Source organism: Giraffa tippelskirchi, chromosome 10, assembly GCF_054371585.1.
Source record: "Giraffa tippelskirchi isolate mGirTip1 chromosome 10, T2T-mGirTip1v1.2.pri, whole genome shotgun sequence".
In the NCBI taxonomy this organism is placed as follows: Eukaryota; Metazoa; Chordata; class Mammalia; order Artiodactyla; family Giraffidae; genus Giraffa; species Giraffa tippelskirchi.
In genome coordinates this window covers 11,978,293-12,049,520 of record NC_137284.1, presented here as the reverse complement: position 1 = coordinate 12,049,520, position 71,228 = coordinate 11,978,293, and the positions used below count along the sequence as shown (strand labels likewise).

Here is a 71,228-nt window from a genome sequence, read left to right as displayed (position 1 = left end):
AAAGACTTTGCCTTTTTAGAGTGGTTTTAGGTTTATAAGAATATCAAAAGGATGGTACAGAAATTTCTTACACACCACTGCTCTCACACATGCATAGCCTCCCCCACTATCAAGATCACTCACCAGAATAGTACTTTTTTTTTTTTTTTAACCAAGGATGAACCTACATTGAAGTATTATAGTCACCTGGAGTCTATAGTTTACTGTAGGGCTCATTCTTGGCACTGTACGTTCTGTGGGTCTGAACAAATGTATAATGATGTGCATCCATCATTATAGCATCACACAGAGTATTTTCACTTTCCTACAATTCCTGTGTGTTCTGCCAATTCATCCCCACCCTACTCTCCAAGCCCTGGCAACCTCTGGTCTTTTTATTGTCTCCAAGGTTTGGCTTTTCCAGTATGTCATATTTGGAATCATACAATATGTAATTTTTACAGATTGGCTTCTTTCACTCAGTAATATGCATTCAAGATGCCTCCATACCTTTTCAAGGCTTGATATTAATAGCTCATTTCTTTTTAGTGCTAAATAATATTCCGTTGTCTGATGGACCATAGTGTACTCATTCATTCATGTACTGAAGGACATGTTGGTTGTTTCCAAGTTTTGGCAACTATGAATAAAGCTGCTATTAACATCCATGTGCAGGTTTTTGTGTGGATGTACATTTTCAGCTTCTTTGGGTTAAAATTCAAGGAACATGATTGCTGGATCAGATATACAGATGTTTCAGCACTATATGTAGAAGACACTTGTCTAACTTTTCACTGTTTTAACCTAATGACTGCCCAGTACTTGGCACTGGGTTATATAGTCTCACATGCTTGCATGCGTGCTTAGTCACTCAGTCATATCTGACTCTTTACTGTCCCGTGGACTGTAGCTCGTCAGGCTCCTGTGTCCATGGGATTCTCCAGGCAAGAATACTGAAGTGAGTAGCCATGCTCTTCTTCAGGGGATCTTCCCAATCCACAGATTGAACCCAGGTCTCCTGCATTGCAGGCAGATTCTTTATCATCTGAGCCATCAGGGAAGCCTACAATAGCCTCAAGAAGGCTCAAAGCTAAAACAAATGGAGTCTTGCAAAAGCTGTCAGTCGGTTCAGTTCAGTCGCTCAGTCGTGTCCGACTCTTTGCGACCCCATGAATCGCAGCATGCCAGGCCTCCCCGTCCATCGCCAACTCCCAGAGTTTACCCAAATTCATGTCCATCGAGTTGGTGATGCCATCCAGCCATCTCATCCTCTGTCGTCCCCCTCTCCGCCTGCCCCCAATCCTTCCCAGCATCAGGGTCTTTTCCAATGAGTCAACTCTTCGCATGAGGTGGCCAAAGTATTGGAGTTTCAGCTTCAACATCAGTCCTTCCAATGAACACCCAGGACTGATCTCCTTTAGGATGGATTGATTGGATCTCCTTGCAGTCCAAGGGACTCTCAAGAGTCTTCTCCAACACCACAGGTCAAAAGCATCAATTCTTCTGTGCTCAGCTTTCTTCACCGTCCAACTCTCACATCCATACATGACCACTGGAAAAACCATAGCCTTGGCTAGACAGACTTTTGTTGGCAAAGTAATGTCTCTGCTTTTAAATATGCTATCTAGGTTGGTCATAACCTTCCTTCCAAGGAGTAAGCATCTTTCAATTTCACGGCTGCAAAAGCTGTAGATGCCACCAAAAACCAGATTGTTCAAATTTTCTATCAGGCAAGAAGCCAAGCTTGTGATGGATGGGACAAGCCCATGCAGGGATAAGAGTAATGAGGGTGATGGAGAGAAAGCAGAGCTCTCCACCCAGGATTCAGCCACTTTAGTCAGGGGCAAGTGCTGTGGATGAGGTGGGCAGACTGGAGTCTCCCAGTCCCTCTCAGATAGTTGGACTCATCTGCTTCTACCTGGAGGACACTCAGGATCACCAGGATTGGTGACGAAGTGCATGTCACATTCAGACTCTGCTCTGTCCTCTCTTGACAAGCTCACTAGAGTGGCAGGTGTGACAAATGCCATCCCGGAGGGCTGAACATTGCCGATGAGAGTGCTGGTCTTCCACCAGTGACCTTCAGGAGGAGGTGGATGAAAGGAAATTTCCTAAACACAGTGTGGTGGGACCTCTTTGATGTTCCAGTGGTTAAGAATCCACCTTCCAATGCAGGGGACATGGGTTCAATCCCTTGTCAGGGAACTAAGATCCCACTTGCCATGGGGGCAACTAAGCCCCCACACTGCAACTACTGAGCCTGCGCATCTCAACGAGAAGCCCATGTGCTGCAACTAGAGAAAGCCCGCAAGCCACAGTGAAGAGCCTGCATGCCACAAGTGATACCTAGAGCAGCCAAAATAAAAACAAATAGAAACCAACAATGTGGCTAGCAGAGAAAAACCAGGAGAAGAAAGCAGCAAACAAAAAGGTGCAGTTTCTTCCTTGCTATTCAGTCTCTGTCCCTGAAGTGTACAGGGGGCAGGAACTAGGATGGGGTGATGAGGGACCTGATTTGCTGGGTAGGGGTGATTTGTGTCCTACAGACACTAGAAGTAGTGTTCTGAAGACAGCCGTGGCTACTTTCTGGGCATGAGTCAACATAAATTACCTGTATAAAGGGCTGGAGAGCAGAATTTTAGTCTGAGGAGACTCAGAGCCCATGTCCATATCCCATAAGCGTATGTGGTTTGACCCAAATAGCATTTGGCCCCATGGTACAAAGTTCTTGTTCTAGTTTTTTTTTTTTTTTAATTAAAAAAATATTTAAATTGAGTTACATCCTTAAAAAATCCAGAAATGTTCACATGAAAATCAGGATTTCTAGGGACTTCCCTGGTGGTTCAGCGGTTAAAGAATTCACCTTCTAATGCAGGGGACACAGGTTCGATCCCTGCGTTGGAATTAAGATCCCACATGCTGCAGGGCAGCTAAGCCCTTGCTTGCAGCAAAGATCCTGTGAGCCCTGGCTGAGACCCCACACAGATAAATAAATAAATAAACTGACTGATTTGAAAAAAAGAAAATCAGAATTTTGGGCTGTTCTTGCAGTTGGGGAGAGTCTGGCAACTCTGGGCCCTCAGGCTCAAATGGAACCAAGTGGCAGTCTCCCACCCCATCTAGAGAGGCCACCACTGAATCACTAAAGTGGCACAGCAGATGCCTCCATCAGGGGTTGCTGATGGAGCCTTTCACCTACACATGGAGCCGAATCTACTGGTGAAGGTGAGAAAGGGGAGGATGGCCCTGTCTGCAAGCTGGGGATATTTAGAGGCAGTGGCTTCACCTAGGCAACCCACTCCAGTATTCTTGCCTGGGAAATCCCATGGGCAGAGGAGCCTGGCAGGCTACAGTCCATGGGGTCGCAAAGAGTTGAACACGACTGAGCATGCATGCCCAGGGAAACTTAGAACACACACAGGAATCAAATAGACCTGGATGAAAGTGGAGAAGGGGCAGAGCAGAGGAAAGGATAGCAACAGCCCAGGGTGATTCCTGGATGCTCTGCAGGTGTCTACCCACAACAGCGTCCTATGTGGGGGTCGCCAAGCCCAGCACACCCTGGGGTGTAGCAGGCACCTCAGGGATGGCCTGTAACCTGCAGCTGATTTGTTCATGCAGGACTCACATTCTCCACGAAGTGGGTAGCAGCACACGGAAGGCCCTGGTTCTGTTGGGTTTTTGCAGGACAAGGTTGAGAACTGCTGGTTTGTTCCATTCCCATGACCACCAGGAGAGTCAGGGGCCTTTAAAAGAGTGGAACAGAGTGGATGCCTTCCCATGGCCATGAATGAAAGCAGGACATTCCCAGGGCCGAAGGTCTGGCATGGAGGCAGACTGGTCTGTGAATGGCCATGGCCCCCAGGGGCAGATGGCATAGAGGATCTGTCCTCCTGTTGTCTTCTTGTCCCTTTAGCACTCATGAGTGTGAACATCCATGGATTGAGGTTTGGGTTGGGAGGCAAAGCTGTGCTGTGCTTAGTTGCTCACTAGTGTCCGACTCTTGCGACCTCATGGACTGCAGCCCACCAGACTGCTCTGTCCATGAGGATTCTCCAGGCAAGAATACTGGAGTGGGTTGCCATGCTCTCCTCCAGGGGATCTTTTCAACCCCACATTGCAGATGGATTCTTTACTGACTGAACCACCAACCAAGTCTCCTCTGATTCCCTAAGGTTGGGTTAGCCCTCAGAGTCCCCTGCAGTGACTGGTGTCATAAGTGCCTATTCACTTGTCTTTTTCTCCCACTGGACTAGAGACTTGGGGACGGGCATCGTGTCTTCTTCACTTCTGTGTTCCCTGGTACCCTGCCTGGCATGTGGTAGGCACAACCTCTCCAAGGGAATATACCCTGGGATTGGACACTTGAGAAAAGGCTCTACTTTGACCTCTCTTTTTGTTTTAATATTTATTTATTTGGCCGCATGGGGTCTTAGTTGTGGCAGGTGGGACCTTCAGTCTTCATGGTGGCATGAAAACTCTTAATTTCAGCATGTGGGGTCTAGTCCCCTGACCAGGGATTGAACCCAGGCCCCCTGCATTGGGAGTGTGAAGTCTTAGCCACTGGATCACCAGGAAAGTTCCTTGTCTTGTCCTCTGAAGAGCTGTGTAATCTTCAGTAAGCTGCTTAACTTCTTCAATTTCTTTATCTGGAAAAGGGAGGAGAATAATACTCCCTATCTTCTAGAATTTTTTTTTATGAGCATCAGAATGAGATAACCTAGCCCTGTGTTCTTGTACAGTAAGAGCTCAGGAAATTTCTTCATTTGAATTAACTAATGAATTAATTAAATACACATTTGGAAATTGCTTACTACATTCTGGGTGCTATTCAAAAGGTTGAGGATATAGCAATGAACAAAGTGGACACAAATCTCTGCCCTCATTGAGTTGATGTGTTGAGGGAGACAGACAACAAACAAATGAATAGAAGAAAGTAAAATAAAACAGAATAGAATGTATTTAGTGTCACATATAATAAAGGCTATAAAGAAAAATAAAGTTGGATAAAGAGATAAAGTTGACCGTGGAGGCTTCTTAGAGCATATACCATAATAATAATTTATTATAAATAATGGAGAAGGAAATGGCAACCCACGCCAGTATTCTTGCATGGAAAAACCCATGGATGGAGGAGCCTGGCAGGCTACAAACCATGGGGTTGCAAACAGCCGGACACGACTTCACTTTCACTTTCATTATAAATCTGGGTTTCTCAACCTCAACACTACTGACACTTTAGGCTGGATAATTCTTTGCTTTAGAGTTGTCCTATGCATTGTGTCTCCTGCATTGCAGGTGAATTCTTTACCTGCTGAGCTATGAGTTTTCTCAGGTGGTGCTGGTGTTAAAGAATCTGCCTGCCAATGCAAGAGATGCATCAGACACGGGTTCGACCCCTGGGTTGGGGAGATCCCCTGGAGGAGGGCATGGTAACCCACTCCAGTGTTCTTGCCTGGAGAATCTCATGGACAGAAGAGCCTGGCGGGCTACAGTCCATGGGTTCAGACACAACTGAGCGCACTCATGCACACTGTGCCTTGTAGGGTATTTAGCGATATCGCTGGCCTCTATTAACAAGATGCTAGCTGAATCTTTCCCCCTCAGTTGTGACAACAAAAATGTCTCCAAACGTTTCCGTATGTCCCTGGGGGGCCCAATAATCCCTGATTGGGAACTATGGCCATAGATAGATATCCGCTATGAGAGAGTGTAGTGGGCTGAATGGTGGCCCCCCTCAAAGAGATGTCCACATCCTAACCCTTGGAACCTGTGAATATTATCCCATAGGGCAAAAGGTGGCATTTATGACCCACTTGGATTATCTCTGTGGCTCCTAAATGCCATTTCAAGTATCTTTATAAGAGAAAGGCAAAGACAAGAGATAACAAGCATTGGTGAGGATGTAGAGAAAGAGAACCCTCTTGAACTGTTGGTAGGAATGTAGGTTGGTGTAGCCGCTCTGGAGAATAGCATGGAGGATTCTTACAAAGTGAAAAATAGAACTATTGGATGATCTAGCAATTCCACTTCTGGGTATCTATTTGAAGGAAATGCAATCACTATCTCAAAGAGATATTTATACCCCCCATGTTCATTGCAGCATTACTCAAGACAAGAAAGCAACTTAGGGACTTCCCTGGTGGTCCAGGGATAAGACTCCATGTTCCCAATGCAGGGAGCCTGAGTTCAATCCCTGGTCAGGGAACTAAGATCCCATATCTCAACTAAGCCTTAACACCACAACTAGAGAAACTATTGAGCCACAAGGTAGACCCAGAGCAGCCAAAATAAATAAAGAATAAATAAATAAATTTTTAAAAAGCAACCTAAATGTTCACTGATGAATGAATGGATAAAGAAATGGACGAATGGATAAAGAAAATGTGAGATATATATATGTACACAGCAGAGTATTATTCAACCATAAAAAGAAGGAAATGCTGTTATTTGCAACAACATGGCTAGACCCTGAGGGCATTATGCTAAGTGAAATAAGTTAGACGAGAAAGACAAGTACTATATGATTCCACTTACATGTGGATTCTGAAAAAAAGAAAAAGAATTTATAGAAACTGAGAATAGGCTGGTGGTTGTCTGAGGTGGGGGTGGGGAGTGGGGGAAATGGGTGAAGGTGGTCAATTAAAAAAAGAGAGAAAGACAGAGGGAGATTAGACAGACCCACACAGAAGGGACAGCACTGGGAAGAGAGAGGCAAAGACTGGAGTGATGCTGGAAGCAACAAAGAGTGCCAAGGAACTCCTGTTGTCACAGGAAGGTGGAGGGTACTTCCCTGGTGGTCCACTGGTGAAGACTCTATGCCCCAAAGCAGGGGGCCGGGGTTTGATACCCAGTCTGGGAACTAGATCCTGGATGTGCAAATAAGAGTTGGCATGCTGCAACTAGAGATTCTGAGTGCAGCAACTAAGACCCAGGGCAGCCAAATAAATAAATATTAAAGCAAACCAACAAATCAAAACAAGAAGGTGGAAAAAGCAAAAAAGACAGATTCTTCCCTAGAGCCACTAGCGGGAGTGTGACCCTGCTGACTCCTTGATGTCAGATGTCAGATGGCCTCCAGAACCGTGAGAGTAAATTCCTATTGTCTAAGTTAAGAAATCTTTGGGAATTTGTCACGTTGGCCACAGGAAACAAATATAGAAGAGACGTGTCATTAGTGAGTGTGGTTTCACTGTTTAATGTTACAATCCAAGGTTCACATTTCCATAGGAGAATTTATGAAAGAAGCTGTTGATATAGATGAGGGTGACCCCCATATGCAGATCACACAAAACTGTGAAAACTTTAGCCAGTTTGGACTCTAGACCCCACATGTGTCCACAGAGCAGTTCTATATGGATAAAGTAAACACATTTGAATGTCAGGTCCACTTCTTGGGGCCCCAGAGCCAGCTAGAAAGGGCCAGGATGACGTGGCTTAGCACCAGTAGGACAAAAAAAGCCTTGGGGATTTTCATCGCTGGTAAATTCAGAATGAAATGACATGGTTTGTGGTCACCCTTGGCCACAATCTAACAGTGATTGTCAAGGTGATGAGATTATAGTGATTCCCCCTCCCTTTTCTTAATTTTCCAGGGTTTCTCTACTGTGCTTCTAAGATTTTGATTGTTCACAAAGGTCAAATTTGGTATTGGGGGTATCATTCTGCTTGACTCCGGGCTGATCAGGCCCAATATGGAGTGTTGGGTTCAGCAGGTACCACATTGCAAGGTTCACTGGGGAGTAATCAGGAGGTGGGATGGCCTTGAAATATTGCCTGTGGGAGAGGAAAGACAATGGGGCAGCACGACCCTGTTGTCAAATCACAAGGCTGCTCCTCCGTGAGGGCTTATGTGTCACGAGCAATGCTTATGAGGAGAACCAGGATATTCAGGATGCTGGGTTTCAACTTTTGGTACCATAGCCCTTCTGGTCAAACCAGCAGTTCTCAAAGTGAGGTCCATGGAACCCTAATGGGTACCTGAGGCCCTTTCAGCAATCTGTGAGGTCATAACTTGCCAGAATCCAGCTCCAGCTGGTCCAGGGGTTCCCTCAGGAAAGACGGCGTCAGCGATGTGAATGAGAAGACACAGCAAGTCTCAGCGTCTCATAGTGTCTCCTGACTTTATTGTTTTCAAGACAGCTTTTTTTATCTTTAGTTGTACATAGAAACAAGCCGTAAAGTGTAGAGTCATACCAAATCAGCTCAATGGGTCAGCAGTTTTTGACCCTTATCAGAACCAGGATACTGTTTGTATATCTTAATTACAAAAGTTTTAAGTTGTTTACATCATCTTCCGGCCTGGAGGCCTGCTAACATCTTGTGACTCTTTATTGATAAGGGTTGATCAGCCAAAACACTTTTGTATCAGGCATGGAGCGAATTAGAGTTACATTTTTTAAAGAATACAGGCACAGCAGATTATGACAAAGAAAGAATCCATCAACAGAAAGTTTCAAAGTAAAACCTGTTTTCTGTAATCTATCTTTTGCCTCCAGCTTAAGGGAAAAGAATGTGGTTCCATAAGGTCATGGTACAGCAAGCTGAAACAATGTAGCACAAAGGTCAGTTCTTAGCAAAAATCACCAGCTAAATTAACAATTGTCTTATTATTTGTATTAAAGCTAAACTTCTATTTATATAAATCTCTAACTATTATGCTTTCATTATATAGGCTAAAAACGTTAAGAGCAAAAACATAGTGAGTAAATATAGACTAAGTAACAGTTTCATAAAGCAATATTTCTTATATTTCCTAATAAGCTTTTTTTCCTACAAAGGGTTCTGTGCCCATTGGGGCTTTCTGTGCAGAGGCTCTTAATGCTGTTTTATTGTTAAGGAGCAGTCATGCACATTAGCTCCAAAGGCACAGGCACACTTGTTAAACAGACTAAAATGCTAGCAAGGGGAGTTTAGATTAAAATACTCTATATCCTAGATAATCTAATAGGGTGCCACCGTTCGGGGGCCTTGTCGATTAAGGTTTTAAATTGATCTATTTGGGAAGAGATCAGGAAAGGCCTTCTGCCTAAGTCACAGAAATAAGAAGAGGTTTATTATAGCAAACATTAGAAAGATAGATATCATCTTTAAGATGAGCGCTGAAGCAGCCTTCCGAGATTTCCCTGAGGCCTGAGTTGCTCTGCTCGTCAGGTCTTCTCATGACTCTGTCATGGGTGGGATCTCGTAAGCTGGGTCCCGGCAATAACTATTTTCATAAAGAAATTAGCTTTGTGATAACCTACAAGGACCTACTATATAGCACAGGAAGCTCTACTCATTAGTCTGCAATAACCTACATGGAAAAAGAATCTAAAAAAGAGGAGATATATGTATATGTGTAACTGAATCACTTTGCTGTACACCTGAAACTAACACAACTATTGTAAATCAACTATACTCCAATATAAAATAAAATTTTAATTACATTTCAAAAGTATGAAGACATAATTTGCCTTTTTCCTGACCTAATTTGGCTGGCACAAAAGCAATGATGGGTGAAACTGCTGGTCTTAGCATGAGTCAAAGTGGGGGCATTATATTCTACTGAAAGTGAAAGTGAAAGTTGTGTCCAACTCTTTGAGACTCCATGACTACACAGTCCATGGAATTCTCTGGGCCAGGATACTAGAGTGGTAGCTGTTCCCTTCTCCAGGGGATCTTCCCAACCCAGGGATCAAACCCAGGTCTCCCACATTGCAGGCGGATTCTTTACCAGCTGTACCACCAGGGAAGCCCTATATTCTACTAATAGCCATTGGATGCTTCACTCCCATGCACTCAGAGTAAAAAATACAAAAAAATTGCTAGCTTTACATAAGAATGTCCTTAAGGAAGCTCCAGGAGTTGGTAATGGACAGGGAAGCCTGGTGTGCTGCAGTCCATGAGGTTGCAAAGAGTTGGACATGACTGAGCAACTAAACTGAACTGAAGGAAGCAATAAGCATCACTAATATTATTTATTTGGCTCCATCAGGTCTTAGTTGTAGCACTCAGGATCTTTCATTGCCGTGCATGGGCTTTCTTGTTGCAGTGCAAGGGCTCAAGTTGCTCCTGGGCATGTGGAATCTTAGTTCCCTGACTAGGGATTGAACCCATACTCCCTAAAATTATGAATATTATTAAATCACAATTCTTAGGTACACAAATTTCTGATATTCTATGTGACAAGATAAGGATTACGTACAAAACATTTCTGCTGAATATTGCAGCATAGTTGTTGCCTCCAGGAAGAGCAACTGTGCTATTGTTTGATTTGTCAGATGAACTAGTTGATTCTTTCATTATTGTTTCCATAGAACACCATCTTTACTTGAAACTGTGGTTATTCAAACTTAAGGATTTGGCAGACAATTTTTTGAAAATCAATGATGTGAGTATGTCACTTCAAAGAAAACAACTGACAGTATTTGTTGCCAGTGATAAGATTGGAGCTTTTAAGTGAAAAATCGGAATTATAGAAAACTTGTATTTGCCACCGTCATCTTGACAGACTCCCTATACTTAGTTTCCTGATAGGATCAGAGATGACATTAATGAATGTGATTTTTTTTAACATTGTATGATGAAATATGTTAAATTTGGAAGATCTACCATAACTCTGTGAACCAACATGTTCCAGAATAACCGATGTATGTTATTTCAAAATCACATGCAGATAAAAAGACCCATTAGAAGTGCAAGATAAACCAATGGATTTTAACAGTGCATTAAAGTTCATTGATCTGATTCCATGTTGCAACTAACCTTTAGAAATTATCACTTGTTAAGTTTTGTAGTAGTATCAGAGAATATTATCTAAAATTACCTAAAAAGGTGATTAAAATATTCCTTATTTTTCCGACTGCATATCACAAGGCCAGATTTTCCCTATATTCTTCAACCAAAATAGCATATCTCAGCAGATTGGATGAAGAAGCAGATATGAGAATCCAAGTGTCTTCTACAAAGTCAGACATTAGGGAGACTAGTAAACATTCAATACATTGCTACTATCCCCAATAACTTTTTTTGGTTTGGAATATATATTAATTTTTTATAAAAAGTGTTACTTATATTGATGTGTAACAAGTTTATTGTTGCTATTTATGTATTTCTTAAGATATAGTTAATTTACAATATTGTGTGTTAATTTCAAATGTACAGCAAAGTGATTTAATTACACATATGTATTATTTTTCAGTATTGTTATTTTTGAATAAATTACATATTTTAATTTTCTCAGTTTAATTTCTCATATGGTATATACGAATAGGTGTAATCCACATAAACAAAGTTCTTTGGAGTCCTTGATAGTGTTTAAGACTATCAAGAGGTTTTGAGACCAGAAAAGTTGAGAGTTGCTATTTATGCTGAAAGGTGGGAGATACCACATGAAGATTTAGGTGGCTGCCAAACTAAGGAAGATTCGGGAGATCCAGAGGTCTGGGGCATACTGGGGCATTACCTCTAAGGTCAAGAGCAATCTTTTGCACCTGATATCTACTCCCTGTAAGAATGGGGCAGTATGTAGTGAGCCTCTTTGGGTTTTGGTACATATATCACATTTGAGGATTCTGTTCTGACTGCTTATCATGTGACTTGGGGGGCTGCTTATTCTGAGTGGGGCTCAGAGAAGAGAAGTTTTGTTTTTTGTTGTTCATCATGGATTTTTTTTTTGTATTAACTTTTTTTTTTTACTTTGCCTCGAGATTCTCTTTCTTTGTATAAACTTTTATTTTTCTATTAATTTTTTTGCCATACCTCGAGGCATGCAGGATCCTAATTCCCCTACCAGGGATTGAAACCATGTCCCCTACAGTGAAAGCACAGAGTCCCAACCATGGGACCAGCAGGGAAGTCCCCCAAGAGAAGATTCTTGTAGCAAGTCCAGGCAGTGGTACCAGCCACTGTGCCATCCTGGCCATAAGACCCAGATGAATAAGGATGCTGTGTGAAGCCTCTGGAGACTTCTAACGGAGGAGAATTTGCAGCCCGAAACTTCAGGGTCCTGGAGTAAAGCCATGATTCCTGCCACAGAGAATCACTTGTCATTTGAAAATCATCTCCTAATATGTTACTGGGCCCTCATAGAGACTGTGCTTTGATGATGAGTTGCCAATGACTCATTGGAAAAGACCCTGATGCTGGGAATATTGAGGGCAAGAGGAGAAGCAGGGATGGAGGATGAGATGGTTGGATGGCATCACCAATTTGATGGACATGAATTTGAGTAAACTCCAGAAGATGGTGAAGGACAAGGGAGCCTGCCGTGCTGCAGTCCATGGGGTTGCAAAGAACTGGACATGACTTAGAGACTAAACAATACCATCACCAATGACTAAGCAACCTGAGCACCCAGCATGGTCTGGGTATTATCATACACACTGGGTTGTGAGATCTGGAGGAAGGGTAGCAGTGATTCACTAGACAACAGCTTCGGGCCCAAACAGGCCCAGAAGATGCAAGTAAGTTACGTGAACAGAAGGTCCCCACCTTTGCTGTCTCCACGTTTCTCTTTTAACTCAAACTTCTGGCCTCAAGGGGGCCGCCCTTCTTAAAGGTGGCAAACCTCAGGACTGTTTCACAAATGGGACAGCACAATGGTTGTTACAAATTAGAAATGGACAGAAACAGCCTCACTTAGAAGTAATTCTGAAGGATAACGATGAAGGGAAATACTCCTGGTGGAGGAGATGTGAGAGTACCACTGGTTGTCCACTGCCCGTGGAAGGAAAAGTGGCTGAAGCTGTGGATATACATGGACTCCTGGGCAGCAACCTGAAAGGAGCCAGACTGGAAAATCAGAGACAAAGATACTGGGAGTAGAAGCATACGGATGAGTCTGTGGGAGTGGGCACAAAGCATGTAGTTCTTTTCTTTTTTTAAAAAAAGTATTTATTTCGCTGTGTTGGGTCTTAGCTGTGGCACATGAGATCTTTAGTTGTGGCATATAGGATCTAAGTCCCTCACCAGGGATTGAACCCTGACCCCTGCATTGGGAGCTTAGTGTCTTAACCACTGGACCACCAGGGAAGTCCCAAGCAAGCAAATCTTGTTTTCTTATGTTAATGGCCAGCAGAGAAGGGCTACACAGAGAGATATTTAACAAGCAACCAGGCATGCTGGCTTTTCCTGTGGGGTTTTCCTGCATCTCTTCTTTGGCCACACTGGTGCTGGTGCAGTGGGTGGCAGGCATGGAGCCTACACATGGGGTAGACATTTCTGAGAACCATCTCATTAAGTCTGAGATGGAGCACTAGTTGCATATAGTGTGACCAACTCTATGGTGCGTCCTTTTACTGACTTTCTTTCTCTTCCTGTTTCAGTGCTTCCTGTTCTTCCCTCCACTCCCTGGGATCCCACTCCCAAATAACCTCCCTGCAGGCAAAGCTGTATTGGGGGGAGGGGCAGGCTAAGATGCTACCTAATTAAAATTGTAACCCCCTCTGGCAACTTTTGCCTCCCCCACTCCGACCCCCAGCGAGGCTGAATTGCCTATGGTTAGAGCTCAGGGTTTGGGGTCAGACAGACCTGAGTTCAGAGCCTAGACCTACTACTTCTTAGCTGTGGGAACTTGAGCAAACCACCTCTCTAACTTCAGTTTCCTTGTCTGCAAGGATGTGTTAAGGATGGTACCTATTTAGTTGAGTTGTAAGAGCTGAGGAGGGAATCCCATGTCAAGTGTTTAGTACAATAGGAAGTGCTCAGTAAGTATGAGTGGGCATTGAACTTCCCCCTATGCCACATAGCAGGGGGTGTAGTCCCAAGGCTTCCAGTCAGAGTCAGATCTCCCTCAATAATGTTGCTTGTTCCTCTCTGCTGGGCCAAGGTCAAGAAAGAGACACAGTCTAGGTGAAAAATGCTGGACTGTCCATAGAATGCAGAAACATGAGGTGTTCTTGCAAATTGGTGTTCTGGCTTGAAGAAAGACATGGAAGCAACCCAAATGTCCCCCAGAGGAATGGGTAGAGAAGGTATGGTACATATATACAATGAAATATTACTCAGCCATAAAAAGGAATGAAATTGGATCATTTGTGGAGATGTGGATGGACCCAAAGACGGTCATACTGAGTGAAGTAAGTTAGAAAAACAAATATCATATATTAATGCATATATGTGTAATCTAGAAAAACGGTATAGATGATCTTATTTGCAAAGCAGAATTAGAGACACAGACATAGAGATCAAACTTATGGATATCAAAGGGGAAAGGGGGGAAGTGGGGTGAATGGGAGATTGGGATTGACATATATAATACACTATTGATACTATGTATAAAATAGCTAATGTTAGTGGCTCAGTTGTATCTGACTCTTTGTGACACCAAGGACTGTAGCCTGTCAGGATCTTGTGTCCATGAAATTCTCCAGGCAAAAATACTGGACTGGGTAGCCATTCCCTTCTCCAGGGGATCTTCCTGACCCAGGGATTGAACCCAGCTCTCCTGCATTGTAGGTGAATTCTTTACCATCTGAGCCACCAAGGAAGCCCACTGAGAACCTATTGTATAACACAGGGAACTCTACTCAGTGCTAGGTGGTGACCTAAATGGGAAGAAAATCCAAAAAAGGGGGGTACATGTAAACATAGAGTTGTATTCATTTCACCACACAGTAGAAACTAACACAACATTGTAAAACAACTGCACTTCAATCAAACCAATATTATAAAGCAATTATCCTTCGATTAAAAATAATTTTTTAAAAAGGGAAAAGATTAATTTAAAAAAGTCCTGGCTCCTAGAGTTATAAAAATGAGCACATGGCTTTGGGCACCAAGCTTGAATACCTTCCAGCTTCCTGGAGTTTTGTGTCCACAAAACACATGCTGCTTCTGGTGTATATCAGTTCCCAGTGATGCTTCCTTCCGCCGTGTGGTCCTGCCTCTTCTTACCCTGTGCCTTCTGCCTTCTTACCCTACACCTGTCTCTGTCTGCTGAAACCTACCCATCCTTCTGTTTGTCCTGCCTTTCTTATTTGACTTCTTTTCCTTTCCTTTCTTGGTTTTATGTTAAGGCTTTCCCCACTAATCGTAACACTAATTTAACATGCACATTTACTTTAACAAAGTTAAATCCAGTCAAAATTTCGTGCTCTTGCAAATGACAGGCCTTTTTAAACTCTGATTGCTCCTTACTGATTCCTTTGTTACTATTTCCTGCTTCTTTTTTATCTTGTTTTTTCCTAATCCAACAAATTAGACATTCTTACAATTATTTTATATCATTGATGCTTATTTAATTTATGTCTGTGTTCACGTGTTGCTTTGATCACAATTCCTGCTTGAATCTTATGCTTTCCTTCCAAGATTATTTTCCTTGTCCGTAATTCTAAAAGAACATCTTTTAGAATTTCCTTATGTGAGCATCAGTTATAAATGCTCTCAATTTTTAATCTGAAAATGTGTCTGAAATGTATTCAATCTGGACAGTTATTTTCTCTCAGCATTTTGAGATGTTATTCCACTGTCCTCTGGCTTCAATTATTGATATTAAGAGGTTAGTTGTCTGTCTACTTTATAGATCATCTTCTCTCCAGTGATTAGCTGTTTTGCTACCACAGGTGTTTGGTGTATATTTCTTCTTATTTATTATTCATGGGTTGGGGAGCTTCCAGGATCTGAGGACTGTGCCTTTCATGAATTCTGAAAATTTTCTGTTTAGACCTATTCAAGTCCTTGTTCCATCTTCTATATCTCTTAACCTCTGTTTCATATTTTCCACTGCTTTGTCTCTCTGTGCTGGATTTTTCATAAGTTCTTCAGATATATGTCCAGCTCACGAGTACTCTCTGGAGCTATGTTATTCTGATGTTTGATCTGTCCTTTGGATTGCTAGTCTTGAAGATCATATTTATCTAGTATAGAGGTGTTATCTTATTTGTTTTTCAAATCTTCCTAGTCACTTGACATAGTCTCATTCTGCTTTTCAGGATAAAGTGTGAGGGTGAAATGTTCCTTCTCACAGTTTCCATGTGGCATGGTCTGGGGAGGAAGTGGGCACTGAGTGGGGGTGAAGAGGTGGCCCAAACCTACAGACCAGCCTAGCCCTGGTCCAGCCTCAGCCTGAGCTCCATCTTGGTCCTAAGCATTCTGCAGGTTTCTGCTCCCTCTCCCCTAGTTCTGTTGGGGAAGTCCAAACCTCCAGATCTACTTCTCCCTACAAGACCATCGGTGACATGGCCGGAGACCCTGACTGTATCAGTCCAGGGGCCTGGTGGTAAGGTGGGGTCCCTATCTATCTGAAGTGCTTAGCAACAAAGCAGAGGTGCAAAGTTAAAAAAATAGCAACAACAACAAAAATAAAACAGTCTCTTTCCTCATCTATACCATTGATTACTAGCTTTTATTTCTTTAAGCATATGAAATATCTTTATTTTATATTATGTATACCATAATACCAATATCCAAAGCTTTTGAAAGTTTGAGTTTATTATTTATTACCATATGTAATTCTTACTTAAAATGCCTTGTTGTGATGATTAATTTTATGTGTCAACTGGACTGGGCCATATGTCCAGATATTTGGTTAAAAATTATTCTAGGTGTGTCTGTGAGGGTGTTTCTGGATGAGACTCACATTTGCATCAGTAGACTGAGTGAAGCAGATTGCCGTCCCCCATGAGTGGAGGCCTCATCCAATCCACTGAAAGTCTGAATGGAAGAGAAGGGCCGAGTAAGAGAGTGTGTCTCTCTCTGCTTTTCTTTGAGCTGGGACACTGATCTCATCCTGCCTTTGGACTTGGACTCAGACTGGACCTTGCACCATCAGCTCTGTTGGTCCTTAGGTCTGCAGACTTAGACTAGAAGTTCATTACCAGCTCTCCTGAATCTCCAGTTGCCAACTGAGATCTTGGGACTTCTTAGCCTCCAAAATCACATGAGGCAATTCTTATAATAAATCATATTCTACTCTGTTTCTCTAAAGAATCCTGATCAATACCCTTGTGTTTGAATTTTATGGTTTTAAGTTTTTTGCATACGTACTCCTGTTCCTGTGAACCTTTTCTATGGGGATTCTTTGAGGCCTGAGTTTAAGCTGAGTTATTCCAGGGAGGATTTTTCCATTTCTTTCTCCCAAGTACCTAGGTAGCAGCTATCTACTTTCTTAAAATTCTCCTGTTGTTTTTAAATTCAGGGTTGATGTTCCTTTTTCTCCCACTCAGAGTCAAGGGTGAGCTGAACAAATTCTGTACCAGCTCCCTTCCAGAGGTTTTTCCCTCCAGGGTCATCCACTGTGTGTGTCGTTCACTGTTTTGCCTTGAACGGGAGGTTCCTGATTCTGTTTTATTCTTTGCTCAAGCTCTAGGTTTTGTCCCTTTAAACTGAAGTTCTTGGCCACTTGGGATCAGCAGATACCTCAGGTAACCTCTGCTTCTGCTCTCAGCAATCTCTTTGGATTTATGCTTTTTGTCACTTCTGAACTCCAGCAATTAACCTTAATTTCTTTCCACTTCTGCTAGACTTTTCTAAAGATGCTTTATACAGCAATCCCCCAAACTCTTTTCTTCCCAGTGGCTCAGCAGTAAAGCATCTACCTTCAATGCAGGTGATGCAAGTTTGATCCCTGGGTCTGGAAGATCCCCTGGAGGAGGAAATGGCAACCTACTCTAGTATTCTTGCTTGGGAAATCCCATGAACAGAGGAGCCTGGTAGGCTACAGTCCATGGGATCCCAAAGAGTTGGATATGACTGATCATACATGCATGCACGCATCCCTAAACCTTTTTGGCACCAGGGACTGTTTTCTTTCTTTTTTTTTTGGACTGTTTTCGTAGATAATTTTTTCTTTGACCTGGCAGAGGGAATGGTTTCGGGATAATTTGAACACATTACATTTTTTATGCACTTTATTTCTAATCTAAGGCTGCCACTGATCTGACAGGAGGTGGCCCAGAGGCTGGGGACCCTGGCTTTATAACATTTTAATCTAACTTTTGTATGTGTTTTGTTTCAGGAGAACTTTCCAGCACTTACCATCTCGTATATTGCCAGAGAGGGAAGCCTAACCATCTTTCCTGCCCAATCAAACGTTGGATGCTGCTTATCAACAGGAGACTGCCCACTGTGCTCATCCTACCTTGATCCGTGGTTGATCACCTATGTTTGCGAACTACCCGCTCTTTGAGGGCAGGATTGTGGTTTCATCTCTTCCTCCAAAAGGGATCTCACCAAGTGTTCGTTATTGGAGCTGAATATGGAAGTAGGAGGCAGTTATCTGCTGTATGCGCTACCAGAACCTTCCACAAGAGGGCAGCCTCAGCTGGTACCAGAACTTCATCCACCCGATGGGGCTGGGCAGAGTTTACCCAAGAGGACCTGGTTCCCTGTGGCTCTACAACCTGTAACTTCAGATGCCCCCTCCCCATTCCACAGGTAGGCAGATGAAAGCAAGTGAGGATGAGGGAAGTGTCAGGCCAGGCTTCGTGAATTTGAGATGGAGTCGTATCAGGGAAGGGTCAGGAGAGAACTAGACTCCCCTGGAGTTGGACTCAATTTCTTCATGGTTCTGTTTGGAGGACCAGATTAAGTGAGCGGTTCCTTCGTTGACTCAACAACGTTTATTTGGCATTAGCTGTAGGTCCCCTGGGCTTCCCGGGTGACACTAGTGGTAAAGAACCTGCCTGGAAATGCAGGAGACATAAGAGACACAGGTTCAATCCCTGGGTTGAGAAGATAGCCTGGAGGAGGGCATGGGAACCCACTCCTGTATTCTTGCTTGAAGAATCCCATGGACAGAAGAGCCTGGTGGGCAAAAGTCCATAGAGTCGCATAGAGTCGGACACAAGACACAACGGAAGTGACTTAGCGTGCATGTAGACCCCCTAGGGAGCACAGTAGTGAATTAATTACACTTGGGCTTGGTCCCTGCCTCCTTTGGAGCGTTCTCTGCAGCCTAACCAGACAACTCAGAACTTCCCAAAGAGCCCTGGGCGGCCCACCTCGGCCCCTGCAAAGCCCCCTGCCCCTCCGCTCCTGGCCCTCCTCAAGGCCCAGCGGGCTCCATGCATTGCTGCCTGTTGAAAACCTGCCCATCCTTCTGGGTGCAGCTCCCGCGCCTGCCTCCCACAGAGGAATAAACGGGACCCAGCAGTATAGGGGGAACTGGAGCCTTCCGTGCCATCTCAGGGGGTGGCCCCAGCCTGCAGAAGGAGGTGGGGGAAAACCATCTCTCAGGACTGTTCTGATTTACGATATTCAAGCAGAGGCGGAGTCGCTCCCTTTTGAAAGTGCAAAGCTACACTCTCCTCCTTCCCATTCATCATGGCACCTGAGAACAAGGGAAAGCGTGGGATTCAATTCCATGAGAGCTCACGGACTAGGACGGAACTGGGTCACTCCTTCACTCTTCCAACATGTATTGATGGAGCATCTTCTTACTATGTACCAGGTCTCCAGAAATGAGGCTTGCCCCCCTCTGCTCCCTTCTTCCTCAGGAGACCCTGTGTGTGTGTGTGTCTCCCTCTGAGACTTTTGGGGTTTTAGCCAGGCTTGGTGGCCTCGAAGTAGAGGCAGCTGGGCTCTCCTCACCTATACTACCAGCCTGGCTTCCTGGAGACCGAAACCACAAGTAGAGCACAGAGGCGTGAGAGACACTCGCAGGCTGGGCTTGGCCGCATGCGTGCAGAGGGTGCCGTCTCCTGCAGAGAAAGAGTTACAGACAGGAGCAGCCAGGGGCAGAGCAGCTGCGAGGGGCCCTCAGCGGCCTGTCCACCTCCTGGCCCTGGGATGGTGCTTCCCACCGGCGGGCACGCATAGCGGTCGGAGATGGCGGCAGATATGGCGCTCTTCTTCGTGGTTGCTGGATTGCTGACGGCAGCGCTCTCAGGTAGCCCCCTCCTCACCTCCTGCCGCTCCTGTGGGAGTGCCTGGGACCTGCCCTCCAGGCCCCCTTTCTGGCTGTTTTCTCATGCTCACATTTCTGGAGCCTTCTAGCTAAGACTACAGTCTGGTACGAGGATGGTCCCCAGCTGTGCCAACAGCATTTGGGGCCCAGGGAGGGCACAGACACCCCTGTGAGGAGCTGGGGCTGTGCCTGGACAGTGCTAAGAGGACCCCTGAGGGTCAAATGATGTGGGCGGCAAGCAAGTTTCTTATCAACGGGCTCCCAGTGTCTGAGGAAAGAGACACCTCCCATCCATAGGCTAAGGATTTCTTGCCAACTTTCAGGAAGGAACCATTTGCCTTCCAGAGAAGCAGGCTCACTGATGATTGTGTTTTCAACCCCAAAGCTGAGGCTCTGGGTTCACCAGGCTTGCACCGCGCATGGTAGAGTCATCCTATAACAGAATTCAGGGAAGCTAAGCAGAGTAGGGGACAGCTGGCCACTGATGACTCCAAGGGGGTAGTTTAGGGCAGTGGTCCCCAGCCTTTTGGGTGCCAGGGACCAGTTTTGTGGAAGACATGTTCTTTTTTCCACCAACCAAGGTGGGGGTGGGATGGTTTCAGAATGATTCAAACACATTCTATTTACTGTGCACTTTATTTCTATTATTATTACATCGACTCCACCTTGGATCATCAGGCATTAGATCCCGGAGGTTGGGGACCCCTGGTTTAGGGCACAAATGAACAGAAAGCCTCTTGAGAGCCAGTTCCTTGCTGATCCTGAGGCCCTCATGGGGACCAAGGCACCGGCTGGAGTGACCTGGGCCAGGCATGAGATGGCGGAAAGGTTTGGGCGCTGGGCTGTGCTCATCAGATGCTTGTTGGCCCCCCGCGGAGGGTGGGGTTCAAGGTGGCAGAGGTCCTGCTGCTCTGGACCCTCACATCTGGAGGGTAAGGAGATGGGGATGGAAACAGAATTCTGGGCCCAGAAGTCTGGGTCCATTTGGCAGTAGAGATGCTAAGTGCTGTTTGATGTGAGGGAGACCCTGGAAGGCGCTGTCCGGAAGCCTGGAGCATCTGGGCAGCTATGGAGGGCTCTTCTCTCCACCTCCATCTGTCTAGAGGCACGTGCTCCCAGTCTCCTGACTTCACACTGCTTCAGGAAAAACCGATTAGCTCTAGGAGTGGGTATGGGTATGACTTTGTCACTGTATGAGTGGCTGGAAGAGAGGCCTTGCCTGTTCTCACTCTATCAGGAGCTTCCGGAGCTCGGCCACTGTCTGTCCCCGAGCTGGGCCCCCCACTCTGCATCTCCATCCTCTGTTTCTCATGAGCTGCTGGCTTCAGCTCTGGGTCTGAAGGCTTGCAGGCCCTGGGATCTGGCTTCGCATGGTGTCTGAGCAGAGGTGGGAACCCGGGTTGGGCAGAGCCGAGGAAGGTGGAGCGGAGGGGCACCTGGGGCCTGTTCCCTATGCTTCACCTTGGCTCTGCCCGGCCCACTCTACTCTCAGGAGAGTTACCTCATGTTTTCAAAACTGTATTTATACTCAACTGACTCACTTGTTACTAATATAAGTTCAGTTTTGAAAGGAAACTTTATATCACAATTTACACATGGAAAACTGACATCATTTGCCACAAAGAAAAGGTAAAGATAAGCATAAAAATATATGGCAGTGAAAACCAGTTCTTATGACTTGTTAGCAAACAGATAAAAGAATGTAACGGCCATTGAGCCCAAAGCCAGCCCTCTTTGTTAAAGGAGAGATGAGGAGGTGATAAAGACATCCTGCCTCCAAACTGTGATTTTTGTCTTGACTGTTCAGGGAGACTGAAAGCCCTGTGCTCATAGTACTCAGTCTTCGTGACCCCATGGGCTGTAGCCCTCCAGGCGCCTCTGTCCGGGGGATTTCCCAGGCAAGAATACTGGAGTGGGTTGCCATTTCCTACTCCAGGAGAAAGCCCTTTAGGGGGGAATAGTTTCCTTGCTCTGTGATTAAATGGCATTAAATACCGCTCCCTTCAACCCTCCTAAGGGTGCCCAGAGGTATAGATCCTAGTTCTTGGAAATATGACCTGGCAATAGGGGCACTGTGGCAGAAGGGAACTTGAGAAAAGCAAAGAAAGAAAAACAGCGGAGAAGAGGGAGGAAGGAAGGGGAGCTGGGAGGATGAGGTCCATGAGGAAGTTCCAGGGCTTTGCCCGCATGGCTGCATGTGGCCTGGGCGGCTTACCAGGCGTGTGGCACATGGAGTCTGGCTCTCTCGTGTCGTGGTGGACCTGGTCATAGCTCTTTGGCATTGGGTTGGCCTCCCCTGTCCTTCTCCCCTTTGCAGTCGCAGCTCCAGGCTCCATCCTGGGCCTTGCACAGCAGTTTTTCTGGCCAGGCTGGCCTGGATTCTGGGCTGGTCTCTCAGCAGGTCTTGGTCTGTCCTGATGAGTGACCAGGGCAGGGACCAGGGTCTAGAGACACATGCTTCCCAATTCTCCCCTGGTGCTCCCTAGAGGCCTGGGCCGGGGACCTGTTCGTCCGCCTACCCTCCAGTTCTGCCTCAGTTTCCTGATCAGCCAGGGGGGGATGGAGAGGTGGAGAGAAGGAGCCAGAAACCCCTGACTGGGGAGTTTTAGAGGGGTGAGTAGGGGAGTCAGGAGACCATCGGATCCCTGCCACCCTGCCTCTCAGTCACCTTGTAGTGGGGCTTCTTAACTTTGGACCTCAGTTTGTATGGAACGGGGAGCTTTGGACAGACAGTCCTTAAGGGCTCTGTCAGATCTGACACTACAAGAGATGCAGGAACAAAGAACCCAGCCGTTCCTGCCGGGGGCTGAGCTGAAGCCAGTGACTAGAATTCCATCCGGACTGTGGTTGGCGAGGTCCTCAAGGGCTGCTGCTGTGCATTTGAAAAGGCTATATGTGGTCACTTTAAAAAATAGTTTCTTTTTCACATATGATAATATACATGTTTCAAAGCTATTCATGTCAATGTATGGCAAAAACTACTACTAATATTGTAAAGTAATTTACTAATATTGTAAAGTAATTAGCCCCCAACTAAAATAAATAAATTTATTAAAAAAAAAAGTTTCTTAAATTAACAAATTAAAAAAAAATCTATTATTTCCTTGCCTTGTAAATAAACAGACCTCATTTTCTTTATAAGTCCGGTAGTTTTTAAACAACAGCTCTCAAGGACTCTTTGATTAATATTTCAGCAAGTCAGGTTGAACAGAGTAAGCCTCCTTAAATAATAAATACCACATACAAATGTAGCTGATTTAATTTTCTTAGATCTGTGATGTCTAATTTAGCTGCCACTACAATGTGCCATTTGGAATGTGATCGTCCTAAGGGAGATGTGTTAGGAATGTAAGATGCACAGCAGAGTTTAGAGATGTGTTAAGAGAAAGAATGTAAAATATCTCATTAATAACTTTTATATTAATTACACATTGAAATGAAAATATTTTAGATATGTTAGGTAAAAGAACTACTGTTACAATTAAGCTCACCTATTCTTTTTTAAAAATGTGGCTGATAGAAAATTTAAAATGACGTATGGAGCTCATATTACATTTATATTGGAGATCACTGCCTTAGATATTCTACATTGCATTTATGCGTGTGTGCATGTAAGTCACTTCAATTATGTCCAACTCTTGCAACCCCATGGACTGTAGCCTGCTAGGCTCCTCCACCCTTGAGATTCTCCAGGCAAGAAAACTGGAATGGGTTGCCATGCTTTCTTTTAGACACTGCATTTATAAATTTAATGTACTTGTTTGTCTTATAAATGCCTCAAACACCTCTAAGAAACACAGCATTACCAAGGATTTAAAAGAATTCTTATAGATCTAAAAAACTAACTTATAAACAAAGTGAATATTAAATTCTCTTAAGTAGTTTGATCATGTTTATAGACATGTTTATAGTCAAATTCTCTTAATTTTTTAGCTTAAAATTTCAACTAGAGTCAATTACTCAGTCACAAACATGAGAAACTCTAATGGCCAAAAATTCTTAAACACTAAAATACAGGATTTTATACATCAACATCCAGAACTTGACCCAACTTAAACTTGACAAAAAGGTACAAACACTATGGGTTTTTGTGTTTTTCATCACCTGTGTATTTTAAATTCTAATCTTCCTGGGCTTAAAAGCCACTTACCAAGGAGAAAAAAGTTGTACCACTGCAGGTAACTTGACTTATCCCAAGCAGGCTGGAGTTTCCGTATCAGTGGACTGAGACGAGGACAGCTTTTTTTGTTGTTTTGCCAAAATATGAGATAGCATTCTCTTGGGCTGCTGATGGATGATAGCTCATGCCCTCTGATTGGACTGGTCTCTCCACCTACAATCCGAGTTTCACAAACCTAATCCTCTCTATCTCCCCCTAACCCAGGAGATTTTACCACTTGATTGGATTAAATTAAACAAATGGTTACTATTATTATTATTATTTTTTAATCTCCCACATTCTTCCTGTCTGGCAAGACTCATCAATCTATGAATAATATATGACAGCCACCTCCATATTTCTCCTAGCTTAGTCTGGTTCTCTGGTCATACACTTGGAGGAGACAGCTAACATGGCTATCACCAGGGTGGGAATGTGAGACAAGGTGGCTCCTAGGGCACTGGGGCTGGCATAGTCAGCCAAACATAGATGATTCCAGAGGGATCCAGAATGAGTGAGAAACACTACCCACAGCATCCCTCATTCAGTTCACATATATTGCAGCCTGCTCTGAGTCAGCCTCATTTCTTACAGAAACGCTCGAGAATTAAATTGGGACCCCAGGTGTCAGATTCTGAGGCTGAAGCATCAGCTGTCCCCCTGGGACAAGGAAGCAGGTGGTCCATTTGAGGCTTTGGGACAGGGGCCTGGAGGAAAAGACCCCCCCTGCCCCGCACACACACCCTGGCTTGCAGCCTTCACCATCCCCCTGTATGGACCACAACTAAATCCCATGCTTTAATCTCAGCCCTGCACTGAGCAGACCCTGGTGGGGCTGGAATGCCTGAGTCCCTCGCCTTCCCCAGTCTCAGAGTCCTCCAACCCCTCCATCCCACCCTCATCGCTGGCCCCCCCACACCTGGTCAGGGCGAGGTGCGTCAGAAGAGCAGCATTTTCTGGGGTCCACATTCCTGCCCCTTCTAGGTGTCATTCTAAAGCTGCCATTCTACCTGACCATTTGCTTAATATTCTTAATAGATGCTTTAAAGTATAAAGGCATTTACTTAAAAAAAAAAACAAAAACCCTATATATTGCTGCCTTAAAGGCATTGTCAATCACCTGAATGGTAATAATGGTGAAAATAAACATCATGGAAAAATGTTATTCATTTCTGATCAGACATGTGGTATTTAATACCATGTCAGTGACCACTTAAATGTGAACTTATAAATGTTACACAGCCAAGACAAAGATCTCATATATGTAAGTACAGGATTTAGTGGTTAACATAATGTTGTTTGTACAGTAAGCTCATTTACCCACATGAAGACCCCATCGTGTAGGTGAGGAAACTGAGGTTTAGCCAGGCTCAGCCCTGTCCGAAGTCTGTGGCGAAGACCTGCCAGAGCTTGAGCTGAGGCCTCCTGACAGGCAGCTCTGAGCTCTCTCAGCGCGAAAAGGCAGCCTGATCTGTCTCTCGGCTGGCTGCCCTCCAAGGATGAGGCATCTCCCCCAGATATTGTACTCTCCCAGGCTTGCAGCCTCAATACTGGGTCCAAGGACGGCCCCAAGGGGCCTCAGGGATGGGTCCTGGGGCCCTCAAAAGACTTTTAAGGGAAAAATGGGAGCAAATGGGCTGCCTCCCTCCACAAGGCTCGGCCTTCATGGACTTGCTGTGCATGTACCCTGCCCACCAGGCCAGGAATGATCTAAGTGAAGCTAAAGAGACACCATGTCAAAGAGATACCATAAGCCAAAGGAGAGCTTGCATGGCAGAGGGCTCCATTTATCTACATTTATTTAGCATCTGTCGGGAAGATCTCCTGGAGAAGGAAATGGCAACCCACTCCAGCACTCTTGCCTAAAAAATTCCATGGACAGAGGAGCCTGGTGGGCTACAGTCCATGGGGTCACAAAGAGTTGGACATGACTGAGTGACTTCACACTCATTTACTGTGTGCCAGGCCCTGAGCTGGCACTGAGATATGAAGGCTTGACGTTGAACATATTAAATGTTGAAGTGAAAGTGGCTCAGTCGTGTCCGACTCTTTGCGACCCCATGGCCTACAAAGTCCATGGAATTCTCTAGGCCAGAATACTGGAGTGGGTAGCCTTTCCCTTCTCCAGGGGATCTTCCCAACCCAGTGATCGAACCCGGGTCTCCAGCATTGCAGGCGGATTCTTTACCAGCTGAGCCACAGGGGACAGTGGTAAAACATACAAGGGTCAGCCCGGGGTAGATGTGACAATAGTTGCAATCCGATGACAGTCATAACCACCATCCATTTCAGGGGACTTACATTCTCCAAGCACCAGCCATGCTTTTTCTGTCCTCCCTTGACACTGGGGTGCTTGCCCTCATTTCATATTAATAGGTGGGGAAAAAGAGGCTCAGAAAGTTCTGTGCTTTGCCCCAGTCTGTGGCTGATGCTGAGCTTAACTCCATGGGTTTAGATCCATGATGCTGAGTCTGAAACAGGGGTTTTAGATCTCCAAAACCCACGTTCTCCATCACTGGGTTGCACTGTTTCCAGAAGCTGGAAATCAGAACAGGGAGAGCTTGAACTTGCCAGAGAGGGGCTGGACACAGGGACAAGAAGGCTTTGCATACCAAAATATGATGGCAAAAGGCATCTTAGGCCCAAAGACACTTTATTATTTTTTTTTCCAAAGACACTTTAAAAAAAATTTATTTATTTTCTTTGACATTTTAAAAAAATGAATGCCTGCAAAAGTTGGTGAGATCCTTGTGTTGCGTGGATATCGACTTCCTGGTTTTGGTGAGTTATTCTAGCTATAGAGCAGGTCACCATCCGGGGAAGCTGGATTTCTCTGTGCTATTCTGTGCGTGGGATTTCTCTGTGCTATTCTGGCAACTTCTTGTGAGTCTATAATTTCAAAATAAAAAGTTAAAGGAAAAAAAAGGCATTTCAGGCAAAAGGACCATTTGAGCAGAATCTGGAGAGCAAGGCCTAAGGCCTGTGGGGTGGGTAGGGCCCCACAGGAGCTGGGTGCCAGGCTCTCTATCTGCTGACTCACCCAGATTGCTGTGTCCTGAGGATGCAGTGAGCATGCCAGGCACAGAGACTGGCACAGAGATGGCCCACACTGACCCTACATTTACCTGCGCCAGGCCAACTGGGCAGTGCTTTGTAAATTCATACACCTGTCTTGCCCTCCTCACAGCCCTGTGAAGTCTGATTATGAGCGCCACTTTACTGATCAAAGGGGCTCAGGAAGGTGAAGTGACTTTTCCTGGATGGCACAGGGAATAGTCGGTTGAAAGATAAACTGAGTCATATTAAAATCTTTTAATGCAGTAAAAATGTAAAAGAGCAAAAAGCAGTTAGAATAGGCAGCATGCACTCTGACAGAAAGGACAGGTATATAAGGGGATTTTTATTTTATTTTTGAACTTTAAACTTTAAATTTTGTATTGTGGTATAGCTGATTAACAATGATGTGGTAGTTTCAGGCAAATAGTGAAGCGACTCAGCCATGCAAATACATGTATCCTTTCTCCCCAAAATCCATCTGCCATCTAGGCTGTCACATAACACTGAGCAGAGTTTACAATGTTGTGTTAGTTTTAGGTGTACAGCAAACTGATTCAGTTATGCATACATATATGTGTTTTTCAGATTATTTTCCCTTATAGGTTATTACAAAATACTTAGTTTCCTGTGCTATATAGTAGGTCTTTGTTGGTTATCACAAAATTGCTTTCTTTTTAGGAATGGCAGTGTCTAGCAGGCAGATGACTTAACAAGCCCTGGTCAGGTGAAACAATAAAGTCTCGATTTGGTGATATGGGGCTTAGCATAAGCAACCCGTTTGGGACCCCTTGTTTTTAACAAGGCTCGCAGCTAACTATTAGGTGCCAGATCTTTTTTTTTTTTTAATTCTATTTATTCATTTATTTTTGGCTGCATTGATGTCTTTCTTGCTTTATGTGGGGCTTCTCTTGCAGTTGCGGTGAGTGGAGGCAACTCTTGGATGCAGGCTTCTCATTTTGGTGCCTTCTCTTATTGCGGAGCACAGGCTCTAGGCTCTCAGGCTTCAGTAGTTGTAGCACGCAGTCGCTGTAGTTGGGGTGCACGAGCTCAGTTGCTCTGAGACATGTGGACTCTTCTTGGACCAGGGATTGAGCTGGTGTCCCCTGCATTGGCAGGTGGACTCTTATCCACTGTGCTGCCTGGGAAGTCTGGTGCCAAATCTTTAACTTGACTTTATGACTCCAGATCCATAATGTTTCCCTGCCCTGGAAGATGGGCAGTGTTTGGGAACCCATCCACCTCAATTTTTCTAGGAAAGGTCTCCCATTCTCTGGACAGTTTTCACCTCATCTGGGCTGTCATGGAACAAGGGTGAAGAAACTCTAGAAGGGGCTCGTGTGTCAGAAGCCACTTCCTGGCTGGCCGAGCTGTCACCCAGCCTCGGTTTCCCCAGCTGTAAAGTGGGATCAGTGGCAACCTCCGGAGCCAGGGTTGGGATGTGGCTGCATAAGATGTTGGCTGTGAAGTACCTGGCGAAACTCAGGGCTCCTTGGGGCCCCAAAGAGCCCCACGGCCAGGGAGTGGAGCTGAGCCTCAGGGCGGGAGCTCACGGGGATAGGGGAGGGAAGCCTATGTTTCCGCCCACCATTTTGTAGACTCCTGCGGCCAAACTGCCTCTAAAAATGGCAGCTGAGGCAGCCCCCAAGAGGCCAGCTCGGGCAAGGAGGCTGGGCTGATGGGCTGGGGAGGAGGCTGTGGGGGCCTTGGGGGATGCTGGATTAGGGTAGTGTACTGGAAAAGAGACCCCCTTCTTTTCCCCTGCAAGGGGGATGCCCCGGATCTCCACTGTGTATCAGGGGTGGCAGAACACATTAGAAGTTGCAGCCTCTAAGTTTCCAGGTCACCCCGACCACTCCACTCTGACCCTGAACTGGGCTGGGCTCTCCAGGCAGGGCCAGCCCAGCCCAGGGAGTCTGTGCCGAGGGTTAGGGGCCTGGGCTGTGGGGTCCCGAGTGAGGGGCTCCTCAGAGCTGACAGCTTCTCAAGGTGTCCTGAGGATCCTATCTGAGTGCCCCACTTTCAATTTGAAAGTCACCTACTGAGCCCTGAGCCAGGAAGAACACAGAGGTGAAGTTGCTGTTTCCTCAGCTGTGTGCAAAGCCATGCACGGCTCTGCCATCTTTCAGGAGCACAGAGTGATGCTCGGAAAACTGGAGCCACGCAGACAGTTGCTGACAGAACTGGGACGAGAGTGGCTTTCTGGTCTCTGACCAACCCATCCCCACCAGCTTCCTCTTCCGAAATAGGGCTTTAGGAAAGATTTTCTCTATACTTTGGTATAAGTTTTTGCTAGTTGTGTTCATCTCTTCCAAGAGGGGTGTCTGGGAGCAGAGCTGGGGTAGGGGAGTCGGGGCAGAGGACTGAAGAACTGGAAAAGGAATCATTTGCTTACTGTGGGATTCAATACAATTTAATCTTGAATCTGACTGTCATCTGGTTAGGAAATACTGCATAGCTGGTGGAAGGACCAGCTGGGTAGAGGTGGTGGGGACAGTGGGAGGCTGTGTTCTGAAGCACTCTCTGCTCGGCAGCTTCAAATCAGGGGCCATTGGAGGCGACAGAACCCGATCCCCTCTGGCTGACCCCAACTTGCCCAACTCACGCATTTTCACCGTGGAGACTCTGAAGCCCAGAAGGGGACAGGGACTCACCCAAGGTCATAACAATGCTAGTCTCTATTCTACCATCTCTCCTTGTCACTCTCGCCCAGTTCCAGCTGAGAATTCAGACACGATGTAAGCATTAGTCATCCTTATTGTAAAAATGTTATAACAGCCACATTAAAAGAGATCTCACCCAGCACCCTCACACAACACGGCCTTTCGTTCTCGAAGAGGGACTGTGTGAGGCTCTGGGGTGTGGTGGGCGTTTAGTCTCATCAGTATGGAGGTGGGTGCGCTGAGGGACACCGTGTTGGTTCTGATGAATATTTATCAGAATGGCTGTGAGAATGTGAATTCTGGGGTCTCAGAGGCTGGCATTTGCTCTCAAGCTCCACCACCTCCTCTGTGACCTTGGGCAAGTTTCTGAACCTCTCTGAGGGAAAATGAGTATGACTGGAATTTCAGCATCCCAATTCTTGCTCTCTGAAGTGAAGTATTAGCATATCTTATTTAATGTCTCAGCAGGGGCCTGAGCAGCCCCTGTAACCAAGTACAGTAACATTTCTGCACCAAAATTATGATTTTTCACACCGTACAGAATAAATAAAGACCATGAAACAAGCTGTCATCATTTCAGGTCTGGAAGGCCACTCACAGAGTTATGAAAAACCTAGTGGTATCTAAGAGCTTCAGAATTGCTGTAAAGGATTGTGCAAGCACGTTTCCAAATAGTTAAGGAGAGTCAGGCCCCATGACAATCATTTTCTCTTTCAATCTCCCAGCATCTCCAGGAGGTGGCTGTTAATGTCACCACTTTCGTGGACAGAGGTTGAGGAGGATACTAGAGGTTAAGGAAGAGTGGCTATGTGTATACGTAAAACGGATTCACTTTTCTGTATGCCTGAAACTAACACCACATTTTAAGTCGATACTGTATGCCAATAAAATTTCTTTTTAAGAAAAAGAAAAGAAATCCAGATCCTAGCACTAAGAGGAAGAGATGAGATTCTACTCCAAAGCCTGTGCGTGTGTGCTGAGTCGCTTCAGTTGTGTTCGACTCTTTGCGATCCCATGGACAGCAGCCCGCCAGGCTCCTCTGTCCGTGGAATTCTCCAGGCAAGAATACTGGAGTGGACTGCTGTGTCCTCCTTCAGGGGATCTTCCCAACCCAGGGATCGAGCCCGCGTTTCTTATGTCTACCTGCATTGGCAGGTGGGTTCTTTACCACCAGCGCCACCTGGGAAGCCCACCTGCTTCCAAGTCTGCCCTGCTGACCCTGGCCCTGCAGAGGTGGCTTCTTGACTTCTCTGCTCCCCAGGACTCTGGAGTTTAGAAACAGAGTCGCCAGCCAGCGGAGTGGATTGGGAGGGTGGGATGCAGCTGGGAAAATGTTGGGAGGTCAGTTGGCTGAGCCAGACACTTATACCAAAGCAGTGGGTGTTGGTTGCTAGAGCCTGGGATGCCCAAGTTAAACCTCTTCAAAACTTCCCAAGGGTCCAGCATACTTTGGCACTGACTAGACATTCAGCTGGCTCTCTGCTTACCCCAATTTAGAGGCCTCTTTATTTTATCTTTTAAATTAATTTGTTTATTTCTGGCATTGCTGAGTCTTCATTGCTGAGCACAGGCTTTCTCTAGTTGTGGTAAGCAAGAGATACTCTCTAGTTGTGGTGCGTGGGCTTCTTATTGCAGTGGTTTGTCTTGTTGCAGAGCACGAGCTCAAGGATGTGTGAGCTTCAGTAGTTGCAGCTCAAGGGCTCTAGAGCGCCAGCTCAGTAGTTGTGGCTCACGGGTTTAGCTGCCCAGTGGCATGTGGAATCTTCCTGGACCTAGGGTTGTACGCATGTCCCCTGCATTGGCAGGAGGATTCTTAACCACTGGACCACTCAGGGAAGTCCTGAAGGCCTCTTTTGACACCATGAGGAGAGACACTGGCCAGAGATCTTACCCATCATTGGGGTTCAGGGGCTGAGAAAGCAACAATGTCTTCTCAGCATTTAAGTCAGGGCTCAAGCACTTTTGCGAGGAAGGATGGGGGAAGCCCCGTGGTGCCAGACTACTGGTGGGGAGAAAGGGTGACCTGGAGAGTGAAAGTTCATGCCCCACGTGCTCTTGCCTCCAAGCCTGCTCACCCTCTGGAAAGATACATGTTACATCCCCCAGGTTGTTCGGCAAAGACTTGGATATTTCCTGCTCTCTATCACATTCTCATCCTTGAGAACTCCTACTCATCCTCTAAGACCCCTCTCAACTCTCCCTGTCAAAGTTATGCCCTCTCATCTCTATTCTTTGCAGAGCACTTTGTTCTGATGCCCGGACTAGCAATTCTACTTGCTCATAATCAACTATGAGTACACCTGTGCCCCCCACCATGGTGAAGGGCCTGGTACCGAGCCTGGCTGAAAGGGAGGGAGGGAGAGAGGGAGAAGAGAAGAAGGCACGAAATGAGGGAAGGGCACCTGCCTAACTAAGGTTTGGGATAAGCAAGAACGTGAAAGGAGTTTGAGCCACCTCGGAAGCTCCCTAGACAGGACTTTTGAAGGGGAGTGTGGGGTGATGCTACGGCCCCACAGCCCAGAAGTGGGCTTGAATTTAGAAAGACCAGAAGCTGAATTCCGGCTCTACCTCTTAGTGACTGTGATCTTGAACAAGTCAGTTTGAGTCCTCATCTGGAAAACTGAGACTTCAGTGGGTCCAACAGAAAGTAATTAGAGAGCATGTGCTGTATGTAAAAGCAGGTAAACATGCATGCTACCACCACCCAGGGAACCCACATTCATTTCCTGGACTTGAACTCATAGGTCTGATTGGCCACGTGGCCATTGACCACTGCCGGCTTCAGCTGCTAAATGGCGCAAGATGGCCTTGGAGATTCAGGCTGAACATTCCCTCGTGTCTTCTCAGCTTCCCCTCTGAACCTGGATTTGGGTCTGGATTTGTTTAGAGAGTGGAGGTGGGTGATGGTGGGAGGGGTGGGCCCCTTGGGGCTGATGGGCACATGCTGAGCCAGAGTTGGTCCCCATTCTGTTCCCAGCCTGAGGTACCTCCCACTGAGAAGGACTGTGTTGCCTTCCTAGGAAGGATGCCAGTGACTTCCAACAGCTTCTAGATACTGAAATTAAGGGTTCCCTTCTCTTAAGGGGTCTTTAGGCCATCTCAGGAAGGTGTCAGCATCACCCCCTGAGAGTTGGGGGGATTTTCACCCCTTGCCCACACACAAGCTTCATTCACCCAGAAACTGCTGCTCCAGCAGCTCTCAGCAACTTCGACCCAGAGTCACTCCTGCAAGCCGGTGGGTGGGGACGGGCCCCCTGGAAAATCCTGCATGACCCAGCAGAGTTTCAGCTTCCACTGAAACCCAACCCTGCCCTTTGCACAGAGGGCTGCGCTCTGGGGGATTTTATTCTTGCATTTCACATACCTGAGTTTCTAGCTAAACATGGCAGGCCCTGTCCTGCCTCTGGGCCTTTGCACGTGCTGTGCCCCCCTACCCAGAATGCCCCTCTCCTCCTCTGACTTGCGGATGCTGCCTGGCACAGTGGAAAGGGTGACTCTGGAGAACATACTTGGATTTCTATTCTGGCTCTGTCACCACCAAGCTCTGCAACCTTGGGTTAGTAATAGCTCCTCTGAGCCTCTTAGTCAGTAAAATGGGTCTCATAATAGCACCTCCTCACAGGGTTTACATGTGGGTTCTGTGTGACAACATATATAAAGCTCTTGTTTTAGTAAATATGCCCCAGTGAAATGTCCCTTGACCATCAAGGCCTGGCCCAAAGGTCACCTCTCCTGCAGTAACTTCCTGAGCAGGCAGTCTAGGAAACCCTCTGTCTGGGTCCCAATCCTGCTTTGCCTCTTATGAGCCCTGGTTCTGGAAAGTTCCTCCACCCCTCTTGGACCCTAAATTTCCCCATTTGTAAAGTGGGAATAATAGTACTTTTCTGTAAGCATCGTGATGAAAACAAAAGAATTTTAAAAATATCCGTGTAAGCACGAAAGACTCATTGGCAGGGGCACTGATACTATTCAAGCAATTTTCAAAGCTTTTTTCGCATATGTTGTCATTTTAAAAAGTGTTGCTTTCATTTTCATCATTACATTATATATAATGTAAATATTACAGAATTTAGCAACTTCAGGAATACAAACAAAAAAACCTACTTGTAATAAAAGCTGTTGTTATTACCCTGTTATAGAATCTTCTAGAAATGGCAACCTATTCCAGTATTCTTGCTTGGAGAATCCCATAGACAGAGGAGCCTGGCGAGCTACAGTCCATAGGGTCGCAAGAGTCGAATATGACTTAGTGACTAAACCACCACCACCAGACATTTTGTTAGAGAGAAATATTGCAAACACACAGAAGTGCACTGAGAGTGTTTCCACAACCCCTAGGCATTCCTACCACCCAGACTGAAGAAATGCTGACATTTTTGCCATATTTTCTCAGATCTATTTAATAAGGAAGAAAACCACACAGATGCAGTTGAAATATTTTCTAATCTCTCCCTCCCCAGAACACTCATGCTCCAAAGTGTGGTGTGTCCCTTCTCTTGCATGTTTTATACTTTGATTACACAAAAATGTATCAATACCCAATAGATAGTACATCCACCATATTTTCTATACATGGTATCATATTGGACATATTGTTCTACAACTTATTTCTCTTGCTCAAAATACATTTTGAAGATCTATCCAAGTGGGTAGATATAGGTCTAGTTCACTCTTTTAATGAAATGATTCGTTCTATAAATATAGCACAGTTTCTTTAATGATTTCTTGCTGGTGAGCTGTTAGATTACTTCTAATTTTCTCTGATTACAAGCAGTGCTGTGGTAAAAATCCCTGTGCATGTCTGCGTGTGAACATGTCAGCGAATATTTTTCTAAGCTATAAATAGAAAGGTATCGTTTTGGAGTTAAGACATCAGCATTTTCAATTCTATGCGGTCTCATTGGCCATTTTTTCTACGCATTATAGTTATAAGAATGTGATCATTCTGTGTATTTTTTGTTTAATTTTTAAAAAAGATTTCTTTATTTAATTAATTTATTTTTTGACTGTGATGGGTCTTTGTTGCTGCACTCAGGCTTTCTTTAGTTGCGGTAAGGAGGGGCTACTCTTCATTGTGGTGCACAGGCTTCTCATTGCGGTGGTTTCTCTTGTTTTGAAGCAAGACTTGGTGCACAGGCCTCAGTAGTTGTGGCTCACAGGTTCAGTTGCTCTGTGACATGTGGGATCTTCCCAGACCAGGGATCGACCCAATGTCCCTTGCATTGCAAGGCAGATTCTTAACCACTGGACTGCCAGGGAAGCCCTCACTCTTTGTATTTTATTTATACTCTGCTTTTACCACTTATTGCACACATGCACACACACATCTATCACATACGTGCATTGTGCTTGTTGATTCTGCAGGGTCTTCTTGTCTACTTACTGGGGCCAAGATATTGGAGTTTTGTGTGATCTTCTTTCAGTCCTGTGAGGTTTTTATTACCTGTGAGGTGAGGGAGGCAAGCTGGGCATATGAAGAGATTCGCCCAAGGTTTTCATAGTAAGGAAGAAGCTGGTTTTCAAACTCAAGTTTGTTCAGTTCCAATCCAGTGCTGTTTCTGCTGCCAAAAACCTGGTAGATGGTTCTAGCCAAACCAGATTCTAGGGCCCCATCCAAGACCAACGGAATCGAAATCTAGAGGAGGAATGTGGATGTCCACCTCTTGCCATGGTCTGAATTCTTACGGAGGATCAAGAAGATGCAGTTAGTAAAAGGCCAGTGTCTCTGGCCTGCTGGGCTCACTTGGAGCCATATCCTTCCTGTTATGCCTTGGGATTTTTATTTTATTTTTTTTCACAATGCTCTATGCTCTCTGGTGTCCCATCTTACCATCTGGTAGATGCAGGGAAGGTATCATCTGGCATGGGAGCCTGAGCAAGCCTTGTGGCCAAGACCACAGAGCCTTTGCTTTTAAGGGAACTTGTTACCATGGAAACTGCAGGCCCCATCTCATCTCTAGGAAAGCTGGATGCCATGTTTGTAGAGGCGGGGAAGGGAATAGTGAGTTGTGAGTGTGAGGCAGCTCTGCTAAGCTTCCTAAGAAAGATGGGGAGGCAGGAGGAAAGAAGGAAGTTTTGGGGGAACTGGAATTGTCCCTTTGCAGAGAAAACTGAGGCACCCTCAAACCCATCTTTATGCCTGGGATGAACATAAAGATAGTCAATTGCCAGCTGCCCTTCCATGTCCATTCAGGACTGAACAGGAGAAAGTGGATCAAAGCTTCAGAGTGGGGAATATAATGGCAGCTGTACCAGTCCTAAACATGTTACATATGCCATCCATGCACTCCTCAAAGCAACCCGATGTGGCCCATGTATTATGCCCAGCGCCAGGTTAAAACCCATCTAACAGAGCCCAGAGACTTTCCCAAGGTCGCACAGCTGGTGATTGACAGAGATGGGTTCAGACTGCTATTCTGTCTGTTCCCAAGGTCCCCACACTAAATCATGAAAAAGAACTTCCTGTTTGTTTCTTGTTTGGTTATTACAGATAAGCTTGCTATGAACATATACGTAAAACTCTTTATATGAACATGTGGTTTCATAAAATGAATGACTGTACCCATTTGCATCCCCACTGACACTATGGGAGCATTCCACTTCCCCTGTATTCCTCACCAGTACTTGGTTGGTACGATCAGTATTTTGAATATTGCCTGTTTTCCAAGTGGGGAGACGTAGCTCACCAGCACCTGATTGCATTTCCTTAATGATTTGTGGGGCTTTCCGGGTAGCTCAGCTGGTAAAGAATCTGCCTGCAATGCAGGAGACCCTGGTTCAATTCCTGGGTTGGGAAGTTCCCCTGGAGAAGAGATAGACTATGCACTGCAGTATTTTTGTGCTTCCCTGGTGACTCAGACAGTAAAGAATCTGCCTGCAATGTGGGAGACCTGGCTTCAATCCCTGGGTTGGGAAGATCCCCTGGAGGAGGGCATGACAACCCATTCTAGTATTCTGGCCTGGAGAATCCCCATGAACAGAGGAACCTGCAGGACTACAGTCCATGGGGTCACAAAGAGTCGGACACGACTGAGCGACTGAGCACAGTACAGCACAAAGATTCATGATGTTGAATGTTTTTGTGTTCATTTTTGTGTTCATATCGAATACGTGTATGTCTGATAAAATGTCTGCTCTTTTATTAGTAACTGCTCCACTAGTAACTTGCTACTAGTAACTGTGTTGCTACAAGACAATAAATGTGTTGGAACCTGAAAAAAGAATTTCCGGTGAGTGCTGACTGTGAAACAGATGCATCGGTACTAGGGAGGCTGTGGACTCTGCCACTCCTGGGATCATCTCATTCACTTTCTCCTCCCTAATACCTGCCCTCGGCCCTGCACGTGGTCCGAGTTCGGCACACATTAATGGAATTGAATGCAGACCAGCAATAGACTCATTTCCCAGCTTTCTGGATAATGTCGCTCACATGCCCTCACTTTCTTGAGCATGAGAGAAAGAGGGGGAATTCCAGGAACTGAATGTACCCCAAAGCCGATGGTGTTGCTTGATCTAATCTTTGAGCTTCCTCTCAATGCAGATTGTGAGTTATTGTCCTTCACCTTCCCTGGGTTTGGTGATGGAAAGTGGGGGAATTCAGTCTGGCATGAAGGGAGGGTGTCAGGCAGGTGAGCATCCTGGGTTGTACAATATGGCGACAAAAGACAGCTAAAAAGGTTGATTTCTTTGACCCGGGTGACTGAGGACCTTCGGGTCTGGAACCCTTGAAACCTTTGCCATCACCTTGCTCTGTCAATCATGTGCTGCCTTAGCTTGGGCTGCTACAGCAAAATACCACAGAATGGGAGGTTTAAATGTTTGTGGCTTAAACAACAAACATTTGATTCGCACGGTTCTGGAGGCTAAGAAGTCCAAGATCAAGGTGCCAGCAGCTTCAGTGTCTGGTAAGGGTCCTCTTCCTGGTTTGCAGACGGCCGCCTTCTTGCTATACTCTCACAGGATAAAGAGATCTTAGGTCTCTCACTTTTTTCCCCATCATGAGGGCCCCACACTCATAACCTCACCTCACCCAAGTTATCTCTCAAAGCTCCACTTCCTCATACCATCACAGTGGAGATTCAGGCTTTAACTTATTAATTTTTCGGAAGACGGAAATATTCAATCCATAGCCTGTGCCTTCAGTTTTCCTGGTGTCCCTAAGCCCTTCCTAGGTATAGTGAGAAAGAATGAGAAGAAACAAACAAAAATATTGTAAAATAAGTTAAATACATTTAAGACACCAAGTTGCTGACTTTGTCTTTTTCCAGGGGGTTGTGGGGAGGGGAATTCAGCCCAATCTTCCTGGGTTTAGAAAGGCCCCAGTGGATGCCGCCTGGTCTGTTCACTATAGTTATGGATGTCACCTCCGGAAGCCATGAGCCATTCTGTCCAACTGAGCCCCCGGGACAGCCTCAGTCTCTGTGATAAACTCAGCTTAACCTCTCCAAGTCCCTTCAAACATGGGGCACAGCTCTTCCCCGTGAATCAAGTCATACATTACTTGTATGAACCAGCTATACGTCTTTCTAACTTTAGTGGAATTATAGCCCCTCTGGGTTTTCTTTCCAGTTGTTTTAACAGTTACCTTCCATCAAGTTTGGCTACTAGCAGGGAAGGAGAGGGTAGGACAAATTGAGAAAGTAGCGTTGATATATATACACTATCATGTGTAAAATCGAGAACTAGCAGGAAGCTGCTGTATAACACAGGGAGCCCAGCCCAGCGCTCTGTGATGGCCTAGGGGTGTGGAATGGAGGGGGAGGGAGGCTCAAAAGAAAGGGGATATATATATATATGACTATGAGTAATTCTTGTTGATGTACGGCAGAGACCACCACAACATTGTAAAGCAATTTGCCTCCAATAAAAAAAAGAAAGGAAAAAGAAAAAAAAAGAAGCCTAAATGCTTAAATGGAAGAGGAGGCAGTTGGCCAGAGGAACAGGGGAAAGAGTGTTCCAACCTGAGGAAGTTGCATAGGCAGAGACTGGAAAGCAGAAGGAGGGGGAAAGACAAAGACAGAGAGGGAGAAAGAATATGAACGACTCCTTCTAAAAGCAGAAACGTGTTCTGTATGTTCAGGGCATAGAAGGGGATGGTGAGATGATTAAAGAAACCCCCAAAGGGACATGAAGAACCACATGGGCCATGAGGACACTTAGGTATCATTCTGCAGGCCATGGAATTTAAAAAGGAACGTTAGAAGAATCAGTCTGGGGAGAGTATGGAGAATTGGTACGGGTGGGGAGCATGATGGCTGGAGACCACTAAGAGACTGCTGTAAGTCATCCAGGTGAGAGCTGAGGGTGACCTGCTTCAGATAACAACATTTGAGAAATGATAATACCTGATGTTGGAGCAGGTAGAGGAAACAGGCATTCTCAAATTCTGCTGCTGAGATAGCTGATGCAACTTTCTGGAAAGCAATTAAGGAATATGTAACAAAGCTTAAAAAATGGGTATTACCTTGATTTAATAATTCCCTTTCTAGGAGTTACTCTAAACAAATAATTAAGAATATGCAATTCATCTCAATATTAATTACAAAAGGAAAATGTTGAAAACAAATGTCCAACACTGGGTATCAAGCATATATACACAAATAATATTTTAGACATTAAAACCATATTTTAAGAGAAAAAATAAAACAGATTACCAACAAGGGCCTACTATGTAGCACAGGGAATTCTGCTCAATATTCTAATAACCTAAATGGGAAAAGAATTTGAAAAAGAATAGATACAAATATGTGTGTGCATGTGTACTACAGTTGTGTCTGACTCTTTGCGTCCCCATGGACTGTAGCCCACCAGGCTCCTCTGTCCACGGGATTCTCCAGGCAAGAATACTGGATTTGATTGCCATGCCCTCCTCCAGGGGATATTCCCCACCCAGGGATGGAACCAACATCTCTTATGTCTCCTGCATCGGCAGGCAGGTTCTTTACCACTAGCACTACTTGGGAAGCCCTACCAGGAAAGTACCTAAAATAAAGATAATAAAAGAAAACAAGGCATTTTAGAGGTTTACTGTTCCACTAAGGATCATTGTTGTTGTCAATCACTAAGTCATGTCAACTCTGCAACCCCATGGACTGCAGCATGTCAGGCTTCCCAGTGCTTCAGTATCTCCCTGAGTTTGCTCAGACTCATGTCCATTGAGTCAGTGATGCCATCCAACAATTTCATCCTCTGTTGTCCCCCTTTCCTCTTACCCTCAGTCTTTCCCAGCATCAGGGTCTTTTCCAATGAGTCAGCTCTTTGCATCAGGTGGTCAAAGTATTGGAGCTTCAGCTTCAGCATTAATCTTTGCAGTGAATATTCAGGGCTGATTTCCTTTAGGATTGACTGGTTTGATCTTCTTACATTCCAAGGGACTCTCAAGAGTCTTCTCCAGCACTACAATTCGAAAGCATCAATTATTAGGCAGCCATTCTTCTTTATGGTCCAACTCTCACATCTGTACCGGACTACTGGAAAAACCACAGCTTTGACTATACAGATCTTTGTTGGCAAAGTGATGTGTCTGCTTTTTAATACACTGTCTAGGTTTGTCATAGCTTTTCTTATCTATTAGTAAATAAAACTAGTATTAAACTTAAAAAACAAAGAACAAAAATAATTGCTCTCCATCAACAACCTCAAGGGACTCTTCTAAAAACAAAAAAGCATTCTCTGGAATTCCACACTCTCTGGCTCAGGCTCCTCCCCCTAAACTCTCTGGGCTTATTAGTCATTGATTGGCTCTTCTTTTCCAACCCAGTTCTTCTCTGGCCTCAGAACTGAGACAAGGGAGTTCAGGTGGCTCTAGAGCCAGGATGTGTGGAGAGCGGGTGGAGAAGGGGTGGGGACACTCGTGGCTGGGCTGCCAGACCTCGTCTTGTCATTGTTGTAGGGCCAGGGGACAAAAGCCATCCCAGAGGCACCTCCCCTGGGAAAGGACCGTTTCCTCCCTTCTGCGAATCTTTACAGTCAGGGCCCTTTTAGGGCTTGATCCATGAGGCTTGACTGTGTGCTGAGTTGTATCACCTTTGTTGTTGTTTAATTGCTCAGTCGTCTCTAACTCTTTTGTGTTGCCATCAACTGTAGCCTGCCAGGCTCCTCTGTTCACGGGATTTTCAAGGCAAGAAATTGGAGTGGGTTGCCATTTCCTTCTCTAAAAGGATGGTACTCCCCCACTGGGAGTTGAACCCGGGCCACCTGGGTCAAAACCAGAAATCCTAATTGCTAAACATGTGGAAGACAACGGGATATATCACCTTTGGGGGTGGGCTATCTGAGTTCAGGGCTGGCTGAGCATGGCAGAGTTGGGAGGAGTTTGGAAGCCTACCCAGGTGGTCAGCGATCTCTGTCCCTCACCCTTGGCCAGAAACCAGGATGCTGGATTCCAGTCAAGTGGAGTAGACTGATTAAGAGTGTGGGTTCTTGAAACAATCAGCCTGGGTTTGAATCCTTGCTCAGTCACTCAGTTGCTGTCGTGTCCGACTCTATAGGTTAGAATCCTAGCTTTGCTATTTTCTAGCTGTGTCACCTCGGGCAGATTACTACTAAATTTTTTGCTCCCTACTTTGTGGACTCTCTATGAAAATTCAATCAGTTAATTCATCTAAAGTATTTTTAAAAGGACTGGTGTGTGAAAGTAGTGAATAAATGTCAGCTGTATCACTGAGCTGTGCCTGGAGATTGTAATGGGTACTCGGCCTGTCTTGGGGCCTCCACTTGCCCCATCAGAGCAATGGGAAGAACCACAACGTCCTTCCCTTATTCCCTATCCTTTGAACTTGAGATCCCTGAGATGGACAACGACTCTTCTCAGTGTAGGTTGGAAGTAGAACACTAGGTGCCCATCTGGTTGTCTCCCAAACCTCCTTCTGCAAACTGGGAATGGCAGTCCAGTGCCCACCCAGTGAATCTCAGGGCCAGGGGTCAGTTGGACTTTTCTGGACCGCTCTCTGAACCAGTGCTGCCCTGTGTGAATATCTGGGCCCCCACCTCGAGCCTGGGAGGAAAGCCATCCTGGGGTCAACTAGTCTTCATCACCTTTCTCAGGTAACAAAAGTGGGTTTGCATGAATATGATTCATGGTGGTGTCCAGGCCATCAGGCCCGTGCTGCTCCCAAAGCTTGCGGGCATTGCGGCCCCAGGGGCCTGGTCCCAGTCCTGGAGAGGGGTGCACTCTGCCCTTTCCCCAGCAGTGCCCCAGGACAACAGCTGGGGAGAACACTGCACTGGGGTCTGTGGGCCTTGGGGGTACATGTGGGATGCTTAGAATCTCGTAGGACTTACTGCAATGAAACTGCTCACAAACAAAGTACAGACTTGCCTGTTGGCTGGGGTCGCAGAGGAAAAGTCCAGGGTGCAATGAGAGGCTAGAACGGAGAGTTGAATTTGGGTCCTGGAAGACCTTCAGAAGCATAAAGCCAAGGGCGGGGCGGGCACTGGAGGAGAGAGAGAACCGTGTATCCTGCTTGTTGTTGTTCAGTCCCTCAGTTGTGTTCGACTCTCTGCGACCCCACGGACTGCAGCATCCCAGGCTTCCCTGTCCATCACCATTTCCTGGAGCTTGCTCAAACTCATATCCATTGAGTCGGTGATGCCATCTAACCATCTCGTCTTCTGTCGTCCCCTTCTCCTCCCGCCTTTGATCTTTCCCTGCTTAAATTGATCACTTAACCTAGCAACATAGTCTTCTAACCTAGCAACGTGTCCTTAAAAACTCTTGGTTACTTTTTTTCGCAAATATTTTTTACATGCTGTGTTTTCTTAACCAATCTCCCCTTTCTTCCTAGACAAATGAATGGTCTCCGGTTGGATTTTTTTTTGATGTTGTTTTTATATTTACTATTAGAAACTACATAGCCTCAGGCTTTTTACTTAATAGGGCGGCAGCTCAAGGTGCTCCAAGGCACTGAGCTCGCTGGCTGCATCATCTCTCTTAATCCTCACGGCAAGCCTGCCATGTGAATGCTTGTTGCGCCTGTTTTACAGAAAGGGCTGCTGAGGCTCAGTGAGGTCAATGATTTGCCTGAGTCACATAGTTACAAACAGGCTCAGCTGGAAAAAAAGAATTGAGAACTTTCCAATTTCCGATTCGTGGATGCTTACTACTGTGCAGTACTGTATTCCTGATCGTTTCTTTAGGAAAGGTTCCCAGAAGTGGAATTACTGAATCAGAAGGGCCTGGTTTGTTTTTTATTTTTAAGGCTGTTGACACATGTGCTCACAAACACTTTACGCTGATATTAAAGAAAGAAAGAAATGCTTTCAGCAAATATCACCTTCCATGTTCCCCACACTGGTTCTTCTTCTTCTTTTTTTAAAAAAATATTTATTTATTTGGCTGCACCAGGTTGTAGCTTGTGAGATCTAGCTCCCTGACCAGGGACTGAACCCGGCCTTCCTGCATTGAGAGCTTGGACTCTTAGCCACTGAATCACCAGGAAAGTCCTCATGTATGTTTTGTAGCCCCTCTCCACCATGCTTTCGCTTCTCCACAGCATCTCTCCATCCATCATCCACTCGGTGAGCATCTACATGCACCTACCTGTTCCTCGAGACATCGATGGGGCCAGGGCTGCAGGTTCCCTCAGCTACGGTAGTTGGTGTTTATCTCACTCCCCTACGGTGTGCCGGCTGTGGCCAGGCCTGCATTCCCCCAGCCCCTACAGCGACCTGAAACTCTCCCCACAGGCCTTGTTCTGACACTGGGCTGACCAGGTGGGGCATCAGCTGGGAAAACACCCCCCTTTCCTTCAGTGTCTGTACCTCCTCCCTCCCTGTGTCTCTCATTTCCCAGAAGCCAAGGGGAAACCCACTGGCCTGGGTGACCCAGGAAGGGGAGGAGTGGCCCATTTTCTTGGGCTTCGGGAAAGGTGGCTCTCCAGTGCTTTCATTTTCCCCGTCCTCTGTCTCCTTCACTTCATCCTCCCCTGGTATCTTCCTCTTGCCACCCCAGCCAACGTCCTGGCCCACTCTGCTTGGGACCATCCTAAAAAAGCTGCCACCTTCCTGGACCGGGGGTAGCTCTCTCAGCTTCTTTCCTCTCTCATTGGGAAACCCTCTGTTCCTTTCCTTGTCCCTCTTCGTCCATAAGTTTCCAGAATGTGGGCATAACTCAAGACAGTTTTCTGGGTATACACGAGAATTTGAGGCTTCCCTGATGGCTCAGAGAGTAAAGAACCTGTCTGCAATGCAGGAGACCTGGGTTTGATCCCTGGGTTGGGAAGATCCCCTGGAGAAGGGAATGGTAACCCACTCCAATATTCTTGCCTGGAGAATCCCCATGGACAGAGAGCCTGATGGGCTACAGTCCATGGGGTCACAAAGAGCTGGACATGACTGAGCGATTAACACACACACACACACAGGAGAATTTCACTGCTGGGCATACACACTGAGGAAACCAGAATTGAAAGAGACACATGTACCCCAATGTTCATCGCAGCACTGTTTATAATAGCCAGGACATGGAAGCAACCTAGAAGTCCATCAGCAGATGAACGGATAAGGAAGCGGTGGTACATATACACAATGGAATATTACTCAGCCATTAAAAAGAATACATTCAAATTGGTTCTAATGAGGTGGATGAAACTGGAGCCTATTATACAGAGTGAAGTAAGCCAGAAAGAAAAACACCAATACAGTATACTAAAGCGTATATATGGAATTTAGAAAGTTGGTAAAGATAACCCTGTATGAGAGACAACAAAAGAGACAGAGATGTGTAGAACAGTCTTTTGGACTCTATGGGAGAGGGCGAGGGCCAGATGATATGGGAGAATGGCACTGAAGCATGTAAATTATCACATGTGAAATGAATCACCAGTCCAGATTTGATGCATGATACAGGGTGCTCAGGGCTGGTGCACAGGGATGACCCAGAGGGATGGGATGCAGAGGAAGGTGGGAGGGGGGTTCTGGAAGGGGAACACATGTACACCCATGGCGGATTCATGTCAATGTATGGCAAAACCAATACAATAATGTAAAGTAAAAAAAAAAAAAAAAAAAGAAGGAGAGTTTCAGGTGGTAAATGAACTGAGCATTAAATAACACTGAGCTACTTAGGAAGAAAAGTTTTCAATTATTTTATTTTCAGTGCTCTGTTGTTCTTGCTGATCTCCTCAAAGAGTCTCTATTTGATGATAATGTGTCTTTCAACATTTATAATGTGGCTTTATTTTTATTTATGGGGGAGAATATATCTTTATTCATTTTTATTTTTTGGCCACACTGTGCAGTATGTGGGGTCTTAGTTCCCTGCCCAGCGATCAAACCCACACACTCTGCATTGGAAGCATGGAGCATTATCCACTGGACCACCAGGGAAGTCCCTAATGTGGCTTTATTTTTAGTGTACTTATTTTTACAATTCCTTTCTGTTTTAGGCAAGCAATACAAAATACCCATTTATATTGCTATATTTTCTAATTTTTCTGCATACCTACCTCTGTACCTAATCTCATATAGATGGAGTCTATATAAAATCATGTACAATCATCTATATACATGAGTTTTTGAAGTGTAGCCTTTTTTCTCTTTCTTTCATCACTTGTTTCTTTTTTCTCTCCCTCCTCTCTTCTCCCACTGGCAGGACCAGCAGCATAATTTCCAGGGCCAAGTGCAATATGAAAATGTGGTACCTTATGCTTCAAAATTGTTAAGAATTTTGAGATGGAGAGGACAGAGCATTAGACCAAGTCCAAGATTTTTCTAAGTGCAGGGCCCTCTGATGCACAGGCCACCTGGCTTGTGGGATCTTAGTTCCCCCAGCAGGGTTTGAACTCATGCCCTTGGCAGTGGAAGCACTGAGTCCTAACCACTGCACCACCAGGGAATTTCCACTCACCTTCCTAATTTACCCATTTTCATAACCTGGTCTGTGTTCTTCCATACGTTCTTCCATGTTCACATAATCATACCAATTCCCATGGAAATCCCTCCAAATGGTATAAGTCTATTTTATTCTTTACAAAGGCTGTATAAGATGTCATGATGTAAATGGACCATATTTATTCTGCAATTTTCCCAACACATGGGCATTCACTTTTTTCAATTGTTTGCTGTTCAAAAAACTGTAATGAATATGTTTACATTCAGGCATCTTTGCATTGTAAAGTGAATTCTCAAGATAGGGTAAACGTTCCTTTTCAAATGAATTTATTGCAGCAAAAATGTGAATCAAATTTATGGGAAAATGTGAAACATAGGCAGAAACGAGGTCTGGGAAGTGTGGATCCTACATTGGGCCCTCTGTGAACTGAGGCCTGGATGGAAGGAGGCTGAGAGGTAATGTCTGCTTTTGTTTCTGCAACACAGAAGTCCAAACATGAAAGTCAGCCTCACTTGTTGGGATAAGGGACAGGAAAATGCCTGTGACACAGAAAACAAATCGAGTATCGCTGGTATCAATAAACTGCCTTGGCAACAGTTGTCCTTGGAGTTGACACCCCCTGCTTACTGTTTCAGTCAGTCAGTCAATCAACAAACACTTTGTTGGGCACCCTGGGGGATGTGAGGCTGACCCAGACTTTGGCCCTGCCCTCCAGGGTGTTCTGATCTAGTTGAAAACGTGTGCCTTTATGTATGAGAAATATTTTCTCAGACCCACAGAGACGTGTACAGAAGTGAGCTAGAGCCCCCCTAATACACACATACAGTTACAGCCTCATACACACTCATATATACATGCAAAGACATACACATCAGGGTACACATACTGCCACAACCACATACACACATATACACATACATCACAATCATACACACAAGCACTGCAGCCAGCATTCCAATCCCCTCATCCCCTCCCCCTTCCCCCAGCACACACAGAAATAACAATTACACTGGAGTGCTGGGACCATTGCTGTGGGAACTGAGATTCTGAAATTCTAACTTGAGGGCATCTGAATTCTTGCTCCGACTATGATATTAGCCGCAGAGTCTGTGCTCTGAATTCTGAGTCATTTCACCCTCAGGAGGTCAGGCTGGGCAGCCAACCAGGGAGGTGGTGAGAACAGGCAATTAAAGGTCTGATTATTTTCTGTCTGAGTGATGGAGTAGCCTAGTCAGATGCTTGTAGGGAAGCTGTGTCTGCAGGGTCACACACGCGTGCGCTTGTGTGTATGTGCGCGCGTGCACAGGCGTGTATGCTCATCCAGGAGTGAGTCCATGGAATATTCTCAGATGAGGCTGAGATTGTGTAGCAGTCATGCCTGAATCTTCAGCTTTGTATCATTCAGGCCAGGTTGGGCTAGGCTGTGACAATAAATACATCTCAAAAATCTTCATTTAGTTGTTGTTGAGTCGCTAAGTGGCTTAACACTAAAAAGCATCACTTCTTACACAAAATTCAAGGTGGGTCAACATCCCCCTCCATCCTGTGGTTGAATCTGGAACCCAGGATCTCTAATTCGGCTACAACAGAGCAGAAAGAGATGGAGGAGGCTCATTGACTCTTACCTACCTTGGCCTGGCAGTGGGCACATGTCTTTCTGCCTAGACATCAAGGGCTCCAAACTAAGAGCAGGAGAACCTGGAACCGTAGAGGAGTTCCTTAGTAAGCTCACAGTCCCAATCACATCCCCCCTTTATGCTTCTGCAAACCAGATTATCCCTGCCCAGCATGGAGCCCATTCCTCGGAGACAGTTCAAATCCTGGCTCTGCCACTTGCTAGCTGGGTTGCTTCAGGCCATGTATCAGCCAGCATCCCAACGGGAAACAGGTGGCACCTTCAAAATAGGAGTTTGAAGGGGTCTTATTTGGAAAGAATAATGTGATAACCAGGTGCTTGGAGCAGCTGAGCTGTCACCACCCTTAGCCAGAGGAGACAAGATCACAGAGCAGTCAATGAGATCCAGAAGGAGAAAGTCAAGCAGAGCTGAGCCCCTGGAGATAACAATGACCTTCAGATGAAGGATCAGGCTACCCAAAGGATTGCACGAGAAGGAAGTCAGGAGGATAACACCATGACTTCACTCCTTCCCTCCCTCCTGTCTCTGTGGAGGCTCCCCACTGGCTGAGCCCAACAGAAGTGCAAGGGCCCTACAAGATGCTGATTTAGTCCAAACAGGTCAGCCTCTCAGGGCAAAGTGGACAGAGGCTCTGGAAAAACAAACAGACACAGTCTGGCACAGACAACTGATTTCTATTTTCTGGGCTTCCCTTCTCTAATTTCTAAAAAGTGGATGCTAATACCTACCTCACTGTGTTATTGAAGGAAAATGAAATACTGTATGCAAAGACCTGGCATGTAATCGGCCCTTGGCAAATGTTAGTTTCTCAGTGTCTGAAGGTACTTCATAGTCCAACGGCTCCCAGTCCAGGATGTGCCAACTACCCTAAAGTCTGGTATGAATTTCTCAAACAAATTTTCCAAACCAAAAGTGTTTTTCCTAATAATAACTCCCATTTTCAAGCTACTTATATATGTGAAGTATTTTACCAGTATTGTCTCCTCTTAGTCTTATAACACTTTCTTAAGTGTTATTGTAAATGAATTGGGACTCTGGCTGAGAGCAGTGAGTAACCCCTCTGTGGTCACTCAACCAGTGAGTGGGTCTGGCCCCAAAGCCACAGTTGTTCCTTCCTGCTCTCCTCTGATTTCTGAGCACGTGTGCACAATAATAGATGAAGTGGGGGATGCTGAGAATTTCCATGCCCTGAAGAGGTAAATGCACCCAAGGTTGAAGGCCCTGTCTTAGCAGAGGCCCCACGTAGACACTGCAGGCTCCAGTGAGTGCCCCCTACCCTTCACCTGTGTGCCCTCCTCAGGCTGGAGTTCACTCACCCACCACAGCTGTTGCTGGTTAATTTCAGGTCACCCATCTCCGACCCCATCTGACCAGCCCAACACCACCAGTGCAGAGAGCCAGACCTTGGAGCCAGGTGAGGAACGATCTTACTGGGCTCACAGGCAGCTTTCTGAGACCAAGCAGGTAGTCTGCTGGCATGACGGAAAAGGGCAATGGGTTTTTATGGTACCAGGGAGGTTCCCTAACTTCAGACAACACTCCTCCTTCCTGACCCAATGCCTAAAGTTCCACCACTAGATTCACTTTGAGATCTTAGTGCTACCATCTTTGAGAGGCTATTGATCAAAAGTCATGCACATGTGGGCAAAGTATTCAGTGAGCATTTAAAGAGGATTTGTTGAAAACAAGCTAAAGGACTCTTGATGGGGGTAGTGGGGTTCCATCAGATGGGGCCTTGTTTAACTCAACAGATGTGTAAGGACCTACTCTGTGCAAAGTTTTGTGCAACCCTGGGCAGAAACAGGAGGCAGGCTCTGGGGAAGAGGGAACCACCATCCACTGAAGTGGCCCATCTTTAACCCCATCATCAACCCCATGTACATCCTTCGAGGCTCCGGGGTCATGATCGCATCCTCCTTGGTAGTACGCTCAAAATAGTGGAGGAGCCTGGGAGGGGAAATATGGCCCCCATAGTACCGGGAGGAGGTGGGGGTGGGGGAGGAGGGAATGGGGTTGTCTCTGAGCCCATAACCTCCTTTCACACAAGGTGACTGGAGACGGAGGCAAGAGAGAAGAGTTTGTGGGGACTGGACACCCCAGGGCGAAGTCATCTTAACCTCTAATCACCTTCAGCCCTACCCTCTCCTGACTCTAAGGAGGACCAAAGGGTCAGGGGAGGAGCCAGCCCAGCCCCCAGTTTGCAGACAGGAAGGCTGAGGCCCAGAGCGGCTAGGGGACCGTCCAAGGTCACGCAGCAGATCCGTGGTGGCGCCCTTGGCCACTGTCCCCACCCCCACTACTTCCATCCCTGGGGTGGGCAGCATCCGCATCTGCCGAGGCTCAGCTGATGTCTGGCGCTTCCAGGGGAGCGACTCCAGGTCCGTCTGGTGAATGGGAGCAGCCGCTGCGACGGGACAGTGGAGGTCTGGTTCAGGCAGTCGTGGCAGCCCGTGTGCGGGGCGCTCTGGGAGCTCGATGCCTCCCACGCCCTGTGCAGCTCGCTGGCCTGCGGCCGGGCTCACCCGCTGAAACTGCCGGTCCCGCAGACCCCGGAGCCGCCGCCCGGGGCAGCCGCGGGGAACGCCAGCTGGGCCCCGAACACCTCGTCGGCCCTGGCCCTTGCCGTTCAGTGCAGCGGCCCCGGATGGCTGAGCTGCAAGGTGATGAAGCGCGACTGCCGCAGCGACGAGCGGCCGGCCCAGGTCAACTGTACAGGTACAAGCGGACCAACCCGCACCCGCCGCCAGGCCCCCTGCCCGTCCCTCCTCCCAGGCCTTCGGCCACTGCCCCTCCCTCCTGTCCTCAGTTCTGGCCCCTGGGCCCAAGCATCGCCCTCTGAACTGAGACCCCACCCACCAGCGACGCAAATACAACTGGTTCCCACACCGGACGCCAGCAGAGCCCCTAGCCTCTGGTACATAAACAGGCCAGGTTCCCAGCATCTCTTAGCTCTTCGGCTCCCCAGGCCCCAGACCGGCTTTTCAGGCCCCGCCCACCGGGTCTCTAGCCCCACCCACTAGCCTGCCCAGCCCGCGGCGCGGAGAGGAGATTCCTCAGTACCGCCCCTAGGCTGCTAGCCCCTCCCACTGGCTCCCCAACCCCAGGTCCCCAGCCCCTCTCACTGGGAGTCTTCTCCAGCCCCTCTCACTGGGTCCCCAGCCCCGGGCGCGACTCTCCTGCCCAGTCCCGACATACAATCCTCTCACCCCTTCCCTTCCTCTCCCTCTTTCCTCCCATCCCCAAACCCCTTCTCCTCCCATCCCTAGAAAAACGCGATTTGAAATTGGTGGGTGGTGGCAGCCCATGCGAGGGCCGCGTAGAGATGCTGGAGCACGGCCAGTGGGGTTCGGTGTGTGACGACACGTGGGACCTGGAGGATGCTCACGTGGTGTGCCGGCAGCTGGGCTGCGGCTGGGCCGTCCAGGCCCTGCCCGGCTTGCACTTCGCCCCTGGCCAAGGGCGCATCCACTGGGACCAAGTGAACTGCACCGGGTCGGAGACCTACCTGTGGGACTGCCCGGGTCTGCCCGGAAATGGGTACTGTGGCCACAAGGAGGACGCCGGAGTGGTGTGTTCAGGTGAGTGGGTGATGCTGAACCAGGGTCATCCAGCACTCACTGTAGGCCTGCTGGGCCTCCGTGAGTGCTGGAGAGACCCACCCTGCCCACGGGAGGTCCCAGTCCAAAGGGAAGGTGAGACCCAAACAAACATAATCCAGGAGAGAGAGTGGCACATGACCTAAGAAAGGCAGCCAGGTGGAGTTGAGAGGCAGCAGACAGTGCAGAGCTGGAGGGTGAAGCCTGCCCGCCTCCTGGAGTGGGTGACTTTAGAGGTGAGGCTCTTCCTGAGTGAGAGTTGGTCACCTGGTTCAGAGCAGCAAGGGGAGCTGGAGGCAGGGAGGCCCTGAGGAGGCCATCAGAGGCCCCCCGATGAGGACTAGAAGTTCTGGTCCAGCCAGGGCTTCTCTTGTGCGCGAGAATGGAGAGGGAGGAGCGATCTTGTCTAAGGTACATTCTGAGTCCGTAGGTCCGAGGCAGGGCTTGAGAGTCTGCATTTCTAACAGGGTCCCAGGTGATACTGAAGCTGCCGGTCCTTGGACCATGCTTTGAGCAGCAGAGATGTAGACAGCACAGGGTCAGCCAGAGCAGATGGGGTGGACGAGAGGGGCGTGCAGAGGCAGAAGGGAGAGTATCTGGAGACTGCTTGGCTCTGGGGAGTTTGCATCCATAGGTCAGGGCTGGTGGGGATTCCCACCCAAAGGATCCTGACCTGACTCTGACCCCCCCACCCCCTGCAGAGCACCAGTCCTGGCGCCTGACCGGGGGCACTGACCCCTGCGAGGGGCAGGTGGAGGTGTACTTCCGAGGGGTCTGGAACACAGTATGTGACAGTGAGTGGTACGACTCAGAGGCCAACGTGCTCTGCCAGGACTTGGGCTGTGGGACCGTGGCCCGGGTGCCCAAGGGGCTGCCCCACTCCTTGTCGGGCAAGATGTACTACTCATGCAAGGGAAGGGAGTCCACCCTCTCCAAATGCTTCTGGCGGTTCAACAACTCCAACCTCTGCAGACAGTCCCAGGCAGCCAGGGTCCTCTGCTCAGGTACCCCTTCTCCTCCTACCCACTCCACTCCCCCATCCCCAGGAATTCCATCTGAATCCACAGCCTAAGAACTTGTAGCCGAAGGACTAGAGCTTGGGCTAGATCAGGAATGGCAAATAATGGCATAAGAGGGACCGTGGCCCTTACCGTGCCCAGGGTACGCGGTATTGATCAGGGTATTCTTTTCCCCAGATACTTGACACAGCTCCAGAATCATGAATCCAGTCTTTATTAAGGCATTATTATATATGAAGCAGTGTTCCCTAGTGACTGGAGTTGGCTCAGGAAACAAAATCAATTTGCCATCCTAGGGCTGATGATCACAGTAAAAAAAAATTAGAAGACACTAATAATAGGGCTACAGTGTCTGGAGCCCTAATCAGGTGCCAGGCATTCCTGGGCACTTGGTATGTATTTCAGCAAAGCCTCCTATCTGCTCTATGATTTGGGTTTCACCGAGTCTAAGATGGCGTTGATCATAAGTCATACTGTTATTGGGCTTCCTGGTAGCTCAGCTGGTAGCTCAGCAGGAGACTCCAGTTTGATTCCTGAGTCAGAAAGATCCACTGGATAAGGGATAGGCTACTCACTCCAGTATTCTTGGGCTTCCCTGGTGGCTCAACTGATAAAGAATCTGCGGGCAATGCGGGAGACCTAGTTCGATCCCTGGGTTGGGAAGATCCCCTGGAGAAGGGAATGGCTACCCACTCCAGAATTCTGGCCTGGAGAATTCCATGGACTGTAGAGTCCATGGGGCCGCAAAGAGTTGGACACGACTGAGCAACTTTCACTTTCAGACTGTTATTCTTTTATGCACCACCGGGGACAAAAACACTGCCAAAATAAACTCTTGATGTGCCATCAATTGAGTTGATTGATATTACCACCCCTATTTCCGAGGTGTTAAAATGTGAAGAAGCAAAAGCGTTAGACTTGAACAAACACGGTGTCAGCTTCTCTGTGGAGTTCAGACACCAGGCTATGAATTTCGGCTCTGCTGATTGCCAGCTGGGAGGCTTCATTCATGAATATGCAGATGTGGATACCAGGCACTTCACAGAGTAGCTGGGAAATCAGACAGTATCCACTATGGAATGTTGTAAGCCCCCTCCTTTACCAGTCAAATGATTATGATAATGATGAGACTGTCAGCTTCCTAGTTCCTGAGGCAGGTGTGAAGAACAAATTCAATACAATATGGAAAAGGGAAATATTTGTGTTCTCTAGCAGATTATACAGAAGGAAGGGCTAATTCTTTCATTAGCCTTTAAGCCCTTCATTTTAACCAGAGAATTGTCCTTGCATTTAATCCATCAGATCCTCTTAATTGTGGGGTGTGGGACTCAGCCATGTGCCCCGGTGGGAACACGCCCCCAGTTTCAGGCCACTTATCTGTCTTGTCCACTTTCTAGCACAAAGCCTGGCCACCCAGGTGCTCGGGCGCACGTGCTGAGTGAATGAGCGGTGCTTTCTAACAGGTGCCCGGAGTCTGCTCAATATGTCCACGACTGAAGTCCCTGCAAGTGGTCAGCCGGTCACTGTGGGTGAGTGTCCCTGGGGGCAGTTTCTCAGAGGCTAGGGTGCATGCATGCATGGTGTGTGTGTGTGTGTGTGTGTGTGTGTGTGTGTCTGAGAGAGGAGTCTGATGGTCTGTCCCCCATCCCTCAGCTCCAGACAATGAACTTGACTCCCCAACTGTCCCTGGGCTCTCTGGATGTTCTGTGCTCTGCTCACTTCACCTGCCTCTGCATGTCAGCTCCACAGTTCCCTGAACCCTGACATTCCACGGGCAGGAGTCCTCTCGCCACTCTCCGTGAGCTCGTGTAGGGCAGGAGGACAGAGCCGGAGAGAGTCACAGCTGATTCAACACCAGCCAGGGAATGGAGACTCCGAGGGTAGCAGCCAGTGTGTTTATAATGTTCTGGGCACTGGCCAGTGCTTTCAGTCATTATTTCCCAACCCTTTAATCCTCCCAGCAGCCCCCTGGGGAGATCTTCCTGCAACTGGTGCACAGAAGCAGCAGCTCAGAGGGTGGGTTGCCAGCCTGCCACTGTTGCCTGGAACCTGCATCTGAGGCTCTGAACTCCGAATCCACACTTGGTCTGTCCTCCAGCTGTGTGTAGCTTAGCCATCTCGGGAGTCGACTTCTGGGGCCCAACCCTCAGCTGTACCTCTTGTATGATGCTGGGCAATTCTTAACCTCTCTGAGCCTCAGATCCTAGACTACAAAATGAGGATGAGAATCACAGTACTTCTCACCTAGCATTGTTGCATTGTTGCTGTGAGTCTCCGGTGAAGAGCATACTTCACAACAGGGCTCAGTACACAGTAAGCACTGTCTGGGCATCAGTTATTCTTGTTTATCGATTTAGTGCAGGCGTGGAGCCCCTTGCCAGCCCCAGGATAAGCTCAGGGGTCAGCCCTCATTCATAGGCTTACCCCTCCCTCTGCTCCTGACTCCCTCTTTCAGATCCTTTCCAGAGGTGGGTGGGTGGCTTGGGGAGGGGACAGAAGGCCACCAAGTCCTGCCAGAGAACCTGGCAATGGATGAGGGCACAGAGAGGGAATGAAAAGCTTCAGGGTGAGCTCCTGTCAGGACCCCTACACATACCCTCTCACACTTTTAATTCCTGAGGTTGGGGTAGGGGACCATGCTGCCCTCAGAGGAGCAAAGCACTTATGAAGACCCATTCTCCGAGGACCACACTCCAGTCCATGATCCAGCAGCCCCTCCTTCAGCCCCTGACCCTCTTGGCTCACGTTCACAGGTCTCCCCCAGTCCCCCAGCCCAGTCTTTCCCTTGCACCTTCTTCCTGCTGCTAAATCCAGTTCCCACCCTGGCCTAAATTGCTCCATTTTCAAGAGGAGGGGAGAAAGTGAGAACGGGGAGAGGGGTGATATCCTAGGGGGAGCAGACACTGCTGCCAGCCAGGGGGCCTGCGTGATCTCATTCCCCAGCCTCCCATGTTACTGTCATTCCCCTTCCTCCAGCCCTGCAGTCTGCAAACCCCAGGCCTTCTGCACTGAGCAGGATATGCTTCATGTCTCTGCGGTGATGAGGGTTAGGGTTTCATTGCTGCCTCCATGCGTTCTCTGCTCTGCGCTATTTTTAGCAGAGGTGGGGCTGGGAGGGAGGGGAAGGCAAGCAATCACACCAGGGCTTTTGGGGCCGAAGGTCTGGAGTCCTGGCCTTCACCCCTGCCCTCAGGGAGTGCACTTCCAGCAGGGAGGATACATCTGGGCCAAGGGAAGGAGATCTCTCTCTCCTGATGATCTGTTCCCTGCCTGCAGAGGCTCAGAGCCACCTTCTCTGGGAATCCAGCTCTGGTCTAACCCACAGACAATCAATGTCCCTTGGAGGGATGCACACCTATCCGTACCTTCATCACACCAGGCATCTCACTGAATTGGACTGAGTCAGCTTGTCCATATACCTTCCCATTAGACAGAGACAGAGACCCTCAAGGCCTGTGACACTGCTGTCCTATTTGTCTCCCCAGGTCTAGTGCCTGGCACATTCTGGGTGCTCAGTGATTACTGAGCAGACACAGCTCCATGTGGGCTGGTGGCCAGGAGAAAGTTTCATTCAATGACTCATTCAGTATGCATTTCTCAGGCATCTACTATATATCAGACAGGCTTCCCAGGTGGTGCAATGATAAAGAATCTGCCTGCCAATGTTGGAGACACAGGAGATGAGGGTTTGATCTCTGGGTTGGGAAGATCCCAGGAGCCCCGGGTGGCTCAGATGGTAGAGTCTGCCTGCAATGCAGGAGACCTGGGTTTGATCCCTGGGTCCGGAAGATCCCCTGGAGAAGGAAAGGGTAATCCACTCCAGTATTCTTGCCTGAAGAAACTCATGGACGAGGAGTCTGGTGGGCTATAGTCCACGGGGTCACAATGAGTCAGACACAACTGAGCAACTTCACTTGGGAAGATCCCATGGAGGAAGAGATAGCAACCCACTCCAGTATTCTTGCCTGAAAAAGCCCATGGACAGAGGATCCTGGTGGGCTATAGTCCAGGGGGTCACAAAGAGTCAGACATGACTGAACACACACTATACACCAGGCACCTAAAAGCAGATAGGAAAACTGGACAAAAAGAAGGGAAGAAGAAGAGAGGTCCGAAAGGCAAGTGGGTCAGGTGCAGAGAGGAAGGAGAGGTGAGATAGACAAGTGGAAGTCCATGTCCATTCCTCTTTCTCCCTGGTTTGGGGTTCTTTCTTCTAGAATCTTCTGTGATGGTGAAAACGAAGGACTGGGAATCTCGAGAGCTGATGCTCCTCATCCCCTGCATCATTCTGGGAATTCTCCTCCTGATCTCACTTGTTTTCATAGCCATCATCCTCTTGAGAATTAAAGGAAAATACGGTATGTGCAGAGTCCCGGGAGCCACGGGAAAGGCCCAGGGATGAAAACAAGCAGACCTGAGGCACAGTCTTCCCAGGGGGCCGTGAGCCATGGGGGTCGCCAGCAGGAGTAAAAGTGATCCAGCAATGGCCATCCAGCCCCGGTCCCAAGAAGTACTTCCTGATGGGAAGGATTTTCCCAGCATGCCCCTCAGAATTGGTCCATGGGAGGACTGCACTGTGTGTGTGTGTTTAGGGGCATATGGGGGTGGGTAAGGTGGGGAGGAAAGTGTCTCTATCAGAACAGAACCAGGAAGACTAGAAAGACACAAAAAGTGACCTGTAGAATCTCTGCTTCCCCTCCCTCAGCCCTCCCCGCTGTGGTAAACCACCAGCACTCACCCAACACCACCCCGGCAGGGATGGAAAACTATCAAGAGGTCCCCATCACCATCGCCAAAGAAGGTAGGATGTCACCTGCCCTGAGGGTGGGGAGGGCAGGGGAGGACAGAAAGGGAATACTTTCTGGAGGGTTAGTACTGCTTAGGTCAAAGCAGTGCCCCAGCTGGAGAAGAGACCTGGACCAGCCCACACGTGCTCACGGGAACTTGAGCAAGTCCAGCCTCAGTCTGGGCCTCAATGGGCAGATGACCTTCCAGTGCACTCATTCTAGAGATCTAGGCTTTTGAATTCTGGACCAAAACAGGCCCAGAGCATTTTGGACCTTAGTTCTCAAGGAGAGCTCTGTTCTGCTAATTGGCCAGTAGGTTTGTGACATCATCACCTCTTTAATAGTCTGCCCAGAATCAGCCTGTCTGCAGAGCCCCATCAAAGTTTTCCTGGAACATAACTTTATTTCATATTTTCCAAATAAAAAAAGGAATCAGTCATCCATCTTTAATGATATACTGATATGTATCTCTTGAAAGTCTTGTGAAGGAGTTCGAGTTTAATCTCATGGCATTATGAATGTATTAAATTACCTTTATTTGAAAGAGTTTGATGACACAAAACTAATACAAAACTCAGGCAAATATTATAAAGATTCTTTGCACACAGGATCCATATATTTGAGAAGAGAATATGAACACAGACCCTAGCACAAGGGTAAGCCCAGAGCAGCCACTCACTGAATATCATGGTCTAGAGGTTAAGAGACACACTGCCTCTTCTCTGGGCTGTGAGACTCTCTCTGTGCCTCAGTTTCCCCAGCTGTAAAATGGGGACCCTAACGTAGCTGCCTCAGAGTTATTATGAGCACTAAATGAGATAATTTTGGGTTGACCAAAAAGTTCATTAGGGATTTTTTCCATAAGATCTCCTGCATTGGCAGGCGAATTCTTTACCACTGAGCCACCTGGGAAGCCCTCTGTAAGATCTTATGGAAGAACCCGGATGAACTTTTTGGACAGCCCAGTATTTGTAAATGTTGGAATAGTGCCTGGCATGTAGTGACTACTATGTGTTTGTTAAATTAAAAAAAATTGTTATTTAGTTCCCTGTGTTTGAAATGGATGGGGGGAGCTTAGACAACCCAGGCCTGACAGTCTTGCACAAGGTGGGCTGCCTGGCATGCTCCCCGCCCCTCTGTCTCTGGTGCCCACCATCCATGCTGTCTGCCGCCTCTCTCTGCTCCTTTCTGTCCCCTGCCTTGCCATGCTCCCACTCTGTTCTCTCCCCAGTTCCCAAGCTGCCCATCCAGGTCCAGGCCCCGCCCCCCGAAGACTCGAATTCCAGCTCGGACTCAGACTATGAGCACTATGACTTCAGAACCCAGCCTCCCGTGGCCCTGACCACCTTCTACAGTGAGTGCCTGGGCCTGACTCCCGAGGGCCCACCTGCCCGCTCCAGAGAGAGGGCCCAGCTGGCTGGGGAACTGCAGTAGTTTCCCCCCCCCCCCCCAGTGACCCCTGCATGTCGAGGGTGGCACCTCCCTTGTTGTGACCACTGGACTGACTCTCAGTGGTCCTGCACTGACGTTTTCCAAGTGTGTCATGACCCTGGAGACATCTCAAGGCATTTCCCCTTGGACTCCCTTCTCTCTGGTGTTTGTGACCGTGCAGGGTCTCAAAATCAGTCCGTCGACATTCACCTAAATGTGGCTGCATCTCTGTATGATATGAGGGTCTCCGGTTCAGATGGCTTCTCGCATGCTCACACCCCTTCTGTGTCCCATTCTGCTCCATCAATCTCACCTCCTCTCCCACCTCCACCATGAGCCCAGCTCGCATCCCTTAGCTGGCTTCTCCAGCTCTGCTCTCTGCCTGCTGGGGATGTAGGAGGAGGAGAGACAATGCTCAGGCAGGGCCCATGTGATGCAAGGAGGTCGGAGGAAAGCAGAGACTCTCACAGCTATCGTGAATCCCTTGGGAGCTCATCAAAACTTCCTGAGCTCCACCCGGGACCTACTTTATAAGCTAAGATGAGAGTTTGGTTGTGTGGGACACAGCCTCCAAATGACATCATCCAGAGAAGCTGGAGGGGCCCAGGCTCCTTTCTTGCTGCTCTGCAGTCCCTAAGATGTTGCCCTGTCCTCACGATCCAGAATGGCTCACTGCCATGTTTTCCTTCTAGACCGAGGGAATGGGAGAGGTGAGGCAAGCCCCACCTGTAAGGCAGCATGCCAGGGATACCCACACAGCTCCCACTCACTTTCCACCTGCCAGAACTTAAATCCAGCAGCTGCAAGAGAGGCGGGGAGACAAAGCTCTTGTCCTGGGAAGCTGGGTGTCCAGATGAAGGCCAGAGATCTCTTACTATGTGGTGGGCAGGATGGACACTGGGGACAGCAGCCATCTTTGCCTCCCCCCCGACCCCCGCTGAACCAGGGCCTCTGGAGGGGCAATGTGGATGATTCTAGTCCGAGGGGCCATGGAGCAGCCTTGGGGAGCCACAGAGATGAGTGTCCTTAGAATCTGAGATTCTGAGCCCAGTCATGTAAGATGCAAGACTGGCAGTCCAAAATGCCATTAATATGACACTGAGACTAAAAGTCAGTAGTAACACTTTTGAAAGAGCTGATTCCCAGATTCCCAACACTCAAGTCCTGAAAATGCTATGGATCTGCATCTCTCTGATTCTGAATGGAGGTACCACAGCCCAGGTTGCAAAGATTCCAGACGCTCGGCTTCCGCTCTGGGAAAGCTCCACTTTCTGGCCAGAAGCAGCCTGTCCCTGGGCTGGTTTAAGATTGAGGTTCAAGGTCTGCCTGGATTAGGATGTGAGCCTTGGATCTGATGAAAGAGACTAAGCCCTTCCATACGTCAGGGTGGTCCTCCTGCCCTGCTCAGCCTCCTGAATCCCACAGAACACCAGCCTCTGCTCTGGGCTCCTCTGAACAAGGAAGTGGAGGCTTCCCCACCTCCTTCCTCACCACCACCTCTGCTTGTAGATTCCCAGCGGCACCGCTTCACAGAGGAGGAGGCCCAGCAGAACAGGTTCCAGATGCCCCCCCTGGAGGAAGGTGAGTCAGCCTGGGGAGGGACGTGGAGGGAGGGAGGTAACTAGGATGCCAGCACTGCCTCCGGACCCAGCAGCTCACTCACCTCGAGAAGCATCGGTGCAATCTCCCTCAACAGGTCCTTCTTGACTTTAACCAATTCCCATTGGCAGTAAGTGCTTTCTCAGGTCTAACTTAAAGCCCTCTTGCTGCATTGCATCTTCTTGATCACCATTCTCTTTCAGGCCCTGGACTGGAAGAGGTGCATGCCTCCGAGGTCCCACCTGCCAACACTGAACACTGCATTGCAGACCCTCCTTCCCTGGACCCTCTTCCACATCCTCCAAGGACCAAAAGCAGCTCCAGCACATCTTCGGGGGAGGTGTACTGTAACAGCCCCAACAGCAAGCGACCTCTGTGGAGCTCTCAAGTGTTTTCATCAGAGAGAAAGCCCCTCCTGGAGCAGCCCCCCAACTTGGAGCTGGCTGGCTCCCAGGCAACTATTCCAGGTAAGGTAGGCCCAGGACTGTGTACCTCCTCCAGCCTCCTATCGTGTATGGGACCTGACTGGAGGAAATGTAAAGCTGGAAGCCCTGAGCCAGACTGAGTTCAGGATTCTAGTCCCTGCTCAGCAGCCACTTGCTGTGTGACCATGGACAAGTTTCTTGCCCTCTCTGGGCCTTTGTTTCCTCAGTTGTCAAGTTAAGGACTTTACCGTGTCTTGAGGGCCTTCTAGCTCTGGCACTTTGTGAACTAGCCTGGCAGAGGGTGACTGGCTTTGGGGTTTTCCAGCAGGGCCCTCAGCTGATGACAGCTCCAGCACCTCCTCTGGAGAGTGGTACCAGAACTACCAGCTGCCGCCCCAGCCCCTTTCTGCTGAGCAGTTTGGATGTCCAGGTGCCAGGGGCGGGGGTGAGGAGGGATCCTGGGAGGGGCACGGAGAGGGACTGGAGGGTGGATGAATGGGGGAGCTCTGGATACATCAGCTCAAGGGGAAAAGAAGAAAAGTAGTGAGGTTTTTTTTTTTTAACCAAAAAGGAATTTGAGAAGGTAGAGAAAATGTATGAAGGTGGGATGGAGAGAGATTCAAAGAGACTACCTTGAGAGGAAGTGAGCTCCCCAATAGTGGAAGCACTCAAGCAGAAGCAGCCAGGTGGCCCCATGGGGGACCCACAGAGCGGCTCCCAGTATTTGGGGACCACAACCCTGCCCTATAAGACAAGGCTCTGCCCTTAGGACTGACATTCTAGCGAAGGCAATAATCATGAACAAGATGATAAGATGGTCTCATATAGCATCATGGGGGAGAAGGAGGTGGGTCCAGATCCATTCAGCTCAGTCCCTGCTCAGCAGGGGCAATGACTGGGCCTCTCGCTGACCTGAGCTTCCCTTTCACATAGGTTCCTGTGCTCCCCAGCCTGACTCCTCCTCTGAGGAAGAATACGATGACATCGGAGCAGCCTAGCCCGGGTTCAGCTCTCTGTGCGCCCTCTCTCCAGACTCCTGCTCTGCCTATTCCTTCTGCTCCACGCCCCGTCCCCCACCTCCCCGATCATCCCCCAGGGGATGATAGTCCTCCCCTGGAGACAGGAAAGGAAACTCCACACCTCTTATGGCTCAGCCTCCATCCACCAACAGAACCTACCTGCACAGCCCTCCTCCAGCCCCAAACAGCAGCCCCGGAGCACAGGAACTGCCCCTGAGAGGTAGTGAGCTCGCTGCCTCGGGGGTGAGCAACAGCAGAGTCTGGGCCACTTCTTGGCAGGCCATGTGGAGGGGCTGGACTGGATGATTCCTGGGGCCCCTTCCAGCTCTCGAGTGTCTGGAGCTTTGGTTGCCTGAGTGTCTAACAACTCAGGGTTCAGAGGTACTGCTGGGGGCAGGGGAGCCTCACGTGCAGGAGCTGTTGGGCTGGTGTTGCTCTGACAGGTGGGTGCTAGGGCTTGGAGAGGGGGGCACCAGCTGACCCAGGCTAAGCTCAGGTTGGTACCTGCATCCAGCAAGGAGTCCAGCCGTCCTGGGCACAGCCAGCTGACAGCATTCAGGATGGCTGTCATCCTCAACCACCAGGGCTGGGGCTAGAGGCCAGCCCTGCCTCTAGAGATGCCTGGAACCCACCAGGGATACAGCCCTGTTCTGCAGTGACCATCCCTGGACAGCGGATCCTTATTCTGAGCCTCCTACAGTTTACAAAGATGGTCCCATCCAGGCCCCACCCCCACCCCCAGAGGCTCAGAGTGGGGCCCAGGCCCCGTGGGGGCAGAAGCACAGAGACGTGTTCCAGGAGGGGACAGGAGGCTGCACTGGGCCCTGGATCCCCACCTGTCTGCTTGGATTGATGGGAGCGTCCCCGATGTCACTCCTGGAGCTGTAAACGCATCCAGGCAGCCTCCAGGGAGAGGCTTGAGGGCTCAGAGCCAGCTTCTGGTGTCCTGTTCTGAGTAGCCCAAGATTAAACTCATTGCTAAATGAGACTGGGGCATGCAGTGACAAGTCCTTGAATTCACAGAACTCAGGCTGTGTATATGTGTACCTGTGTGTGTGTGTGTGTTGTGTGTTGGGTGGGGGCAGCTCTGTCCATTGAGGTGGAAATGTCAGGGCAAATTGGAAATGTACTGTGGCCCGGCACCATGAAAAGTGCTAGGGGTACAGCAGACACAGGGCCTGCTCTCCTGGAGTAGATGGACAGATGCCTGTGTGTTCAATACCACCCACCTCCCTGATCTGCCAGCCAGCCCTGGATCAGTGGGGCCAGGGGGACATTTTGATCTGGCTTCTAAACACTTCTGAGGCAGGGGAGGACAAGTAGATTTTATCTCAGACCTGCCTGGAAAAGGCATGGATCCCAGGCTGCTCAGAGTCTGGGGTGTTAGCCCAGCTGCACTGGTCAATGCCCAGCTCTGCCTTTGGGGAGACGGCTAGGGGTCAGATTTTCTCTAAGCACTCCCAGAGCTGGGGACAGAGCAGAAGGCCACTCAGTGGCTCCTGCATTGAGGGGCTGGGCAGGCCTGTTTTCTGTTCACCTGTCCCAGAGGTGCAGAGAAAGCTGGCACTCTCCAGGGCAACCGTCACAGGATGTGGTTGCCTCTGTGAAGGGGCCCCCTCTTCAGGCCCTCCCAACCCTTCTGGGGCGGCGGGGGATTCCTAGGGGAGGAGCCAGTGCTGGGGTGGGCAGGGTCAGGCCAGGTCGGCTTGTAGAAAGCTCTTTTTGACAGACAGCCAAGGTTCAAATCCTGGCTCCACCCTGTCCTGGCTGTGTGGTCTCTGGCAAGTCACTCAAGATCTCTGAGCCTTTGCTATAAAGTTCATCTGCAAAGCATCCACAGGAGCAGAAGGTGCCACATAGGTGGTGGCAAGGGATAGAAGCTTGGCAATAGATGAATCTATTGCCAATGGGTAATTTCACCAGTAGAGGAGAGAGATCTCTGTGAAAGAAGGAAGAGGGGACGAGAAGATCCCTCTCGTGGTCTTCATGGGGTCTTAGCGCATTGGCGCTGGAGGAGGCTTGTCTCACTCTCATTTCACAGGTGGGGATGTTGAGCCCTGCCAGAGGAAAGGACTTTTCCAGGATCACTCAGAGAGTTAGTGGCCGACTCGCACTTTGGCCCCAACTCCTCCGTGACTTCGTCCCTTGGGGCTCAGACAGGGAGAGAGTGCCACCTCTGCGTTCTCCGTCTTTTCTCACCAGGGCCTCCTCCCCATCCTCGGGCCCCTCCTGTCCACACACACACACACACACACACACACACACACAGTCTCAGAGAAATTGGGAAACTCTGAGACACGTCTCTTGCTCTCTACCAGCCTTCAGGCAGCCTGGGACCACCAGGGTCACACGTGGCAGGGACTTTTGCCCTCCTGCTCCTGGGCTGGGTGAGGGGAGCTGCTCCCAGGGAAGACCCTTCCCCCATCTCTATGCCTCCAGGGCACTCAGACCACTCCTTACAGAGTCAGACCTTAAGCTGGGACTGGAGAAGCTGGGATGAATGACATCCCGCATTGACCAGAAAGAGTGGAAGCCTGGCAGGGGAGTCACCATCATAATCAGGTGTGCTTACCCTCTACTCCACAGAATTCCCCAGGCAAGGATACTGGAGTGGGTTGCCATCCCTTTCTCCAGGGTATCTTTCTGACCCAGGGATCAAACTTGCGTCTCTTGCGCTGGCAGACAGGTTCTTCACCACTGAGCCACCAGGGAAGCCCTAAACACTTTACCCTCCACTCTTTATAGAGACCTGGCTTCCCTGGTAGCTCAGATCATAAAGAATAAACCTCATGTCAATGTATGGCAAAAACTATTACAATATTGTAAAGTAATTAGCCCCCAACTAAAATAAATAAATTTATTAAAAAAAAAAAAGAATAAACCTGCAATGCAGAAGACTTAGGTTCCATCCCTGGGTTAGGAAGATTCCCTGGAGAAGACAATGGCAACCCACTCCAATATTCTTGCCTGGGAAATCCCATGGACAGAGGAACCTGGCGGGTTACAGTCCATTGAGTGGCAAGAAGTTGGACACAACTAAGTGAGTAACACTTTAGAGACCTTACCCTATATATACCTCAAGGATCTGGGAGAGGAAATACAAAGATGTTAAGTGGATGGGGAGCTGAATCCCAATTTCAGAAACACTGGTTTGGAGGAGGAGCTATATCTGAAATGGAGGCATTTCAGCAATTTTCCAGCTCTGCGAGCACAGGGAAAGAATGAGGCACAGGGAACGCATGGGGCCCAGGAGAGCCCCTATTCCTGCTGGAGGGTGGCCATCCTGGAAGGCCTTCTGGGGAAGTGATGCTGAGCTGGGTCATAAAAGACCGGTATTTGCATAGGAGTTTGCTATGGGAGTGGAGATGGATGAGCATTCCAAGTTGAAGACATCGCATAAGCAAAGACAGAGCAAGAAACTGGGTGTCTTTCAAGGCAGAGGGTGGTCCAGCCTGCGAAGAGAAGAGGCTGAAGACCACCAATTCTCACATCAACTCTATTTCATAGGTGAGAGCACTAAGGCCCAGAGAGGTTAAGTAAAATGTCCAAGTCACACAGCTAAAAAGCGGCAGTGCTGGGATTTCAATACATGCCATCTGACTTCAGAGTCTGAGCATTAACCATGGCACTTCCAACAGAAACCCGTCCCTGCTCCCACCCTGGAGCCACACTGCTGGTTACAGAGCACCAGCTGAGCTCTGAGATCTGGAGACACCAGCCTGCCTGTTCACCAGCAGCACAGGTTACCTGCTGGGTGCTCGGATGCTAAACTCAGGGATGGGATAACTCACAGTCTGGGCACCGTAGGCAACAGACTCTATGCTGGCCTAGGGTCACAGAGAGGAATGAAACCCAGTCCTTCCCTGAGGGAGACAGACACAGGGATCAGTAACTGCAGTATATCCCATGGGTGTGGCTGCGGTGACGATGATGGTGATAATGACAGTGAGTAGCACTTACTATGTGCTAAGCATGTATTTCTTATAACCCTCTTAAGAGTTCTCTGAGAAGTTAGTATCCTCTCTAATTTATAAATAAAAAAAACTGGGGCCCAGACCAGAGAGGTTAAGTGATTAGCCAGAGGTCACACAGCTTGGCAAGTAGTATGACTTTTCTACCTGACTCCAAAGCTCCAAGGTGAAACCACCACACTGCACAATGGGGGCGCACCATGGGCATATTTAAAACCACAGGAACTTAAATGTCTCTACTCAGAAGCAAAAGAGAAAGAAAAAGAACAACGAACCCAGCATATCCCTCAGTGAACAAGCACCCCAGGAGGCAGAAGAGAGGTGGGAACCAGGACTCTGTTCCCTCAGACCCTGAAATCATTCCCTGAGTGTGGCATCTTGCCTCACTGGATGGGATGTTGGTTGCTAATGATTCACATTTTTCATACATGATGGGCCTGAAATGAAAGCCCAAAGCTTCTCTGGTTGATCCAACCTGCCTCCATCTAGGTTGGAGGTAGCAATGGAAGACTGAAATGCAGGAACCTTCCTGTGGGAGCTTGTATTTTCTTTCCCCTTCCTTCTTTCCTCCCTCCCTCTCTTCCTTCCTCCTTCTTCCTTCTTTCCTCCCTTTTCCTTCCTTCCTTTCACTTCTCCTTCCTTCTTTTAAATAGTTAATATATTCACGTGGTTCAAAATTCCAAACAACATACCAATGCATACAATTAAAATCTTTTTACCCACCTTCTACCTTCTTCTCTACCCGGGCCCCAAGTAAACACTATTATTTCTCTGGCTTAAACACCAGCTAATAGGAATACCTCTTGCTTCCTTCACCACCCCACACCCTTATAAAAAAAAAAGGCCATTCTATACATTCTTCTAGGCACCTTGCTTCTTTTAACTTTTCAAGGGATTTTTCAAAAGTAACATTGACCATAATCAAGTTGTGTCCCACATGTGCTACCCAAGCATACAACCTCTGCCTCATTCAGGACTCCAGCACTTTGCTAGCGATGGCCATGTGAACAGAGGAAAAGAAGCCACCAGAACAACCAGAGTTTGTTAGGGATAGCATGACAAAAAGGGAACAAGTGAGTAGGCTATTGAAGGATGTATAGGAGTTTATTGGACAGAGAAGAGAACGACAATGTGTGGTGCATGCGGACTGAAGCCTGGAGGGCCGGGAATGCCTAAGTGGGAAAGACCACTGAAGAGCATCTCAGAGGGTTTGTGACACGTGCCCAGGGGTTTGGTCATTGTTCTAGAGGCGCTGGGGGATCCTGAGTAGTTTCTAAGGCAGGAAACTGACCTAATGAGACGGATGCTCTAGAAAGGTGACTGCTGCAATGTGGAGGTGGGTTTGAGAGGTGGCCATGGAGCTCTGGTGGCTGGGACTCAGGGATGGGGAAGGATTCTACAATTTGGAGAAGGGTTCTACGATCTGGAGAGCAGTCACAAATACACGGGAGGCAATTTCTCAGCGAGCAGCCTCCAGCCGTGATGGAATAGGACAGTGACATTAATAATAGCTTCCATCCCTGAGTACTCACTCTGAGTCAGGCACCATTCGGGGTGTATTACAGATACTGAGTCATTCGTACTCACAACAGCTCTGTGAGGTATTAGTGTCATCCCCACCTTAGGGCTGAGAAAACTGAGGCTCGGGATGCTTCTGAGCTTTCCCCACGGCTGCCAGCTCATCATGGTGTGCCTGGGCTCCACGTGGCCTCCCGAAGTGGTCAGGTCCACACTTTAGCGCCTCACTTCTGTGCTTACATATCAGAACGTCTAGGCGAGCATCTTGTTATTCTTCCCCAAGGTTCATTTACGTCCTCCTGATTCGGGTCAGCCCAGGGATGAGGCCAGAAGGGTGCTTGGGCTGGTTTATCCACCAGGATCCCCAGCTCCTGCCTGCTCTCTGGGCCACATCGATGTGGTTTCAAGGCTCTGAGACCACTCCCAGGACCACAGGCTCAGGCTTCCCAGCCCTGGCCAGGGCATTGCCTGCTGGTTCCTGACCTTTTCCACTGGAAACCTCACCTTGGAGGCACATCTGCCAAGCCACCACCCAGCTCCCCATCCCTCCCTATCGACCCATCTGTGGTTTCCACTTCCGCCCCTTCCTTGAGACCCTCTTGGAGGGTCTGGAGACGGGCAGAGGGGACTGGAGCCCCGTTTGGCCAGTTGGCACAGACGCCTCTTGGCCGTGGTCCCAAGCCCTTGTCCATCGCTTCACAAAGATGGGATGGAATCTCCAAAGCAGGGAGGAGCCGGGGAGACCCATCAAGGAAAGGATGAGTTCAAAGCAGCCTCAGTGGAAAGTTCATCTCCCACCACATCCTTCAGCTGTTTACCAGTTTGGCGGGGTTCTGCATCCTGACATGAAAGGAGGCTCACCCCTCGCCGCCAGCATCATCGAGGAAGGACCGAAATAGCAACAGAGGAAGACAAAGAAGAGAGAGAGACAAAGGCAGGAGAGAGAGAGAGTGCGTAATGAGACGGGCAGATAAGAGGAGGCAGCGCCGTCTAGAGCAGACAATGGAGCTGACTGCAAGGCCCCCCTCAAGCTGCCTTCATCCCTGATCTGTTTCCTCCGAGCCAGGTGCTGTCCCGAATCCCTCACACACATGGACCCACTTAATCCTCAGACCCTCCCAGGGTAGTAAGATATCCTAACTTCCATTATTTTTCCAGGTAAGAAAAATGAAGCCAGAGAAGTCACGGAACTAGTTCAAGGTCACCCAGCTGGGAGCTGGGAGCAGCCCATCAGCAGGGCTCCACACAGCAACAAGGAAGGGGAACAGGAAAGAAAATGGGAAGATCAAGGTTGGAGAGACAGGGGGATAGGGTAGAGGCTGAGACAGGATGGTGATGTACCCTTTCTTGGGGAAGGACTACCCTCCTCCCGAGGACTGTGGCCCATCCTGGCTAAAGGCACGTGCCCCTTCCTGACTCCCGTTCCCTCGCCCACCGCACCCAGCCTGGCCATCAACCACATGCAGAGGAAGGGAAGCCACCCTCCAGGGCCGCGGCTCTGCCTGAGATGCAGTTTTCTTCTGGACAACCCGTTCCCAAGCATCCTCTCTGCCTGGGGGTCTCCTGCCCTCCAGGCTGAGCGGAGCCAGGCTCACAGCCTCCCCTCCAAGCTCACACGGTGAGGAGAGAAACATGAGCCACGTCCCCAAGCTCACGGACATGTTGTCCCCCACGGCACCCCAGGCCGAGCATCGCTCTCCCTCCAGAACACACGAGTGTTTAGCAAATCCCAGTCTCCCCTCTGGAATGTGGCCAACCTTCCCCTGGGCCTCTCTCAGACTCCCCAGCCTGGCATCCAGGCAAGTGGAGGTGGCTCTGGTGAGGGTGAGACGCTAAAATATCCAAGCATCAGTAACCACCCCCAACTCTTCTGCACAACTTCGACACGGTGACACCCTCTGTCATGTGACCATCATGGTCACTCTCTTCTTCCCCAGCCCAGTGGCTCCTTCTGTGGCACTGCCCTGACTTCCTGCAGGTTGCTGCATCCTGCTTTCATGCATGAGTGGCCCCCACAAGACCACCCCCGCAAGACCACAACAAGCTCATGCCCATAGTCATCCTCTTGCAAGAGCAACCCATCGCTAAAGAAGGCTCTGATGGCATCCAGGGTCACAAAAGATCATCCTGACCTTCTGTTGCCAGGCCACCTACCCTGGAGGTCAGGCCAGAGACAGCTGTGGGGAACCTCCTGGATGGTGGGACTGATGGCCACAGCATCGACACTGGAGGCCTGTCCAGTAAAGATGCTGAGATCCCCCACTTCTGGTGCCAGGAAGCTCACCTCCTTTCCTGTCCACACGTGAGTCTTCCAGCTGCTTTATCAGGTTTCTTCTCCATCCCTGACCTTACGGATTGTTCTCTGGTGACCCGCACAGCTGGGATTTGCAAGCATAATGGACCCACAGGACAGCACGCCTTCTTTCCAGTACCTGGGAGAAAGCCTAGCACCCCATCCCCCACCCCCTGCCCTGGTGAGCTCTGGCCCAGAGTCTGGAACAGCCTTTGTCCCACATTTAATCCATCACCCTTTACCCAGCCAACCCTGACCACGCAAGTTGTAAGCATCCTGGGGCAGAGCGAAGTTGATTTAAACCAATAGTTTTCAAACTTCGGTTTTCTGTGTGTTTACATGTTTTGTTTTGTTTTTGTTTTTTTTTTTTTGCTTTACCTGTGAACAATTTGTTATCCTGCTTACTTAATAGTTTTTCTTTAAATGGAGTCACATTTTTTAAACTTTATAAAGAAACCTTAGCCATTTTAGAAAATATCTATTAATACCACGTGCTTTTCAAAAATGCTACTATCATAAAATACAAAGACAAGAACTACTTCAGGTTAAAGGAGCGAAACACACAGCAATTGAATGCAAGGCAAGATCTGGGGTTTTCTTTTGCTGTGAAGGACATTATTAAGACAGATGGTGAAATAGGAATGAAGTCTGCAGATTAGATAATAATGTATCAGTATTATGTACTATAGTTATGTAAGAAAATATTCTTGCATTTAGGAAATACAAACTGAAGTATTAAAGTATTTAGCAGTAAAGGGACAACAGATTTTTAAAAGGTTAAAAAAAAAACCCGTGGTGGGGGTGGGTAGGGGAGAGAGACAGACAAAGACAGAGATAGAGACAGAAAGAGGGAAAAGCAGTAAAAAATTAACTCTAAGAGAATCTGGATGAAAGGCATCCAAGAATTCCTTGTGTTATTCTTGCAACTTTTCTCTATGAAATTGTATTAAAATTTAAAAGGAAACTTTGTCATTGCTGTTTTAAATGGAAAACCAGCATCACTTGCTACAAATTGAAGGCAATTCTAAAATAAAGCAATGCTCTTACTCTTGCCAGATGAATTGGTTTGCTGAATCTGAGCCTAAGACCTGCCTCTTCTTGGTTACATGTGGTGATGCGCAAGGGTGGGGGTGAGGTATTCTCCTTGATGTCAGAGACAGGCTGGTGCAGAGCTACAAAGAGCATTGCTTTCTCACTGTGTGAGCGGATGGGGTCTGGAGTCCTGTCCCATGGCTACAAGCTCAGGGATGTTCATTTCATGACATTTTCACAGGCAACCTTGGGGCCAGGCCTAGTAGGAAGCCCCAGCACCGAAGGAGGATGGGGTCATCTGCCCTCAGGAGGATCACAAGCTGGGCAGAGACAGTTACAAGGGAGATTGCGATGGTCGTGCATCCGGGCAGAGCTCACGTCTTGAATTTCCAACATTCCTGGGCTCCCTGGAGTCCAGAGGTGGTGACCCAGGGCTAGCAGGTGCCCCAGGAGCAGGTACACTGCAGGGGCAACTCAGGCTGGTGAGAACAGAACATCATCAGAGTGTGGGAAAGGAGGTGGCAGGACCCAGCCTGCATCTATCACACCCAGGAAGATGGAGCTGACTCAACCTTAGTGTCTGTGCTGATTCCTCCTGATCCTCATGCCTGTTCTGTCCCTGCTCAGATTGCAAGCGAGGCTTCTCCCCATTTTTCTTACTTCATTTTAAAAATTAACTTTTAATTTTAGAATCGTTTAGATTTACAGGAAAATTGTAGTACAGAATTCTACACCCCACCCTCAGTTTCCCCTCTTATTAACCTCCTACATTAACACGGCAAATGCATCACAATTAATTAGCTGATATTGATACATGATTATTAACTACAGAAAAGTGAAAGCATTAGTCACTTGGTCGTGTCTGACTCTTTGTGACCCCATGGACTGTAGCCTGCCAGGCTCCTCTGTCCATGGAATTCTCCAGGCATTCCCCAAGAATACTGGGATGGGTAGCCATTTCCTTCTCCGGGGGATCTTTCCGACCCAGGGATCAAATCCAGGTCTTTTGCACTGCAGGCAGATTCTTTACCATCTAAGCCACCAGGGAAGCTAAAGTTGCATGCTACTCAAGTCTCTTTAATTTTTACCTAAGGTCCTTATTCTGTTCTAGGACCCCATGAATGACACCAGATTACATGGACTCATCATGTCTCCTTAGAATCCTCTTGACTCTCACAGTTTCCTAGTCTTTGTTTTTGATAATGATGACAATTTTGAGTACTGGCCTGGTGCTTTGCAAAATGATCCTCAACTGTGTTTTTTTCCCTCTCATACTTAGAGTGGGGTTATGGGTTTGGAGGAAGAAGACCACAGAGGTAAAGGGCCATTTGCATTCCAGGCCATCCAGGGTCCATCTTTCACCATGATCGTTATCACTGCTGATAT

At 47.9% G+C, this 71,228-nt stretch overlaps 1 protein-coding gene across 12 annotated transcripts; it reads left to right on the top strand.

The window, feature by feature from the left end:
• Nucleotides 1–19,603: 19,603 nt before the first annotated feature.
• Nucleotides 19,604–63,902, top strand: CD6 (CD6 molecule). 12 transcript variants are annotated; one of them, XM_081536301.1, is made up of 13 exons: nucleotides 19,604–19,789; nucleotides 48,498–48,566; nucleotides 49,517–49,867; nucleotides 50,419–50,730; nucleotides 51,450–51,752; nucleotides 53,231–53,296; nucleotides 55,985–56,125; nucleotides 56,473–56,568; nucleotides 57,786–57,908; nucleotides 59,495–59,566; nucleotides 59,854–60,051; nucleotides 60,338–60,439; nucleotides 60,943–62,064. In XM_081536301.1, exons 1-13 carry the CDS (start codon nucleotides 19,729–19,731, stop codon nucleotides 61,005–61,007), a joined length of 1,959 nt encoding a protein of 652 aa, XP_081392427.1. In that variant the 5' UTR covers nucleotides 19,604–19,728; the 3' UTR covers nucleotides 61,008–62,064. The 12 variants fall into 12 exon arrangements, with proteins under 12 accessions (XP_081392427.1, XP_081392424.1, XP_081392423.1 ...); XM_081536298.1 differs by having other exon boundaries at nucleotides 59,788–60,051; nucleotides 60,943–62,053; XM_081536297.1 differs by having other exon boundaries at nucleotides 59,788–60,051; nucleotides 60,335–60,439; nucleotides 60,943–62,053.
• Nucleotides 63,903–71,228: the final 7,326 nt, after the last annotated feature.

What these genes read in the sequence shown, in the direction of transcription:
- CD6 (XM_081536297.1), top strand. Translation starts at nt 19,729, where the DNA reads ATGGCGGCAGATATGGCGCTCTTCTTCGTGGTTGCTGGATTGCTGACG. An exon ending in TGGTCAGCCGGTCACTGTGG is followed by an intron (nt 53,297 to 55,984) that starts GTGAGTGTCCCT and finishes TCTTTCTTCTAG; the next exon opens with AATCTTCTGTGATGGTGAAA. An exon ending in CATCACCATCGCCAAAGAAG is followed by an intron (nt 56,569 to 57,785) that starts GTAGGATGTCAC and finishes TTCTCTCCCCAG; the next exon opens with TTCCCAAGCTGCCCATCCAG.